This window comes from Mustelus asterias, chromosome 5, assembly GCF_964213995.1.
Source record: "Mustelus asterias chromosome 5, sMusAst1.hap1.1, whole genome shotgun sequence".
Classification (NCBI taxonomy): Eukaryota; Metazoa; Chordata; class Chondrichthyes; order Carcharhiniformes; family Triakidae; genus Mustelus; species Mustelus asterias.
This window is the reverse complement of record NC_135805.1, coordinates 52,658,134-52,730,222: the sequence shown is the minus strand read 5'-3', so window position 1 is coordinate 52,730,222 and position 72,089 is coordinate 52,658,134.

Sequence of the window (72,089 nt, the reverse complement as noted above, 5' to 3'; positions counted from 1 at the left end):
AGCCTGCACTTATTAAAAAGGATCGCACTGTGGTTATAGCACATGCTTGGAGTCATTAATGAGGAGAGTTTGACCTGGAAAAGAGTGAGAAATGGTACAGCATGGGAGAGAATCGATTCCAAGGTATTCAAATTCTGCATTGAAGGTCTTGATAGAGAAGGCGGAAAAGAAGAGAGATGTTCAGTCTTGTCATGGGGGTAGGAATTAAGCCCTGAGAACCCAAATACAGTGTTGCAAGAAATTTAATGACACTAGTCGTCAAGATGGGCCATTGTAATGTCCTAACTCTGTTAGGGACCATGGGTTTTGATGAAATGAAAAAGATGTAGTTTGCACACGTAGATTCAAAGTAACATATTGAAAAAAATGTTCTCTAGCCAGAACAGAAAATGGAATTAAGACAGTAGCCTGTGAAACACCCCAATTACATCACCATCAAATCATGTGGCTGGCTCTTAAAGCAATCATGCAACCACTTAAATATAAAACAATCATCAAATTCCATATCCTGTGAACATAAGTATGTTTTAGCTCACACACACATTTAGCACTGTTGCAAGTCTCACACCCAAATCTCACAGCTTGTACACACTGCCAGCTATTCAATCATAACATCATGCAAACACAATGCATGATACTCACTGACACACTTCCCTCTCTCTCTTACAGTGTTATATATTTAAGTAGTTGCATGATTGCTTTAAGGCAGGTCACATTATTTGATAGTGTTGTAATTAGATTGTTTCAGTGGCTCCTGCTTTTAGTTTCAGTTTCACCTTTGTACAGGTAAGAGCTCTTAGAATAATCCTGTTGTGTGTTACTTTGAATCTACTTATGTAAAATATAAGGTGGATTCACCAACCCCATTCGCTGTTGGCGGGATTCCCAATTGCCCGCTGAAGTGAGCATCAGGTTGAAATCGGGATTCCCATTCGGCGTGAGGGCTATTGGGATTCATCCGGCCCGTGCCTCTGGCTCCAATTGGGTTCCCGTGCAGAATGGGCAGCCACCCAATTAATATGCAAACCCACTAATTGTAATACAATTAATGGGTTTGATTACTCATTCATCAGCATCCCCTCCCCACCTCCCAAGTACCCAGACCTGCACAGGGTGGGCTTTGGTGTTGGTCATCACCAATGTGTTCCGAGCATGCTGGACCCCAAGAGTCCAGGATAGCACCACCAACCCTTCAGCAAAGTGAAGCATCCTGCCCCCAACACTCACATAAGAGGTAATCCCACCCCCCTCCCCCTCCACACCATGCATGCATGGAGCTGACCCAACCCGAATTCAGGCTCAGCCCCCCCTCCCCTTCAGACCCCACATCCCCCTCCCCCTCAGAAGACTACTCAGGCCCCCCTCAGCCAGCACCCACCCCCCCCCACCTCCTCAGACGCCCACTCAGGCCCACCTTTAGGTCATGCGCCCTGGCAGTGCCAATGATGCACTGCCATCTGGCACCCTGGCACCCTGGCAAATACCCTGGCCTGGCATGGTGATTTCCAGCAACTTCTTCATTCCTGCCTGTCAGTTGTGAAAATTCTGAAGTGGCCTGGTCACTTCAATCTGTCCCCTGGTCACCTGTCAGGCTTTTAAATCATAGTAGCACTCCGTCCTGCAGCAGAGATCTCCCTTTCTTCCTATTTGAATTTGCAGGTGTGAGCACATTACCTGAGCCTTTTATAAGGCAGGCCCTGGACTGGGCCTGATGAACTGTAGTCTCAGGCGGGGACTTGTGTGTGTACACCATGATAGTGGTTTTACTTTGCATTCTGTAATAAACTATGTTCCTTTCCATTCGGGCTTCCTGAGTCATTACAATTGGGAAGCATAACTTGCATTTAACAAATTCACAATGGCTGCCCTTTATTAACACATACATAGAAACATAGAAACTAGAAGCAGGAGTAGGCCATTCGGCCCTTTGAGCCTGCTCCTCCATTCATTTTGATCATGGCTGATCATCGAATTCAAACCCTGATCCCCTCTTCCTCCTATATCCCTTGATCCCTTTATCCCTAAGAGCTATATTTAATTTCTTCTTGAAATTAGACAACATTTTGGCCTCAACTACATTCTGTAGTAGTGAATTCCACACAGTAACCACCCTCTGGATGAAGAAATTTCTCCTCACCTCAGTTCAGAGGGCAGCACAGTGGCAAACATTGCTACCTCACAGCGTCAGGGACCCGGGTTCGAATCCCGGCTTGGGTCACTGTCTGTGTGGAGTCTGCACGTTCTCCCCGTATCTGCATGGGTTTCCTCCAGATGCTCCAGTTTCCTCCCACATTCTGAAAGACGTACTGGTTAGGTGCATTGGCCATGCTAAATTCTCCCTCAGTGTATCCAAACAGGCGCCGGAGTGTGGCGACTAGGGGATTTTTACAGTAATTTCATTGCAGTGTTAATGTAAGTCTACTTGTTACTAATAGATAAACTTTGAACTTTTTTCTAAAATGTTTACCCCTTATCCTCAATCTATGACCCCTAGTTCTGGACTCCCCCATGTGAGTAAATGTTCACTAATTTGATATTAAATTATGGATTCTGTGGATTTGCCCACCACCACACATTCATCCTGTACAATTAGATTCCCTTCTCTTTGACTTACTGAACTGAATCAATGAGACGCAAAATATATATGGATTAAAGAAAGGATTAGGCTGAGGAAGGCAAATGCCCTCTTCACCAAATTTTCCTAATGACTCTTTTCAATTAGATGCGATGATATTGTCCGCTCCTTTGTAGGTTTGGTAACAAATGTTCCCCACGTTAGATTCTCACATGGGAGATGACAAATACTCTGATATTAAAACATAACTATGATAACAGAGTCTGCTGATGTATATGGGAGATACATTGCTTGCAGCAGTAATTTTAAATCAGGGCCCCTTTAAGATTATTTGACAGCCCTCAGCCTGAGAGAAATTCACATAATATTTCCTATCTATCAGCTGAGCTTGTCAAAATATTTGTGAGTTAACTCCTTCCTGCTCATTTTTTCCCAATATATCATCATTAATAACAATATGATATAGGTAGTTATGCAATAAGCAGTGAGGAAACCAGACAACATACTAGATGTCAGAAAATGTTATGAGAGGCTGGTTCCTATTCACTTCTTTGCACATTTTCTGGCAATCGAACATCACGATAAAGACTCAGGCCTTGAAGAAGATTATTCAATTGAGAAATATTTCCAGTTAAAAAGTATTTGTTTGTAAGGGATGAAGAATAACATGTCGGGTGTTGACCATGGCAGAAATACGCACTTTGACAGTACTTAATAAAGGAAGATCATCTACATTCTTTGTAGTGCTTTCAAAGAAGATGAGTCACCATCAATACTCCTTTCAGTAACCATGTCCAAAAGGTTAGGATTAACTTTGAACAGAGATTTTTTTTTTCAAATTGTAAGAAGTAAAGGATGTTAAACAGTGACTACTGGTGGCATCCATTAGATTCACTGTCTGGCAGGGGCTCTTGAGATCAATAATGTGTGAACGTGGAATTAAAATGTATTGCAAAATAATGAGTTTGCCACAACGCCCTGGCTAATAATTGTACTTTGTGGTCATTCAGCTTCCTCACGCTCCAACTCTCTTCCCTTGATGGAACCATCAACATTCACTCTTCAAAGAAAGTTATTTTTAAAATGAAGAAATGGCACTAATATTTTCCTAATTTGTTCCATTTTGCACCAATCGAGTTAAAAGAACAAATTTTACTTTTTAAGCTTTCGTCAAACAAACTTGTTGGATAATAAAAACAGAAAATGCTGGAAATATTCAGCAGATCACTCACATCTGTGGTGAGAGAAACAGATTAGTCAGATACTGTCTGGCCTGCTGAGTATTCCCAGTACTTTTTTGCTTTAATTTTAGATTTCCAGCTTTTGCAGCTGTAGTAATGGCAAGGATTGGTGACCACCAGTTTGTTTATAACAAACTATAATGGTTTATTTACAAGCAGATAAATATACAGAGTACTTTCACAATGTTCACACTTACAGCTCTCGGATCTACTCTGTCTGTGAAAGCTTGCACTCTGCACCAAAATCCCCCCACTACTTCCCTATTGGGCATTCGGGTCATGTGACGCTCCTGAGGTTCACCCCCTTAAAGGGGCCAGCTATTACATCCCTCCCCCTTCAAGTCCCTTATCATACAATATGTAAATAATTTACACAATTTCTAAAATAATAGCAATAATGAACATTTTATCAAAAACTCAGTCTGTCAGGGGACTTTCTGTTTGGGAGCAATGTAGATCAACTGTCTGAGGTTTGGCTGATGAGGTAACTTTGAGTTGAATTTACTTCAATAGGATTCTCCTCTGGAATCAGTGTCTCACTTTTCTCTGTTTCCTCAGTTTCATTGGATGCAGCGCTTTGGCTTGCCAGTGGCAGATCAACCATTATACTCCTTGGACCAACAATTGCTGGCACAATTGGATCAGGCAATATTACAGACTCCTGAGATTATGTTTCTTCACTAAACTGTCGTGCACTTTCAAATTCTGGCCACCACTACTCCTGAGAAACAATTTGGATCGCTTCCAAAATTGTTCACAAGGACTGGAGCTCCGAACTCAAATGCTCTTTCTACTTCTGACGAATCATAGTTCCTTTTCTGGCAACTCTGACTTGCCTCCACCTTTGGAATTGGAATGACCAGGCTCAACGTGGTTCTCAAGTATTGACCCATCAGCAGCTCAGATGGAGCTTTTCCGGTAGTGGCATGGGGATGGTTCTATAGGCGAACAAGAACCTATAGACACAGGTGGTTGTTTTATCGTACCAGTCTTGAACGTCTGAACTGCACGTTCTACCAATCCATTTGAAGAGGGGTGATATGGCACAGTTCAGATATGTTTTATACCATTTGATGTCGTGAACTTCAGGTATTCGGCACTATGAACACCGTTCCATTGTCCAAGACAAGTACATCTGGTATGCCACGGGTTGCGAAAGGCTGGTGCAGTTTCTCAACCATGGTGTATGAAGTTGCGGACCTCATTCCGAATACCTTTATCCATTTTGAATGGGTGTCCACTAACAAAAAGGAACAAAGCCAACGTAATCCACGTGAATTCTTATCCATGGCCAACCTAGCCAGTCCCACAGGTGCAGGAGGGCTGGCACTTTTGCTGGAACCAGCACTGGTCACGTTGTTTGACAGCCCTTTCTATATCAGCATCGATACAAGGACACCAGATATAGCTCATGTCCACTTTGGTATATATGTCAGACCCCCAGCCAACTTCACATACAGCTCATTTATTTTGGGGATGGAGTACCAATCCAGTTTCGCAGTCTGGTTTACCATCAACTTGTAGTCCCCACAGATACAGGTGGTCTTGTCTGGTTTAACCACTGGCACAATGGGTGCTGCCCACTCTGCAAATTGCATGGGCCTGATGATATACAAGCCTTCCAGTCATTTTAGCTCTGTCTCTACATTTACTACTAACACGTAGGGCACAGTCTTACTTTGAAAAGATATTGGGGTGGCTTCCGGATCCACACTGATTCTAGGTTGCAATCCTTTAATCTTTCCAATTTCCTCTTGGAACACCTCTTTATATTTACTAATGAGTTCATGCCTGCCCCCTTCCTTCATCTTAAAGCTCTCCAGCCAGTTCAGCTTAATTTCCTGGAATAAATCATGCCCTATTAAACTTGATCCTTGGCCGAACATCACCATTAGTGGTACTTGTGCCAACTTCTATTTGTAGCTTAAAGGAGTTGAGATCGTTCTTACTATCTTTATAGCTTCTCCGGAATATATAGCTAGTGTAGCTGTCATGTTCATCAACTTCAGGGCTTGAACTCATTCTTTAAGATACCGGTAGGTCCGCTCACTCACAACAGTTAGCTGACACCCCCGTGTCTATCTCTATCTTCAGTGGAGGACCTCGATGTTTTGCTCACTTTGTAACTCCTACGCACTGTCACACATTCTCTATTATTGTCCCTTTTCTGTAACCTTGCTAAACATCAACTCAGATTCAGCCAACAGTTTCCTTTGTTTGGCTGCATTATTTACAACGCATACCAATTGATCTCTTAACATGTCATTTAAAGCTGACGCAAAGTTGCAATTTTCTGCAATCTGCTTCAGTCTCACTATGAAGATTACAATAGAATCCCCCAAGCCCTCCCTGTGGAATTAAACTTATATCTTTGCAGTGTTACCAGGGCTTTAGGTAATGTCCCCTTTGATAGCTCAATGATCTCTGCAAATGTCTTCATGTCGGGAGCATCTGGGGACATTAACTTCAGATCAGGTTATACATCTGGGTCCCACATACACGAAGTAAAATTTCTTTCTTCTGATCCTCCTCCTTTATTCCATTGGCCCTAAAAAAAACTTCAACCATTCCACATACTGTACCCAGTTCTCAGTGGTCATGTCAAAGGCTTCTAGCTTCTCAAAGAGAGGCTTTCCCGTTTTCCCTTTTTCAGGCTTCGATCGATCTGATTCACTCTGCACTTTTGTAACAATTCATTTCGAATTCCTTGCTACGAACAGAGTCACATTGACTTACCTCGTTGCAAATGTAGTAATTGCAAGGAATGGTGACCACCAGTTAGTATGATGTACCTTGTCGCCAATGTAGCAATTGCAAGGATTGGCGACCATCAGTTGATATACAACAAACTATAACAGTTCATTTCCAAATACTTATACAGAGTACTTTCAAAATGTTAAGACTTCCAGCTTTAGGATCTACTCTGGTTGCAAAAGCCTGCATTCCTTCCCCATTGGGCGATCAGGTGACATGACCTCCCAATGTCTGCTCCTTAAAGAGGACAGCTACTACAGCAGCCGTTGCCTTTTGTAAATCCACTGGGTATCTGGGGTAAGCTTCTTCCTGTGCAAAATAGAAATCTTCAATATTATAAGGCTGAGTATAATTCAGCATGGTGAAAGTAAGCAATGGAAGAAACAATATATCTGTAGCAAATATTATGTGTAACAAGATGATCTGGGATATTAGTGAATACCATTGGTCAGGCCATCAGCTCCTAATGCTTGTACATAGATTTCTTGAATCAGGATGGTATAAATGTTCATCTCCAAAGGAGCAATGGATTAGATAGAAGTGGTGAAAAGCCACATTTAGGCTGTGACGTACATCCCGATCTAAAAACACAAAGGTAGGTGATAGTATAATAAACACAGAAGTAAAAGTACCTCAAAAGCTGAGAGAAAATGTTCCTATACTGAAAATGAAATAAATGTTGCAATATAATTTTCATCTTCCTTTATCATATCCTTTCATTGCTAATTTCAATTTTCTGTTCCTTTTCTAACCAACTTCTCTTATTATGTTAAGTTTAAAATATTTATTTTAATGAATCCAACGTCCTTATATCTTTACTGTATTTCTTTATCCTTCCTTGCTGGTACACATCCTCTGATTTATTTCTTTTTCATTCTTCACTTTTCCTTTCAGTTGTATTCTCCATTTCTCTCAATTTATTTTCCTTGCTTTTTAACTTCTTTTATCACCTTTCTTTGTTTCTGTCCTGTGATTTTTTAACTTTTTCTTTCCCGTTTTCCTTTATTGTGTTATTCTTCTGACCTTCCTGTCACACTCACATCATTCCCAAAGGACTCTTCCACTTAAATTCAGGCAAAATGTGCGGCATTGGCATCCCTCGCTGATGAGGCGGCTATCGTACAGGATCCAAGAGGCAGTTCAAAAGATGCTGACTTTCAGTGCTCAGGTTTATAGTGAATAATGGGAGTGACCCTGCTTATAAATTGAGGCTTCATTTTGCAGGAATCCTCTATTCAGTATTCATCTACCTTATTATCAAACTGGATCTGCGGTGGTTGGAGCCACAGTAATACAAACAGCAGTCATCTGCCTCATGCACCGCCGCTTGCTAATTAGCACGGCTCCAATTCTACAGATCTAATTTGCTAATTCAGAAAATATGTCCCAAGATGAATGTTACACGCACAAAACACCAGGGTCTTTAAATATGAGTAAGGACAAATCTACATTAATTGCGAAAGAGTAGCATCGGCTTTCAGGAACCCCGAATAAATCTAAGGTCAGGTAGATGCATGCTTTTTTGGGTAACTCAGACGCATGAACATCTACAGTCGACCATACAGAATAGGAGCAGAACGAGGCCATTCGACCCCTTGAGCCTACTCTGCCATTCAATACAATCTTGGCAATAGCAAACAGGAAAATTCCACTAGTCTATCCAGTCTGTCCCACACAATTGTGGTGTCCTGTGCATCCCCATACAAACCTGTTCACCTGGAAGCATGAAGTCTCCTGGGAGAGGATAGAAAAGGATATTCTTTTAGACAGAGTTCTAAAGTACGTGGATATGATATCAGAAAGGTAGGTGGTGTTAAACAGGGAAAATGTATGGGAGATTAGAATTAGAAAAGGAGAACATACATCCTCGCAGGTAGGACTACCATGAGGTAGACCACAGAGGAGAGATGGCTAAGGTTGATGGAATGGCTGACCCTGTTGATAATACAGAATGTCAAGGAGGACAGGGAGGGTCAATTGTTGTATTTTTACAGCCAAAAGCTTTCACAAGCTTTAGTGGCCCATTCCTTTTAAAGAGGGAAAGAACTATTTGTTTAGCAAATTTGTACCTGTAACACCGGCAATGGAAAGTAAGTTTGAGGTCAACAGAAATAGAGCAAAGAAGAACAGCCAACTGCCCATTGCAGCCTGGGGAGGGTTGGGGTGTGGTGTGGGGGGCGCGGGAGGGGGGGGTGGCGGTTGTTGTCGGTGCACATGCCTCAGATGGGCAAGTTCAGTTGGTTCGCAACTAAGGTGGGATGGCGCGCGCGTGTGACCTTCCAAATCTGTGGACTGGAGAGTGGTTCCATATTATTGTCTGAATGTTATTTGAATCTAACTGCTGACATCAAAGAACAGCACTGGCATCAGTTGTGGAAAGGATTTATACACAATGTCCCTTTGTTGTAGCTTTTATTTTATTGTAGCACTAAACTGGACATAAAGTTGAAGACAATTGAAAAGAGAGAAAAAAACCTGAAGAGTAATACAATAGGTTTTGGCCTACAACTGAACTTAGCCAAGTTGTTAATCATACCCAGTGAAATACTTTTGCATACATTCAGCAATCAAAAAAAGTTAATACCTCAATTTTTAAAACAAGCAAAAATGGCAAAATAAATTAGAATAAGAAACAGGACAGGGGTACTTGATGTTGTGAAAATAACTATTAAAATATCTAATGCTTATCTTAATGAGCTCAGCAATTAGGCTGTAGCCTGGGGCCAGGAAATTTCCTTAAGTGAAAACATTCTAAGATAAAATAAATCCAAAGTCAAGCTGAAACCTCCAGAATTTTGTACAAACAAATCACGAGATGACAAATGCCCATATAAACACTGGACCACCCGCTGTGGACACACAGAGACCCTCCTGATCCAAGGGTGGGCTGGCACAAGCAGTTTACACCGGAGAATTTCTGCACTTTGTTTGCAAAGGGGCCATGTGAATTTTTGAGGCTATTCACAAGCACACAGATTGCGAGCACGATGGGTGGGCACTGGAGGTCAAACACAAAGAAAAGACAAAGATACAATCGTATACTTGCTACCGACCGAGTGTGTGAGTGACAGCCAGAGCAGGAAAAAGTGAAAGAATCAAAAATGGTTACATGGTGACATCGTTTGCACTGCAACTACCAATCTTCAACAGTCCCAACAAAAACAACCTGCATTTATATAGCACCTTTATTGTGGCAAAACAGCCCAAGCCCAAAACAGCCCAAGCCCAAAACAGGTTCCTTCATTTATCCTGTCTCACTGGGACCCTGGTTCTTTTTGCCAAGAGACAGCTCTTGCTCTGAATGTAAGTTGGTACATTCACACCCAAGGGTCAAAATTTAAACCTTATGAATATAAGAAGAATGATGCCTCAACATTTAAAATGAGTTGGAGGAGAGGATGGCGGATGTTACAGAAACATCCCAAGTGTCTCCACAGCATTTTCAATATTAGCAAGTTTTTTTTTAATTCATTCGTAGGATATGGGCATCGCTGGCTGGGCAGCATTTATTTCCATCCCTAGTTGCCCTTGGAGGACAGTTGAGTGTCAACCACATTTCTGTGGCTCTGGAGTCACATGTAGGCCAGACCAGATAAGGATGGCAGATTTCCTTCCCAAAAGTGAACCAGGTGAGTTTTTATGACATTCAACAATGGTTTCATGGTCATCAGTAGATTCTTAATCCCAGATACTTTTTAATAAAATTCAAATTCCACCGTCTGCCATGGTGGGATTCGAACCCAGGTCCCCAGAAAATTAGCTGAGTTCCTAGATAAACGATCTAGTGATAATAGCACTAGGCCATCGCCTCCCCTTCTCACACGACTTCCCTCGGAGTCTGTTTGGTCCTGCTTTCATTGTTTAAAACAAGTGAGTGTCACCTCAGAATAGAGCTCGGCCCTTCAGTGTTGATGTCACAAAGTATTTATTCACACAAAGGGCAGTGGAAACCTGAAAAGTTCTGCCCCAGAAAGCAGGTGAGGCCACATCAATTGAAAAGTTCTGAGATTGACCAACTTTTGTTATGTTATGGTATTAGAGTTACAGAACCAGGCTGCATAGACATAGCTAAACCTGCAGAGCAGGCTCGAAGGGCTGAATTTGCCTACTTCTGCTCCTAATTCCTATGATCTCCATGAATAACAGAAAAGGTTTGAGGGGCTGAATGGTCTAATCCTGCCTCTCTATGTTTCTATACCTTTAACATCACTGCAGAGCACAAGGTTTGATGCCAGAGGAACTGTCAATGCAAACCGTGCAACACTGAAAGCATTATTTGTAACATTTGCTCACCATGTGGAACTACAATTTCTTAATTGATGTGAACATTGAAAATGTTGCACCTCTTTTCATACCGCACTAAACTGCTTTTCCCCAAAGGAGAGACCATTACCTGCCACAATAGGAGAGTTCAGCACATTGATGAGTCAAAGCACGAGACACCACAGACAGTAAGATGTGAACTTGTGCAGCCAGCCTCAGTCATTCGTCAAATTATTTGGAGGGGCACCAAGCAGAGATGTGATGTTGCCCCAAAGACGTGTAAGAAATTTGTGCTTTAATAAATGGAGGCCAAGCGAACTAACCATCCTCATGTGTGTACCTCCTCGTGGCTACTGTATTGTGGAGAAATTAATGACCTGCTAACAAAATTGTGCCTTTAAAAGCCGCATGTTACCACAATTTCATTAGCAAATGATTAATTATGGAGAAATCAGGCATCCTCCCGTTTTTCATTAAATCAGAAATTTCACCCTCACGGCTAGTTAAGCTTAATTTCCTCACCATCAAGATGGTTTCATTTCTTCTCTGCCTTGCAATGTGCAGTTTGAGAACAAAACCCCTTCTACTCTCGCTGCCCCAGCAATATAGGCTCCATCCTCAAAAGAACAGCGCCTACTGCCCTGTCTGACTCTACATACTGAGCAAGTCTGCCATTTATTGGCAAACAAAGAACACAGTCTTGTATTGGAACTTAGGCCCACTGCGAACTGGATTCAAACTGCCCTAGCACAATTGACAAAGTATTTTTCCAGCAAGCAGATAGGAGGATTCCACCATTCCACTCTCCTCTGTAATTTAAAGCAAGTTGAGAGGAGGATACAAAAGAGGCCACAAAGGGACACAGACAAATTAAGTGAGGGGGCAAAAATTTGGCAGATGGAGTTTAATGTGGGAAAATGTGAAGTTGCCCTTTGGCAGGAAGAATAGAAAAGCAGAATACTGTTTAAATAGAGAGAGAGACACTGAATTCTGCAGTGCAGAGGGATCTGAGTGTCCTAATACATGAATCATAAATGTTAGCATGAAGGGACAAGTAATTAGAAAGGCAAATGGAATGTTGGACTTTATTGCAAGGGGACTGGAGTCTAAATGAGCTATGTCTTGCTGCAGCCGATCCTGTGGGACCCTGGTGAGATTACCGTGTACAGCTTTGGTCTCCTTACTTAAGGAGGGATATACTTGCTGTGGAAGCAGCTCAGAGAAGTTTCACTTGGCTAACTCCTAGGATGATAGGTTATCTCATTAGGAAAAGTTGAGCATATTTGGCCTTTACTCATTGAAGTTTAGAAGGACAAAAGGTGATTTTATTGAAACATTTACAATTCTGAAAGGGCCTGACAGAATAAATGCTGAAAGGATGCTTCTCTATGGGGGAATCTAGAATGAGGGGCACAGAATGAAAAAAAGGGGTCTCCCATTTAAGACAGAGATGAAGAGGAATTGTTTTGCCCACAGGGTTGTTAGTCTTTGGAATTCTCTTCCCCAGAGAGTCATCAAGGTTGGGTAATTGAATATATTCAAGGTTGAGTTGGACTTTGGGGGCAGAATTCTCCATTTTATTGTCTAAGTGCGGTGGCAGGCAGTTCTAGTGGTGCCATTCCCACTGGCTGGAGTGACGTGAACTTGCATCCAATTCCATGCATGAAAACTCATTAATTACGCACAAATTCTCACCAAATCACCTGGCAGGCCGGGAGCTGATTTGTCCCAAACAGTCAGCTAGCAGGTTTGAAAGTCTGGGAGTTATATCAAATCCTGATAATCACAGTGAGTCAAGTAGCTTCAGCTCATCCACTGAAACTGTTGTTTATTTCTCACAGGCACCAGCAGACCAGCTGAGCAGCTTGCCGAGCCCACAGATCATGTCTGAGGATGAGTGGGCTCACAAAAAACCATTATAGCACTCAGCCACACTGTCTACCAGGGCAAATACCCACACCTCAGTGGAGCGTAGCTCGAGATTAGACTTGGTGTCACTTTCTGGGGAACACCTCACAGACACGTCCTCACAGCAGTCGAAGGCAGGGACAGCCCAGGTCTCCGGCACTCAGCTCAGTCTCTGTCCCAGGCAAATGATCAGCCTCTGGAAGCAGCTGTCAGCTCACTGGTGGAGATGCAAAGGTTGGAGGGGGGGTGGGGGGGGGGGGGGGGGGCGGTGGGGGGCGCGGGGGGGGGAGGTGGGCAGCAGAACATCAGGCAGAGCTTTGAGAGTCTCTCAACAGTCTAGAATGAAGGATGAAGGAGACTGTCCTTGTTCCATCTAATGTTGTGTCTCCAACACGCAAGCACCTCGAGGCCATCATGGAAAGGTTGGCAACCACCATGGAGACTTTGGTCCGACAGCTCCTGCCAGATTTGCACTTGGCCATGCACTCCATAGACACACACTCTGGTGGGCATCATCAAGGTGTAGGTATCCCTTTAATAAATCATTTTTTGTAAACGGTCATTGTTTGTCCAATTTTCTCCATACAGTCTTCTAAAGGTGCAATTGAATATGAATCTACTTTAATTACTGCATTAACTTTGTGATAATCTATGCATAATCACTGTGACCCATCCGGGTTTCAATATTAGTCAAATAGGTGACTTCCAGCTGCTGTGACTCGGTTCCATAATGTCATTTTCCAACTTGATCTCATCCCTCACTTGGGCAAATTTCTCTGGAATTAGTCCGTAAGGATGTTGCTGTATAGGTAACACATCCCCCATGTTAACATCATGTTTGGTCAAATCGATTTTCCATGGCCAATTCACACAAATCGATTCATGACTTTGCAATAGCTTCCATAAGTACCCTCGACAGTTTTCTGAAAGATAGCTTTATATTACATCTCAATTTTAAGCGCCTCTATGTTATCTGATCTGATTACTAAAGGATCGATGTTAGAGTTTTCAGCTTATAATTCATTCTCAGGGTGTTCTGATATTTTTATTTCACTCCCTACTTCTTTTACTACTGTCCATACGCTCCTATCCTGACTATCTTCCTTGACATAATATTGCTTTAACACATTAACATAACACACTTGCTGACTCTTCCTCCTGCCTGGAGTTCTCACTATATAATTAATATCGATTAGTTTCTTTTTGATTTGATAAGGTCCAGTGAACTTTGTGTTTAATGGTTCACCAAAGATGGGTAATAATACTAACACCTGGGACGAAATTTTCCTGTCCCTCCCATCATGAGAATTGGAGCAGACAGGACAGGACCATGCAAAGGTCTGTTGACCTTGGGTGGGATTTTCCGGTCTTGGGGCAAGCATTGCTGGAAAATCCTGCCACTTGTTTCTAGCGATTTAATTTCAGGCGTTTTTATCTGCACTAACTTTCATTGTTTGTTGAGAGATTTTCAAATGCTCATTGGTCAATCATACAATCCCAACAGTGCAGAAGGAGGCCATTTGGCCCATCGAGTCTACACCGACTCTCTGACAGAATATCTTATCCAGGCCCACCACCCCACCCTATCCCCATAACCCAATACATTTACCCCACTAATCCCCTTAAACTATACATCTTGGGACACTAAGGGGGCATTTAACCTGACATGCACATCTTCGAACTGTGGGAGGAAACCAGAGCACCCAGAGGAAACCCACACAGACATGGGAAGAACATGCAAACTCCACACAGACAGTCACCCAAGGCCAGAATCAAACCCAGGTCCTTGGCTCTGTGAGGCAGCAGTACTTTGGTTAATCTCTCCCAGAAATTTGACCCAGGGATCAAAAGCATGGTGTCTGAGCTTTGGTTTGTAATTTTTTCCTGAATCAAGGAATGATTGAGGCAGAGGTGCCCAAAATGTCGATCACTGTTGACGGGTTGATCAGGAACTAGTTTCCAGTCGACCACACACTCAGCATATGCGTGATGCATGCTTTCTCCGTGGAAAATGTAACTTTATATGATGATACAATAGAAACTAAATAGTATACTTACCACTTTGAATTTTTCGTGAAGGCAGCTGCCCATAATCCTTAGCCCCTTTATTGATATTGATATGTTATGTCACAGGATTTATAATCTCGAGGCTGGATTGGTGATCTGGAGCAGAATAGTTTAAATCCCATCACGTAGTTGCAGAATTTAAACTCAATAAATTAAACGAGGTTAAAATTCTGGAACCATTGACCACAAAAGAACCAGATAGTTATAAAAACTCACCTGCTTTATTAATGCCCTTTAGGGGAGGAGATCTTTGCATAATAGGTTGCAAGAGTGTTCTTGGTGCATTTCTCTTGTCCATAGATGCACAGTATAAGGCTTATATTGTGCAATATGTTTGAATGTCCCTGTGGGGGAGAATAGGAAGACCATCCTGGTAGATTGTGTTAGGATGACTGTCGAAAAAGTCAATCTCAAGTCACTAAAGTCTGGGCACCCCTAATTTACCCCCTTTCACCTCATGACCATCAGTTCAAAAGGACCGAATCCTGTTAATTTATTTGGGACATCCCTAATGATAAACAGTAAAAATGGAATTCCATTATCTCGATCATTGGGACATTCCTAACAACGTGCTTTAATCATGTTCTTTAGTCTGGTGCCATCTTTCTAATGCTCCTTATGACTGCGAACAGTAAGCTGAAGACTTATATGGTTTTATTCCCAAAGCATTCATTATTTCTCTGAATATTTATGATGTTAAATTTGAGCTCTGATTTGATTGTATATTCTCAGGTAATCCATGTCTTGTAAAGATATGTAAAAGATATGATAAAGTACTTTTGCCATAAATTTCCCCACAAAAGGTTTTGGCGGAACATCCATAGTTGTTAAAAATATTGTTTCCCACTTCTGGTTTTAGGTAAGGGTTCCCACAAAGTCTATTAAGACCCAAAAGACCATAAGGCCATATGATGTAGGAGCAGAAAATAGACCATTCAGCCCATTGAATGTGCTCCTCCTTTCAATGAGATCATGACTGATTTGATATCCTCAACTCCACTTTCCTGCCTTATCTCAATAACCCTTGATTCCTTTATTGATTAAAAATCTGTTCACCTCAGCCTTGAACATACTTAACAACACAGCCTCAACGGCCTTCTGTGGTAAAGAATTCCACAGATTCACTACCCTCTGAGAGAAGAAATTCCTCCAACTTCTTTCTTAAATGGGCAACTCCTTACTCTGAAATTATGCTCTCTGGTCCAAGATTCTCCCAGAATGGGAAACTACTTCTCAGCATTTATGTAGTCAAGCATCCTGAGAATCCTATATGTCTCAATAAGGCTACCTCTCATTCTACAATGAATATAGGCAAACCTACTCAACCTCTCCTCATAAGAAAATCCTTCCATACCTTGGATCAACCTAGTGAATCTTCTCTGAACTGCCTCCAATGCTATTATACATTTCCTGTGATAAGAAGACGTAAACTGTTCACAGTATTCCAGGTGTTCTCTAACTAGTATGAGTAGTTTTAGCAAGACATCTCTATTATACACCATTCCCTTTGAAATAAAGGGCAAAATTCCATTTGCCTTCTCTATTAGCTGCTGAACTTGTATACTAGCCTTTTGTGATTTAGGCAGGTGGACACCCAAATCCCTCTGTGCTGCAGCTTTCTGCAGTCTTTCTCCATTTAAATAATATTCACTTCCTTTATTCTTCCATTCAGAGTGCATAACTTTACCTTCTCCTAAATTATATTCCATCTGCCAAGTTTTTACCCACTCCCTTAACCTGTCTGTATCCCTCCATAGACTCTTTGCGACATCCTTACCACTTGCCTTCCCACTGATTTTTATGTCAAATATGGCAATAGTACATTCACTTCCCTTGTCTAAGTCATTAATATTTACTCTAAATAATTGTGGCTCCAGCACTGATTCCTGTGACACTGCACTAGTTATAGATTGCCATCCTGAAAATGCCCCTATTATCCCAACTCTCTGTCTTCTATTAGTTAGCCAATCTTCCAATGAAGCTAATATACCCCAACACCATGGGGTTAATAGCCTCTTTATTAGGTAGCCTTGTGCGCGATACCTTATTAAACACTTTTTGTAAATCCAAGTATATCACATCTATTGGTTCCCCTTTATCTATATTGCTCAATACAATCTCAAAAAATTCTAATAAGTTCATCAGGCATTTCTCCTTCATGTAGCCCTGTAGACTCTGCTTGATTATATTACATATTTCTAAATGATTTGCTTTCTAAATGCATCCTTTATAATGGATCCTAACATTTTCCCTATGACAGATGCCAAGCTAACTGGCCTACAGTTACCTGTTTTTCATCTTGCTCCATTTTTGAATAAGGGTGTTACATTGGTAGTTTTTCAATCTGGAATTTTTCTAGAATTTAACAATTCTTGGGAAGTTACCACCAGTGCATCCACTATCTCTGCAGCGACTTCCTTTAATACCCTCGGAAGCAACCCATCAGGACCAGGGGACTTATTGACTATGCTAAATGGTTTGTTCAAAAACCAGAATGGGAATTAAAGGTACAGGTTTAATTGATGATTGGGGTTGCCCCACTGCCTGATATGTATGATATGTCTGATAGAATTAATCCATGTCTTCATGCAATCCTGGCCATTTAAAATGTTTCATTATTTTAGCCCATTTTCTCTGAATACATAAGTGACCTGCCATTGGAATTTTGTGAGCCACTCATAAAATTTCATTCCGATACTCAAATGGAACTACCATCTGATGGACTACTGCCCACTACTTATCTGCTGGTATTTGAGATGGTCTACATTTCCTCATTAGCTCTTCGCGTTTTAAATAATGGCACTCAGACATTGGTTGTGACTCAGTCTCTGACTAGGCTATTTGATACAGCTCTCTGAACTCAGGGTCAGCCTGTTGCATTTCTACTAAGGAGGATGGGCTAAACATGTCAGCCTCATTCTCTTTACCTTTCTCCTTTTTGCTCAGTTTTTCAAAAACAGTGTCAGAAAGCTGAATTTCTACTTCATCTACATTTTTAATAGATTCTTCCTCTTAATGGCATCATGGTAGCACATTAGCACTGTGCCATCACAGCGCCGGGGACCCGGGTTCAATTCCAGCCTCGGGTCACTGTCTGTGTGGAGTTTGTACATTCTCCCCGTGTCTGCATGGGTTTCCTCCGGGTGCTCCGGTTTCCTCCCACAGTCCAAAGATGTTTCTTCAACTGCAGAACAAATAAGTAAGTTCCCTAAGCTCAGTCTCCAGCGCCTCTGCTGAGCTGGTCACTTTACTGAGTCCCATATCTGATTATTCAGGTAACTGCTGCCCCACTAGCATTACAGTTTTTCTTCTTAGGGAGCTTAAAAATCCCTGCCTTCTCTCTCTCTGACGCACACTCTCTCCGACGCACACTCTCTCCCCTGCTGTTTTTTCTCTCTGTGTGTCACTGGACACAGTTGTGAGGCAACAGTAAAGTTTATTTCCACTTTTGGTTTTGTTTCCAGAACCACTGAACTTTTAGCTTCTTTAACTCTTTTCTTTAAATTCAGGGATTGTAAACCACATTAAAATGTTTATATACAAACAAACACCAAAGACTTGAAATCTTTCAGTGGCAATGTGGATTCCCTAGCACCAGAGTTAATTAAAGAAACAGAAATTAAAATGAAACAATTTTAACCTTTTTAACACACTAATAAATAGATACATATATATAAATTCAATTTAAAATTACACATTGTTCATAACAAATCTGATAGCACAGATTTTTTTCAACTCATAGACACACGCTGGTTGTTTTTTTTCAATTATTAAAGGGCTGGTCATTTTGTTAACTTGACAGTTTGACAGTTCTCCAACACATATCCACCCTTTATGAGAATTTACATTTAATCTAAAAATTCAGAGTAAGGCCTTCATTCCAGAGAATTATAGGGTCTATTTGAACTCAGTGCTGAGCTCTAATGGCCCTACTGAATTCAGATGTCCCTCATGTCTAGGTCACACCCCTTCCCATTTCCCCACAGTAAAAATCAAATCTATTTGAAATGGGGGCAGGACTTCCCGATCCAGGTTCCAGCAGCCATTTTTAAATATCCCCAGAGTTTCCATAATTCTGCAAAAAATTAGACCTTGAATTCGCCTTGGTGACTCACCTCTTTGGCCTCTCAAGTGCAATAATGATGCCCATTTTGTTACAATGACCAGAATTTCACATCTTACTCAAGATGTACCACCAACCAGTTTTTAAAAGTAGCTATGTGGTTTTTTTTTAACCATTGGCACTAGGATTCTCTGCAGTAGGAGGCGTGGAAATTATAATTATTCCCTAAAAATAATTACTCAAATCCTTAAGCTATTAATATCTAATGAATATGGTGGCAGTGCAGAACCCTTCTATGGGAGAATTCATATGGATTATTAAAGTGGTTTAGATAAGACAGAATTGACTAGCGTTATCATACCACTCACTGAAATGAACTGTTGATGGATATTACATGGCTGTTACCATGATTACATTCCATTACTTTGTATTAGAATCCCAATATTTCAATCAAACTGCTGCAGGGGAGTTGGACGCGTAGGTGGACAGGAAAATCTCCCGTGGCATTGCTCAGGGGAAGTCAGGGGGGGTGTGTAATTTTAAAAGTGTATAAAAATAGGACTAAATAACATAGCAAATAATGAGAGGAATCTTCCTCTTGTTATTGGTGAAGTACTGCCTGTGTTTTTCCAATTTGGCAGCACGGTGGCACAATGGGCTGGCACTGCTGCCTCACAGTGCCAGAGACCCAGGTTCGATTCCAGCCTTGGGTGACTATCTGTGTGGAGTTTGCACATTCTCCCCGTGTCTCCATGGATTTCCTCCAGTGCCCCACTTTCGTCCTACATTCCAAAGATGTGTGGCTTAGATGGGTTGGCCATGGTAAATTACCCTGAGTGTCAGGGGAGTTAGCAGGGTAAATACGTGGGGTTACAGGGATAGGGCTTGGGTGGGATTGTTGTCGGTGCAGGCTCAATGGGTCAAATGGCCTCCTTTTGCACTATAGGGATTCTGTGATTCTATGATTCATTGAATAAATATACTATCACCAGAGTAAACTTCAGTTTCTGATGAGAATAAGCAAATCATGTTAAACTAGATTACATGTATAAAGAAATAGTGGTTCAAAAGGTTAGGAAGGACCAGGACAGTGAAGAGAGTTGAGATGCTGTTCATCCACAAGAAGTCTCGCACTGTCAGTGGCTCAAATAGCCTTCCCTAATCAAACTCCTCCTGCCATCCTTCATGTGCCACTCCCTGTGGACAGAGGTGTGAGTGAGTGAGTAGCAGCTCAAAAGCAGATAGCTCTGGCCGGTGGGGCTCATCAGCCTTGGCTGGCAGCCTACCAAGAAGAAGGAAAACACTGATTTTAAATCCCCAGCTATGGGCCAAATAATAAAGTCTTCATGGGCTGACAGTGCGGAAGAACACGGAGAGTGCCAGTGGACTGGATAGCGATGGAGAAAGGCCAGCTGAGGTTCTCCAGCTTGTTCACCAACTCATCTCGGAGCAGCATAATTCGAAAATCCGTCCGTAAGTCTCTGACAGCCAATGGCATTCCCCCTTAAGCAGGGAGAGCCCTGCTTGACAGTTGTTCTTTGGTCCATAGAAGGGTCGGCCCAGGAGCAGTTGTCAACCCCGTCATGACAGCACACCCGCTTGAAGATAAAGCCCCTTTCCAGAATCACCAGTGGCTGCGTGCTTCACCTCACCTCTTGGAAATAAAAACAAATCCACCCAAGTTTGAGGGGGGCTCAGCACTGAGGCACCCTTTCCATCTTGCAGCCTCTGCAGAGCCATCTCCAGCCCTGGCACTGCCAGTGGGCTGCCACCGCCATCCCCAATTGGATGGAGGTCCTGGCAGCAGTCCGTTAATTGGCACCACCAGCAAAATGTTGCCCAGGGTCTCACCACAGGTTCGTCGGGATTAGTTCCTGATTTCGGTCCCAGTGCCACTAACAAAGAAAAGTGGTCAAATTCAGTACCAACAATGTTTAGCCATGAAGCAAGATTGCTACCACTGAACCACTACTGACACCAGGTGGCTGGAAGTAGTAACACAGGTAGTTTTACTGCATGCGGAGGCCAAATTAAACAGCCATTTTATGGCCAGAGGGACTTCTTAAGGTGAGGCCTGCTTTGTGTGAAGCTCATTAAAGTCCCTTTAAAATGAATTCAGACAGAAGTACTAAGACAGCATCATGCTGCAAAAAATGTTACGTCAAATATACTATCTTCATTTTGAAACAAAGCTTTGACAATGTCGAGTAATGGTTAAGTTAGAGCCAAACTTGGGTTCTCTACATTGCTGAAGGGGATAGCTGCTGCCTTTGTAACAATTAAAATCGCAAAGGTTAATTAAAGAAAAACATATCTGGAATAACTAAACTGTTATCTTTAACCTCTTGGCTAAAAGATAAATAAAAACTTAAATCCGTTCAAAGTAATAAATGAAGGGCAGGCTGCTGTTCATGTTGCAGCTCTCATGCTAAGTCGAGTGCCGTGATAATTAATTTTGAAAATCTGTGAGCCCATCCACTGTGGTCTCAACACAAGTTCAGAGGTTGACGTAAACACTGTATTAAACGTTTGGAAACAACCTGACCTTTGACATGCAGGAAGTACAACAGTGGTGTTGCTATCCGGCCGTTCCCCACTGTAACGCTGTCTCCATCTTGTGGCGTACATCCCATAAACCAGCTGGAATTCTGTAGTACCCACAAAAGTGAATGAAAATAAGTCAGAAATTAGTTTGTGCGGTTTACTCCTTCCGCTCATTGCTCACTTTCAAGTCAGCAATTACAAATGAACCAAAGGCTCAGTTTTCCCATGGCCTTTGAACCTTGGCAAAGGTAATTTAGTCACTTCTACATCAAAGTCCAAGATCCTCAAGTATTCCTTTGCTCAGAGAATATGCTGTTCTCACAGTTATATTTTTCTGCAATTTATAAGGCCATTTAAAATTTATCAGCAGTATTTTTTGCAGCCGCTATGATTAATTTGACTGTTTTGAAATCTCAGTGCATAGTGAACTAAGGGGAAAAAATGTAAGTATCCCTCTTTGGAGCTGGAGGTTCAATTTCTGATGTGGCTGCTATTCAAGGATTTGAGGATGAAAGAGAAAATAAGGATGACATAGAGAGGAGAAACTAATCTGACAGATGCTAATACAAAAGTCTTTAATGTTTCCCACCTTCCACCCTATCACAGGCCTTCCCATTGTTCTTTTGCCACCCTTTCCCCATTTCACCTGCTTAAAACCTGCTTAAAACATTCCTAACTTTTCCAAAATCTGATGAAAGGTCATCAGCATGATACGCTACTTCTCTCCACAGCTGCGACCTGATCTGCTGAGCATTTTCTGTGTTTATTTCTGTCAGGTAGTCATTCAAGGAAATCATCATAACTAGGTTAGTTGGCCTGAAGTGGTAAAAGAATGCTTGATCCTGAGGGACAAGATTTATGAGCATTTAGAGAGGTTTAGTATGCTCAAGAATACTCAGCATGGCTTTGTCAAACGCAGATCGTGCCTTATGAGCCTGGTGGAGTTCTTCGAAAATGTGACTTAACACATTGACGAAGGAAAAGCGGTAGATGTGGTTTATATGGATTTTAGCAAGACATTCGACAAGGTCCCCCATGCAAGGCTTCTAGAAAAAGTGAGAGGGCATGGGATCCAAGGGGCTGCTGTCCTGTGGATCCAGAACTGGCTTGCAGGAGGCAGAGATTGTGTATAGATGGGTCTTTTTCTAAATGGAGGTCGGTCACCAGTGGTGTGCCCCAGGGATCTGTTCTGGGACCCTTGCTGTTTGTCATTTTCATAAATGACCTGGATGAGGAAGTGGAGGGATGGGTTGGTAAGTTTGCCGATGACACGAAGGTTGGTGGGGTTGTAGATAGTCTGGAGGGATGTCAGAAGTTGCAGAGGGACATAGATAGGATGCAAGACTGGGCGGAGAAGTGGCAGATGGACTTCAACCAGATAAATGGGTAGTGGTCCATTTTGGCAGGTTCAATGGAATGAAGGAGTACAATATAAAGGGAAAGACTCTTAGTACAATAGAGGATCAGAAGGACCTTGGGGTCCGGGTCCATAGGACTCTAAAATTGGCCCCGCAGGTGGAGGAGGTGGTTAAGAAGGCGTATGGTGTGCTGGCCTTTACCAATCGAGGGATTGAGTTTAGGAGTCCGGGGGTAATGATGCAGCTAAATAAGACCCTCGTCAGACCCCACTTGGAGTACTGTGCTCAGTTCTGGTCGCCTCATTACAGGAAGGATGTGGAAAAGATTGAAAGGGTACAGAGGCGATTTACAAGGATGTTGCCTGGATTGAGTGGCATGCCTTATGAGGATAGGCTGAGGGAGCTCGGTCTTTTCTCCTTGGAGAGACGTAGGATGAGAGGAGACCTAATAGAGGTATATAAGATGTTGAGAGGCATAGATCGGGTGGACTCTCAGAGGCTTTTTCCCAGGGTGGAAATGGCTGCTACGAGAGGACACAGGTTTAAGGTGCTGGGGGGTAGGTACTGGAGAAATGTTAGGGGGAAGTTTTTCACACAGAGGGCAAGTGGAATCGGCTGCCGTCAGTGATGATGGAGGCAAACTCAATAGGGTCTTTTAAGAGACTCCTGGATGCGTACATGGGACTTAATAGGATGGAGGGTTATAGGTAGGCCTAAAAGGTAGGGATATGTTCGGCACAACTTGTGGGGCCGAAGGGCCTGTTTTGTGCTGTATTTTTCTATGTTTCTATCAACCCCATTTCAGGGAGTGGCAAAATATGGCGGACGCTGGAATCTGAAACAAAAACAGAAAATGCTGGAAAATCTCAGCAGGCCTGACAGCATCTGTGGAGAGAGAATAGAGCCAACGTTTCGAGTCTGGATGACCCTTCATCAGAGGCTCTGACAAAGGATCATCCAAACTCGAAACATTGGCTATATTCTCTTTCCACAGATGCTGTCAGACCTGCTGAGATTTTCCAGCATTTTCTGTTTTTGTTCCATATCAGAGTGGTCTGAATGAGGACCATCTGCCCAAGAAGACTAGAGACTCTGTTTGACCTGCAACTTTTATTTATGAAAGTATTTTACTGTATTGGAATTGCAGTTTATTCTCATATTCACTAGCAGAGTTTCCTATTCTAAATCATTGAATCATAGAACAACGATGAGGCACAGAAGGAAGCTAATCCTGTGTTGGCCCTTTGAAAGAACTGCCCAATTATTTCCACTTGTTCCTGCTCTTTCCCGATAATTCAGCAATTTTTACTTTTCAAGTATTAATCCAATCCTCTGTTGAATTACATTATTGTTGAGTCTGTTACTAACACTCTTTCAAGCAGTGCACTCCAGCTCATTACAACTCGCTGTGTTAAAATTGTTTTCTTCACGGTGACTCTTGCTCCAATTATTTTTAATCTGTGATCTCTGGTTACCGATCCTTCTGTCATAGATTCATCTAAAGATATTTTCTCACTACACTTCAGCGTTTTGCACAATTCTATCAACTATCCTCTTATCTTTAAGATAAAAGCAAATTACTGCGGATGCTGAAATCTGAAACAAAAACAGAAATGCTGGAAAATTTCAGCAGGTCTGACAGCATCTGTGGAAAGAACAGAGTTTCGAGTCTGGATGACCCATCCTCAAACCACTGATCATCTAGACTCGAAGCATTAGCTCTGTTCTCTCTCCACAGATTTGTCTGACCTGTTATGATTTTCCAGCATTTTCTGATTTTGCTCCTCCTATCTTTCTTTGTTCTACTGCCCATTTCACTAGTCTCTCCACTTTCGTCAATCTCTCCTGCGCTCTCGCTAAGGCTGTGACATGCTTCGTTCAATGCAGTGCCCAGAATAGGCTACAAGACGCCAACTGGGACCAAATCAGTATTTCCCAAAGGTTTCTTATAACTTCCTCATTTTTATACTTGGAACCAGGGATCCAGTGTCCAGCTTGTCCTGCCATCGTCAAAAACCTGTGTACCTAGACCACCAGGTCTCTCTATTCCCATTGTCCCCTTTTGAATTGTACCATCTTGCTTATATATTCTCTCCTCTTCCTTCCTCCCAAAATTAATCATTTCACATGTTAAATTTCATCTGCCCTGTGTCTGTGCATTTCACCAGTCCATTTCTACATGAGGCTTGTTACCATCGTCCAGCACGGGCACAGGTGGCACAGCGGTTAGCACTGTTGCCTCAAAGCACCAGGGACCCGGGATCAATTCCGTCCTCGGGTCACTGTCGGTGTGGAGTTTGCACATTCTCCCCGTATCTGCGTGGGTTTCCTCCGGGTGCTCCGGTTTCCTCCCACAGACCAAAGATGTGTGGGTTAGGTTGATTGGCCAGGTTAAATTGACCCTAGTGTTGGGGGATTAGCAGGGTAAATATGTGGGGATAGGGCCTGGGTGGGATTGTGGCCGGTGCAGACTCGATGGGCCAAATAGCCTCCTTCTGCACTGTAGGGATTCTATGATTCTCCTTGCTATTTAATACATTTCTGAGTTTCACGTCTTTTGCAAACTTTGCAGTTCTGGACTGTGGCCCAAGTCCAGGTTATGAATTTATATTCAAAAGTGCAGAAGTCCCAAGATTGATCCCTTAGGAACACACTGTACAGTTCCCACCAGTCTGAAAAATAGCCGTTTACAACTGCCACTCTATTATCTGTCCTTTAACCAGTCTTTATTCACATTGCCACTGCCCTTTTAATTCCATGCCTTCAATTTTTCCAAGTCTGTTATTTACCAATAAGTCTGTTATGTGGTACTTTATCAAATGCCTTTTAAAAGTTAATGTATATGACATTAATCTCACTAGCCCGAGTACCCTCTCTGTTACTTCATAAACTCAATCAAGTTAATCAAACATGATTTGCCTGGAACAAAATCATGCCCATTTTAATTTACGTATTCATATTTTTCCAAATGCCAAATAATTCTGTTCCAGGTTAATATCTTGAAATGTTTCCCCATTAGGCTTGGAATTGGGTTTATCCCGTTCCTCATCTTTAAACATAGAAACATAGAACATAGAAAAACTACAGCACAAAACAGGCCCTTCGGCCCCACAAGTTGTGCCGAACATATCCCTACCTTTCAGGACTACCTATAACCCTCCATCCTATTAAGTCCCATGTATTCATCCAGGAGTCTCTTAAAAGACCCTATTGAGTTTGCCTCCACCACCACTGACGGCAGCCGATTCCACTCGCTCACCACCCTCTGTGTGAAAAACTTCCCCCTAACATTACCCTTGTACCTACCCCCCAGCACCTTAAACCTGTGTCCTCTCGTAGCAGTCATTTCCACCCTGGGAAAAAGCCTCTTGGAAACAGTGGTGTAATATTTAGCAATCCTCCAATTCGCTACCTTCACTTCCATATCTAAAACGAATTGGAAGGATATGGCCAGAGACTGAACAGTTTTCAACTTTACTTCACTCAGCAACCTCGGGATGCATTCCATACAGGCTGGCTGATCTTTCTACTTTGAGCACTGCCAATCTTTTAAATGGCTCCATCTTTTCTACTTTCATCCTATCCAATTTCTCTTTTTTAATATTGGCATTGGCCTCTTCTTTAGTAAAAAGGATATGGAAAGAACGCATTTAGTATCTCAGTAATGCCCCCTGCTTCTATCAGATCTCCACTTCTCTGCTTCATTTGACCCAATTCCTTTGACTACTTTTATACTTTTGGAATGTTTGGGGTTTTCGTGCCTGTTCTCAAACTCTCTCGCGTCCCTCTTGTTCCCTTGTTCAATTCTCCTCCATACCTTTTTGTTCAGCTTGATTCTTTACCGGAATATCAACTTGGATCTTTATCTTTACTTCTTTTTCTGTTTCAGTTTAATCTCTGTGGGAGAAATACTTGCTGATGCATCATTGTTTCAAGCTACATGGTTGATGTCCATTCCCAGTGGGCAGATGTTAGCACTGCTGCCTCACAGCGCCAAAGACCAGGGTTCAATTCCTGGTGTGGGTCACTATCTGTGTGGAGTTTGCACATTCTCCCTGAATCTGCGTGGGTTTCTTCCGGGTGCTCTGGTTTCCTCCCATAATCCAAAGATGTGCGGGTTAGGTGGATTGGCCATGCTAAATTGACCTTTGGTGTGAGGGGGACTAGCTAGGGTGGGTGCATGGCGTTATGAGGATGGGACCTGGGTGGGATTGTGGTCGGTGCAGACTTGATGGGCCGAATGGCCTCCTTCTGCACTGTAGGGATTCTATGTTCCATGATCTATGGCACTTCAGTTTGCTCGCTATCTGCGCAAACTATGTGGGTTTCTTCAATGAGGAAACCCGTACAGGCCACACAGGTAGTGACTCATGGTGCTGTCTGTCACCAGAGAATGGACATAAGTCTGGATAGCACTACTTGAGGAGGCACTACATGAACAAATCTTTCCATTTATATCTTTAGTTCGATAGCTGAATCAGTTTGGTCCAGGTCATCCTGAAAGACTAAAATTTGTTAGAAGCTATATGTGTCTCGATATCCCCAATGCACTTTTCAAGGAATTAGATTTCATACGATTGCAACTTGATGGAGATCAGCAATTCATCAAAATGCTCAATAGACATTAAATAATACAAAATCACTCCGAAAGTGGTTATCTGGAAAGTGCAGGAGTTAAAGTGCAAATCTGGTGTGAATATCTGTCCATGCAAGATGCACTAAATATAAAGGAACTCAGTGATGTTGAAGTTGAACAAAGAACTAAGAACAAAAGAAAGTACAGCACAGGGACAGGCCCTTCAGCCCTCAAAGCCCATGCCGATCATGATGTCCTAATTAAACTAAAAAATCCTTCTGCCCTTACTCAGTCCGTATCCCTCTATTCCCTCCCTATTCATGTACCCATCCAGATGCCTTTTAAATGTTGCCAATGTGCCTGCTTCCACCACTTCCACCGGCAGCACGTTCCAGGCACCCACCACTCTCTGCGTGAAAAAATTCCCCCTCACATCTCCTTTAAACTTTCCCCCTCTCACCTTGAACCTGTGCCCCCTCGTAATTGACACTTCCACCCTTGGAAAAAGCCTCTGACTATCCTCTGACTATTTGCTCAGGATATTGGTGTGATCACAGTTGGAGTTAGAACTATTGCTACACTCTCACTGACCTAGAGGAGAGTGGCACTTATAGGGTGTACATCATGGTCAATCACAATAGCAGAGCCCACAATGTTACACTCATTCATTTTAACTGTGCAAAGCCATGGGCAGTATGCCTGCAATCTCCTATAATGCATCTTATCAAATGCTGCACCTGTGGGGAGCATAGTCAAGTAAATCCAGTTCCCTGCTGAAAGCATGGGAATGTGAACACTGCTCATCGAAATTCAGTCCTACTATACATTTGTTCTGACCATTCTGTTTTAAGAAGGAGTTAAGGCCATGGAAAAGGTACATGAAGATTCACTGGAATAGCCACAGCCAACAGGAATGTAAAAAGCATCCCACCACTGAATGTTCTCTCACTGAAACATTGGTCTGTAGAGTATGAGGGGCCATGGATGTAGGTAGAAAGGCACAGGTTGCCATGGAGGGTGTAATGAGCCATGGGGAGTGGATGGGGTGAATAAGGTGGCATGGGTTGGCATGAATGGGGCATAGGGAGTGTGTGAGGATGAGGGGGCGTGGTTAAGGGCAGAAGGCATCTTTCAGTTTATCGATTTTATTTTAACTGGGCACTGACAGAGGCCTTTTAAACATCCTGCCTCAGCGACTAGCGCCCTCGGTGGTTTCCTTGAACTCTTTCTGGGGGAACAGGTTTGACTCCAGTTACCCCCACACCCCATCCCCGGAGTGAAAATCCCACATTTGCTGTTTTTTTGCCCGATGCAGGTGTGCCAGGCTGGAAACTTTCCTGACTCCTTGGGAAGTGAATCCAGCCAATATATTTTCATGGAGGGCCAGGGATTCCTCCAGACATATTTTATGAAGAGGCTGGGAGTTAATAGCCATAGTTCAAGGCACCCTGCTCTGAGGAACAGGCTGCAATGCCATGAAAAGCTGAATGACCTTCCATGGATGGTCAGATTCAGAGAATGCATCTTCAAATCTCTTACCACACCACCAATCTCACACACTACTCAATGCACCACACCCCCATCCCTCACCCATCTGTAATCTCTAGCAAATAGGACCACTGCCTCACATTCACATATCCCACTTCACTCTCACACAGTTATTGCTGCTGTCAATTTCACACATACATCTTGCAGCTTTCACAGATTCCCAGTTATTCAGCTTTGACAGGCACATCACACAAGCACATTGCAACACAGTCCCTCGCTGACAGCACTCCCTCTCACTTGTAGGGCAGAGTGGCCAATCACAGAAAGGCAAGCCCCGCAACTCCTGACTCCCTTGGAGCAAATTATTGCCATCGTAGTGACTGAGGTCATTGCATTCAACATCACAGAGAATATGTCGGATGATGGTATACTTTATGCACCTTCTTAAATCCCATTTCATCCTCATCCTGTAATCCGACATAAAGAACAAGCTACAGATCGTCTGACCAAGGAATTGTTTCTTTACATCCAACTTATCCCCTCTGCTCCCCTCCCCTTCCCTCACCCCCAACCCTCCCTTCTATAACTGTGTTTTCTGATGCCCAGCAACTGACACCTAGCCAGCCAGAGCAGGACTGGGCTTGCAGCCAATCCAGAGAAAAATGACAGTGCATGTGCCAGCTCTCCAGAGGGCAGGATTGTGGATGGGTACCACTGCAGAGGACTCAGATGCAGACATTGATGGGGTGGCCGACAAGAGAATGCTGATGGGTCTGCACACACTGATGTTTGGTCCAACATGGTCTGTCATAGAGCCTGTTGTCACCAACAGGCAGCAATGTCAAGTTCCAACATAGCACAGGACTATCCACAGAGCTTGGAGTCCATCCCTTCCAGAGTGGAAGTAGTGGCCTATTCCATTCCAGCACTTGGGGAGGTGATGACCTAGTGGTAAAATCGCTTGACTATTAATCCAGAAACTCAGCTAATGTTCTGGGGACCCGGGTTCGAATCCCGCCACGGCAGATGATGGAATTCGAATTCAATAAAAAATATCTGGAATTAAGAGTCCACTGATGACCATGAAACCATTGTTGATTGTAGGAAAAACCCACCTGGTTCACTAATGTCCTTTAGGGAAGGAAATTTGCCATCCTTACTCGGTCTGGCCTACATACAACTCCAGAAGCAGAGCAATGTGGTTGACTCTCAACTGCTATCCGAGTGCAACTAGAGATGGGCAATAAATGCTGGCCAGCCAGCGATGCCCGTGTCCTACGAATAAATAGAAAAAAACTCACAGAACTGACTGGGATGCAGCATCTGGTGATTTAATTCTCAACTTCCAATGCAGCACTAACAAAAGCCACCCAATGTCTCAGTGCCATATGGATGCTTAGACTGAGGTCACGAGATTCATGTTTGTTTGTTGCCATGCAGAATCAGACTGCAGACAGTGTGGCTGGTAGACTCTTACAGCACTTCAGAATCCATGCACCAATAGATTATTTGAATTGCTAAGGCACCACCCTGGGATGTGACAGTAGCTCCTTGGTTCGAGAACCTGCTATCTCCTCCCAGGAAGACAGCATTCATGCTCCCACCACTGCCATTCTGCCAGTGCCCCTGCTGATGCCTCTTCGTCAGCTATCCAAGATACCCATGCTGAGGTGGTATCATTTGAAGATAGACCCTCAAGGTCCAGAGCTGCAAGGGCATTTACAGTCTGAGAGTCAGATGGGAAGGTGGTGGTGTTGTGATAGTTGCTGGAATTTTACCACCTTGCCCGCCCGAGGCTCATAAGATCTCGCCCGAGGCTGATTCTGGGATGGGCGGGGTGGTAAAATTCCAGCAATTGTCACTGGACTAGTCATCCAGAGACCCAGGGCAAGATCTCAGGACCTGAGTTCAAATCCCACTGTGGCAGGTAATGAAATTTAAATTCAATAAAAAAATCTGGAATTAAAAGTCTAATGATGATCATGAAACAATTATCGATTGTCATAAAAAGTCATGTCCTTTAGAAAAGGAAACCTGCCATCCATACGTGGTCTGGCCTACATGTGACTCCAGATCCACAGCAATCTAGACTTATCTAGCTAGCCACATGAACAGACTGGGAATAGAGGGATACAAAAGAATGGTCTAGTGGGCACATGAGCGGCACAGGCTTGGCGGGCCGAAGGGCCTGTTCCTGTGCTGTATTGTTCTTTGTTCTTTGTTCAATGCGGTTTATTCTTAAAAATGCCCTCTGAAATAGAGGGTAGGTAGGGATGGGTAATAAATTTTGGCCCAGCCAGTGATGCTCACATCCCAAGAATGAATTTAAAAAGGTAACCTTCCATTTATAATACTGTAACAACTGGGGTAGCCCTGAGTAGTTAATCAGAACAGAAAGACAGACAAGACAGGAAATTGAAAGGATGTATGATTCAGTTTTGTATGTATTATTGAATAAAGTCGCAATGGATTTGTTTCAGGATTTTGCCCAAAAGAGACATTGTGCTGGTCTATGTCAGAGTGGAAAAGTGATGTGGGAATGTTGTCAAAAGTCAGAGAATGGTGAGCTGTTCACACACGGCTCATCTACAGTGATGGTTTCATGGATGCCTCTGACCTTCCTTCTCATCCTCCTTCTCCCGAGATTCTCACCAAAGACCTCACGGCAAGGCCTGTGCCTGCATGAGAGCTGGGTTGTGCAGAATGCAGTAGACCACCATGAGTTTGAAGAAGCCTTCAGTGAGTATGGCCGCTCCCCGAACAGATTGGCACAGATTGCTCCTGTTCTCCCACTATGACACTACGACATTTTTTGGGAGAACTTTGCCCATTATCTAGGAATTAATATACAGAAAAATAACTTTTTGATTTGATTTATTATTGTCACATGTATTAGTAGACAGTGAAAAGTATTGTTTCTTGCACGCTGTACAGACAAAGCATACCATACATAGAGAAGGAAAGGAGAGAGTGCAGAATGTAATGTTACAGTCGTAGTGTAGAGAAAGATCAACTTAGTGCGAGGTAGGTCCATTCAAAAGTCTGATGGCGGCAGGGAAGAAGCTGTTCTTGAGTTGGTTGGTATGTGGACTCAGACTCATACTCGTTATGTCTCAACTTATCTATCTCATACCTTCATATCACGCTACATAAATCCTGCCTACCTGTGTGATGTTGCCCTTTCATTTCTTAATTGATAGCTTTCATTCACTGTTGACATGACTATAACATTGACTGGAGTTCAGAAGACTGAATAAAGTCAGCTATTTTTCACTTTCGAACATTTTAAAATTAAACTTAATATTAGTGTATTGTTAATCTTTGAAAACACAAACCAGATTAACATCTGAGGGCTGAATAAGATATGTAATGCATACTGAAGATATCCATTAAGCCTTCATTATTGAGTAACATCAGGGCAAAACTTGGTAGCAACAGCAAATATGTAACAGCAAAAATGTAATATAAAGTGTATTACCGGTAATGGAAAGTATAAGGTTTAAGGCAAAGTTGGCACTTAACATGTAATACCGTAGGGCTACAGCACAAACTTTAAAATAATCTTATGGCACAGTGAGAATGTTATTATATTCTTGTAACCTCCTATATAGGTTATCCTGGTATTTAAAGGTGAATTTATACTACATTATTAGTTTTACAGAGGCATTAAAGTTGCAATATAAATCCAGTCAAGACACAGACTGACTTGAGGGAGTTGATTCCCTGAAGGAGCCAATCTAAACCTGTTTGATTTTGACACTGTGTGGTATGTAATTTCAACGTCAATTTAGGTATAACAGGGTTTCCCTTGCACTTCCTGGGCCATGTTCAAATTCATCTGGAGCTAATTAAAATATTTAGACTGTACAACCAGTGCTGTCCTTACCTTGTAAACATTCAAATATTAACTACTGGGAGAACAACTTTCCATATTTACGTGTGTGCAAGTGTGTGTGTGTGTGTGTGTGGTGTGTGTGTATCCATACATGGAGCTCACTCATGGACAGAAGAATCAGGATTCCTGTCATGCTGTGTGAATGAGATGCTGCTGCTGATGTAAAAGTGTTAATGCAGCATCAATACTACATTTTGCACATGTTGCATTTTCCACCATTCGGAATCAACATTACCTGATTCCTTTCCGTAATACACTAAGCTGCCTGCTTTATATAAACTGTGGTACCTTTCCCCTATGCGACGAGAAATTCAGCAGCACAGGAGTTAAACTATATTCCTTGTTGTAAAAGTTAATGTGTGCTGTTTTGTAGCTTCCTCTCTGCATTCAGAACGTAGCCTGAGGACTATCCTGCTGAAGGGAAGTAATTTAGCTTATCCTATTCTACAGCCCCGACAGCTGCTTTTATTTTTTGTGGGGTCTTTTCCTCATTTAGTGCAACAAAGATTGTCCTCATAGCTTGACCTTCTAAATGGCTGCAGGGCAATGCCCTGATGCAAGTAAATAGATAACACACTCTATCAGAGATTTACAAATCATTGGAAAGTGCTGGGGTTGATAGTAGCATCAATCGAAGTTTGACACAGGCCGAGGTCACCCATCCATCTAACTAAAATGCCTGTGGTTACTAAAGGAAGACACCTTCTTTACCAGTAAAGGACTACATTGATGAGAAATACAGTACTATCAGTTGATAAGATGCCCAACTTTCCCAAGACCTACTGTATCTAAGAGTGTCTTAATTCCAAAGCAACTATTTCACTGGCAGACTATCCCAGGAGGGTCTGAGGAACACAATTTCAATGCAGCTAATCTCTTCCTTTAGCTTTGTGATTAGAAATAGGACACGATACTGAAATTGGTTAATTTGTCAACATAATCAATAGTTTACAAAGGCTGTCTCTCCTTCCACTTCTGTGTCGTAGAGAATAGGTTCCAAAAATATGGGAATTTGATAAAAACAAAAAGCATTTTTCAAACCAGCCCTTGTGTTGACATGGAAACTGAAGATGCAGCAAAAAGACAGAGCATTGCAAAGCTGTTTTAAAATTTTTGTGTGTTTGTCAGTGTATGTATGGAGCAATTTAATAGGCCTTCCACCAGCTACTGCTGGAAAACCCTACAGAAAGCAAGAAAAAAATGTTGTTTTGGGGCATTTAGGAAATAAATCAACTCATAACGCACCCAGAATAGTGACATTTCAAATTACTTTTGGCCAGATTATGATTCCTTTTTCTTCCTTGAATTTTAGTAAGGTATTATAGCATACCAGCAGCCGTTTCAGCTCAGCTGGTCTATGCCAATGTCTGTGTTTCACATGAGCCTCCTCTCAATGTATTTCATCCAACCTTATCAACATAACCTTACATTCCTCATTTATTTATCCAGCTTCTCCATAAATGCTTCTCTGCTACTCACCTCAATTACTCACCTTCTGCCAGCGAATCCCACATTCTAACTAAGCTCAGAGTAAAGAAATTATTTGTGAATTTGCAATTCAGCACTGTCTCCTGGTCCACGGATGCTGAACTGAAGTTTTCCTTTTGCATATTAAGACGTGCGAAAGGTATTGAGAGAATTTAATTAGCAAAAGTGGAAATTTGACTAATTAACATATTGCACTATACCGCGGCATGTTTTCCAAACCTTCCTGCTCTTAAAACACATTCTTAAATAATCAACTTTTTTCTCATTGTGGTGAACCATCGTTGGTTCCCACTAAGTAGTACTGAGCCAGGGTCTGGCCAGTACTATGAGTATGTATATTTGTTGCTGTTGGGGTTAGGGATGGGTTGTTCTACTTGTTGCTTTTGGGGTTAGGGTTGGGCTGTTACACCTGTATTATAGTTAGTATGGTACATCCCAGTCGGGCTCCGCCTCCTGGGAGAGGTATAAAGGTCACTGCTCTGTCTGGGACCCCTCAGTCTGGGATCGTGTACTATACATGGTAGCTTCATTGTAATAGTAAATAAAAGCCTTTATTTCCTTGAGCATCTCAAGCCTCGTGTGTGATAACGCGCATCGCTCATATCACCATGTTTTGCAGCCAATTGACATCTAAGAAGTTGAACATTGCCGCAGTGACATTAAGGGTCAGTGTTTTGCATCAAAACATATAAAAGCCAATATTCTGACTGGTAGCATCTGGGATCAAGTAACAGTCTCTTAGGTACTATAAGGGTTAATATGTATTGACTTGTCTATCAAATAACACATTATCTGATCATTTATTTTGGTTACAGACATCAGCCCCTTGCTTAATTTTCCAATGTCAAATAAAGCACAGAGTTAATTGAGCAGAAAACAAGAAAAACAGTGCTGGCAATCATTTGCATGAAACCATGTAACGAATACATAGGCCAAAATGAGTTTTATTGGCCAGTTCCATTTTATCACCATGGTAATTCACCATGTTAATGCATGTTGTCCAAAGGTAACCATTCATGAGTTACCAGTTGAACCTGCCATTTTGAAAATTGTGGACATTGAAATGTTGAAGAAGTGAAATAAGTCAACAGCGGATGACACCTTGACATAAATAGTGCACAATAAAGCAAAATGTTGCATCTGGGTGCTTTGGTTCACAGTGTATGGTTCAGAAAATATTGACCGATTTGAAAAATGACTATTCTTTGGAACTGCACAACAAAAGACCCTCCCAGCTGACAAAGGTGTCCTGGACAAGTTGGGCCGAAGAGCCTGTTTCCATGCTGTAAACCTCTATGACTCCTCTGTGACAGAGATCGCAGAGGAGGTAAGCAGATACGGGGTCCAACCAAGATCTGGTGCCACATATGGGTCAATCACCTCCTCCAATCCATCAGGGTAAGTAGCACGATGACCTTGTAGGTGTGACAGTTTTGCTTGTGCATGAGATTGGGTGCAACCTATGAATGACAAGCTACCAGGTGTCATGGGGATGCATGGAGATACGGGGGGGTAGTTGTCACTTGACATGCCACTAAATCCCCACTTTTACATACGGGGGATGCAGATCTGTCGTCATCTATTGACCAATGGGATTTGCTGAGCCTCCCATGGGTCATATCCAAGATTTCTCCCCCCCCACAACAGTGGCCAATTCCCACTTGAATCTGGACTTCTGCCAACTGAAGCTATGTTTGCAGCTATGTCATCAACATGCAAAGGATAACCCTTCCGCTGTCATCCAGCCTCCTCCAGCCTCGTTCCCCCACACCCTAGCTTCTGCTCATTGCTTTTAACTCTCCAAATGTCACTCTCCACCTTCCCTCCATCACCTTCACACCTCCCACCATCACCCACTGATAGTGATCGCTGACCTTCCATCTCTCATCCACCCCCTCACCCTTAACCTACCTCCTGTAATCATGGTGCATCCCTCCATTATCTTTGGCTTGCCACCTATGGTCCTTGGCTCAGCCTAAGACATTGTTAGTTTCCCTCCTCGAGCTGGACCTGCCCTCCATCATATTATTTCGCCTCTCTGAAAGTGGATGCCTCTTTGGTACAGCTGCCTCCCTTGGATACCCAGGACAGCTGACAGAATGGAGCCTATAGACCAGTCAATGGGTCCATTGAAACCATTTCCACCCTCCTCTGCCTCAACTGCCATCCCCAACATACCAGTGCCTTCCTGGTGTACAATTCAGTGTTCCAATCCCACCCATTTCCCTTGCAAGCATCACTATTGCACACTTTCATGCCCCAGCCCTACATTTGAGACCTACCCACCCCTCACTTCACCCTTGCAATTATGAGCTGTCCAAATCCACAATCATCCTCCTGCTCCGTTCCCCATTGTCACAGAGTTCAAAAGGACAAAGGCTCACCTCTGATCCAAATATGCCACCTCACCTGGTGCATGCCACTTTTAAGTAGTCATAAATCAAAGGGCACAAGTTTCCCGTTTGCCACTGATATAATCTTGAAGGTAGGCCTTAATTTGAAAAATATGTAATTTATTGAGTTTTCATGGGATGCTAATCTATGGAAAAGAGATTCCCGCCACAGGACAGTGTGAGTCCTGGTCCACCGCCAAAGCACCACTGACTTAATCCCTTGAACTCAACCCATCATCGGGAAGCCAAATTTCTGTTTCGCGTCTGATTATACCACTCTGCCGCCCATCACATTTCCTGCTCCAAGTGACTTCATTACATTCCACCCAGTAACTCTATTTGACTAAATTAATGGTACTTTCTGAAGTAAAGTTTAATGAAATAGATAAAGGGAATTTGGTAAATATAATATATTGAAATCTTTGAACGTTATGCGACAAACTCCTTCACAGGGAATTTGTTATGAAGATTCAAGCATTTGTAAGATGAATCAGCATGGAAGGAAAGCTTCCATCTATGTTGATATAATTACAATGTGGAGATGCCGGCGTTGGACTGGGGTAAACACAGTAAGAGTTTTAACAACACCAGGTAGAGACTCACATTCTAATCAGTATTCTGTAACTTGATTTTGTGTCTCAGTGCCCTGTTTGAGAGCAGATTTCCACTCCATCTGACGAAGGAGCAGCGCTCCGAAAGCTAATGGTATTTGCTACCAAATAAACCTGTTGGACTTTAACCTGGTGTTGTTAAAACTCTTATGATATAATTACAGACAGGAACGAGAGAAGATGAACTTCTTTATCCTTTCCCTGCCAGCCCATATGCAGATGTGCTTTCAAATTTTTAAGGTAGGCTGTGGCGTGTATTCCCAAACCCTCCATTTGTGTGATCTAATTTAATAATAACTCCCAGTAAACTCACATTTTGATGAACTCAGAAGGCTAGTTGATTTCACCTTCAAACCCAGAGAGGTGGGGATGGGGAGGGTGGATTAGTGGGGGGCAAATGTTTGCAACTTCGCACGTACACACACATATACAACAAGGTTGTTAAAGAGGAAGATTTACAACTGCGGGCAACAACGGTAAAAGAACCTCAGGAATGAATATTAGTTCTTGTAATTTCCAGATGTCTGAGAAATCAAGGTCCAGAGGGTGTTTCTGTTATGGCGGGGTTCAGTCCAGATGAGTTTCCAGTTGGAGACAGCAACACATAAACCCTTGGAAAGAATGATGCTGCAGCACAGCTGGGTTTCTGTGCTCAGACCACGTGGCAGGTGGTAAGCAGGGACTTTTAAAATCAAACAGGATTGGAGGAGTTGAGAGATGGTGGCTGACTGCTTGTTCAGCTGAGAGATCTGTTAGAGTTCTTTCCAGTTGGTGTTCGATCAGCAGTCTGAGATGTGAGGCTAGAAAACTAATATTAAAATGATCCACAAGTCTAGAAGCATGTGTTCATGCATCATGCTCCATTAATATGGCCCATTAATTAATTAATTGGCCCTCACTAGCAGTTTCTGTGCCACTGGCCAAAATCCATTGTTTTCCTTAGGAGCAAGATGGTGGCTGTTTCCGACCTCTTCCGGTATAATGAGTTTTTATGACTCTGTTTTTGTTATCACTCCAGCTGGGGGCAGTCAGTTCATCTTTAAGTTGTCTAGTTTCTTGGTTATAATAAGGAGTTACAATGGGAGGTGTGTTTCCACAAGGTTGAGTGTGGAAGTTTTTTGTTCAGTAATTTTGTTTGGTATTTCCCAGAATAGATGGCCAATCTTGTCAGTCATGGACTTTGGCTAATGGCACAGAAACTGCTTGTGAGGGTGCAATTAATTCATTAATGGGCCATATTAATGGAGCATGATACATGGACACATGCTTCTAGACTTTTGGATCATTTTAATGTTACATTTCTAGCCTCACATCTCAGACTGCTGATCTAACACCAACTGGAAAAAACTCTAGCTGATCTCTCAGTCAGTCATGTGACATGTAGCAGCCATTTTATGGTTCAGCACCAATTTAAAATAGCAAAAAATAGAGTAAAGCTTGAATATACACACAGCGTTGATTTCTTTTCATGTCTTATTGACATAACAATAGACTGTAAATTGTTTGGATTAATTGGTATTACTCAGATTGGAGATGCTTTGGAAGTGGTGCATCCCAATCGTTGATATCAATTCTCCTTGGTTTTTTTCCCTCCTCTCTTTTTCTCATGCTTACGCATATATATGAGAATTTTTTAAATATTCAAACTGGTTTGGAGGAACCTGCTTGTTAAGGATCTTCAGGTGAGGATAATTTAACAAACAGCAAACACTGTAATACACTTCAGGAAAAGACAGCTGAACAGCACGGATAAATTGGGGCCAAATGTAAGTTAATGTGGGAACGTGTGCTGCAACAGATTTTGAAGGGAGAAATGAAACTGAGAAATGTGGATCAACAGGAAGACATATATCATTGTTCCTTCATAGCTGGTAAGTTGAAATCCTGGAATTCCCTTCCTAACAGCACTGTGGCTATGCCCACACCATATGATCTGCAGTGATTCAAGAAGGCAGCTTGGCACCACCTTCTCAAGGGCAATTAGGGATGGGTACTAGAGGCTGGCCTTGCCTGCGGAACTCACATCCCATGATTACATTTTTAAAATGGTAGGCAGGCATTCAGTAGAAACAAGTTCCCCTGGGTTTCAGTTGATCTTCCACTAAGGTTACAGCAGAAGATTCTATCTAGGGTGGTAGAAAAGGATTAGAGACAAATCAATAGAAGCTTTTAAATTCCAGTCAGGTTTTATAGAATCACAGAACCATTACAATGCAGAAGGAGGCCATTTGGCCCATCGTGTCTGCATTGGCTCTCCAATTGAGAAATTCACCTAGTGCCATTTCCCCACTTTCTCCCCAAACCCTGCACATTCTCCCCCCTCAAATAACAGTCTCATTCCCTTTTGAATGCCTCGATTGAACCTGCCTCCACCACACTCTCAGGCAGTGCATTCCAGACCTTAACCACTCACGACATGAAAAAGTTTCTCCTCGTGTCACTTTTGCTTCTTTTGCCAATTAATTTAAACCTGTTCTTGATCCTTTCACATGAAGAACAATTTCTCGCTATCTATTCTATCCAGACCCCTCATGATTTTGAATACCTCTATCAAGTCTCCAATCAGCATTCTCTTCTCCAAGGAAAACAGTCCCAACTTCTCCAATCTGTCTTCACAAGTGAAGTTCCTGATCCCTGGAACTATTTTTGTGAATCTTTTCTGCATTCTTTCCAATGCCTTCACATCCTTCCTGAAGCGTGGAACCCGGAACTGGTCACAATATTTCAGCTAAGGACGGACTTGTCCCTTTTACAAGTTCAATGTAGGTTCCTTGCCTTTGTATTCTATATCCCTTATTAATAAAGTCTAGGATACTGTTTGCTTTATTAACCGCTCTCCCAACCTAATCTGCCACCTTCAATGATTTATGCACATATACACACACATCCCTCTGCTCCTACATGTCCTTCAGAATTGTACTCTTTATTTCATATTCTACCCCATGTTCTTCCTCCCAAAATGTGTCGCTTCATACTTGTCTGCAGTGAATTTCATTTGCCACAGGGTGACGTTTCCTCGGGCTGGGCAGTCACTGACCAATGATCATCAATTTAATCATTCCCTACTCGGTGAGGGAAAAAGTATGGAGAAAATTTTATGGCACAGATTGTCAGAAAATGGGATGTTTAACAACAGGATACATTTGACATAAAGCTCACGGCTTTTTTTTTAAAAGGAACAGAAAAACATTTGCACAGAAGGAGGGTTATAGGGAGAATTCAGAGGAGGGGGATAAGGTTTGCTTGCTCTAGTCATGAGATGGGATAGTTAAGATGGGCTAAATGACCTCCTTCAGAGCTCCAATCCACTTTGCCACTGTGAAACTAAAAGCAAGAGGATAAAGTAAAGTTTATTTATTAGTCACATGTATGCTTACATTAACACTGCAATGAAGTTACTGTGAAAATCTCCGAGTCGCCTGTTTAGGTAACTGAGAGAGAATGTAGCATGGCCAAAGCATCTGACCAGCACATCTTTTGGATTGTTGGTCGGTTAAAGGAACCGTGGTGCACGAAAGCTGTGCGGGACCTAGTCAAGAAGAAAAGGAAAGCGTACAAAAGACTCAGAGAGCTTGGCGAAGATAGGGATTTAGAAGAGTATACGGCTTGTAGGAAGGGACTAAAGAAGGAAATTAGGAGAGCCAGAAGGGGTCACGAGAAGGCCCTGGCAGGTAGGATTAAGGAGAACCCTAAGGTGTTCTATAAATATGTGAAGAGTAAAAGGATGAGACGTGACGGAATAGGGCCTATAAAAGGTGAAGGCGGGAAAGTCTGTACAGAACCAGTAGAAATGGTTCAGTCAGTCATGTGACATGTAGCAGCCATTTTATGGTTCAGCACCAATTTAAAATAGCAAAAAATAGAGTAAAGCTTGAATATACACACAGCGTTGATTTCTTTTCATGTCTTATTGACATAACAATAGACTGTAAATTGTTTGGATTAATTGGTATTACTCAGATTGGAGATGCTTTGGAAGTGGTGCATCCCAATCGTTGATATCAATTCTCCTTGGTTTTTTTCCCTCCTCTCTTTTTCTCATGCTTACGCATATATATGAGAATTTTTTAAATATTCAAACTGGTTTGGAGGAACCTGCTTGTTAAGGATCTTCAGGTGAGGATAATTTAACAAACAGCAAACACTGTAATACACTTCAGGAAAAGACAGCTGAACAGCACGGATAAATTGGGGCCAAATGTAAGTTAATGTGGGAACGTGTGCTGCAACAGATTTTGAAGGGAGAAATGAAACTGAGAAATGTGGATCAACAGGAAGACATATATCATTGTTCCTTCATAGCTGGTAAGTTGAAATCCTGGAATTCCCTTCCTAACAGCACTGTGGCTATGCCCACACCATATGATCTGCAGTGATTCAAGAAGGCAGCTTGGCACCACCTTCTCAAGGGCAATTAGGGATGGGTACTAGAGGCTGGCCTTGCCTGCGGAACTCACATCCCATGATTACATTTTTAAAATGGTAGGCAGGCATTCAGTAGAAACAAGTTCCCCTGGGTTTCAGTTGATCTTCCACTAAGGTTACAGCAGAAGATTCTATCTAGGGTGGTAGAAAAGGATTAGAGACAAATCAATAGAAGCTTTTAAATTCCAGTCAGGTTTTATAGAATCACAGAACCATTACAATGCAGAAGGAGGCCATTTGGCCCATCGTGTCTGCATTGGCTCTCCAATTGAGAAATTCACCTAGTGCCATTTCCCCACTTTCTCCCCAAACCCTGCACATTCTCCCCCCTCAAATAACAGTCTCATTCCCTTTTGAATGCCTCGATTGAACCTGCCTCCACCACACTCTCAGGCAGTGCATTCCAGACCTTAACCACTCACGACATGAAAAAGTTTCTCCTCGTGTCACTTTTGCTTCTTTTGCCAATTAATTTAAACCTGTTCTTGATCCTTTCACATGAAGAACAATTTCTCGCTATCTATTCTATCCAGACCCCTCATGATTTTGAATACCTCTATCAAGTCTCCAATCAGCATTCTCTTCTCCAAGGAAAACAGTCCCAACTTCTCCAATCTGTCTTCACAAGTGAAGTTCCTGATCCCTGGAACTATTTTTGTGAATCTTTTCTGCATTCTTTCCAATGCCTTCACATCCTTCCTGAAGCGTGGAACCCGGAACTGGTCACAATATTTCAGCTAAGGACGGACTTGTCCCTTTTACAAGTTCAATGTAGGTTCCTTGCCTTTGTATTCTATATCCCTTATTAATAAAGTCTAGGATACTGTTTGCTTTATTAACCGCTCTCCCAACCTAATCTGCCACCTTCAATGATTTATGCACATATACACACACATCCCTCTGCTCCTACATGTCCTTCAGAATTGTACTCTTTATTTCATATTCTACCCCATGTTCTTCCTCCCAAAATGTGTCGCTTCATACTTGTCTGCAGTGAATTTCATTTGCCACAGGGTGACGTTTCCTCGGGCTGGGCAGTCACTGACCAATGATCATCAATTTAATCATTCCCTACTCGGTGAGGGAAAAAGTATGGAGAAAATTTTATGGCACAGATTGTCAGAAAATGGGATGTTTAACAACAGGATACATTTGACATAAAGCTCACGGCTTTTTTTTTAAAAGGAACAGAAAAACATTTGCACAGAAGGAGGGTTATAGGGAGAATTCAGAGGAGGGGGATAAGGTTTGCTTGCTCTAGTCATGAGATGGGATAGTTAAGATGGGCTAAATGACCTCCTTCAGAGCTCCAATCCACTTTGCCACTGTGAAACTAAAAGCAAGAGGATAAAGTAAAGTTTATTTATTAGTCACATGTATGCTTACATTAACACTGCAATGAAGTTACTGTGAAAATCTCCGAGTCGCCTGTTTAGGTAACTGAGAGAGAATGTAGCATGGCCAAAGCATCTGACCAGCACATCTTTTGGATTGTTGGTCGGTTAAAGGAACCGTGGTGCACGAAAGCTGTGCGGGACCTAGTCAAGAAGAAAAGGAAAGCGTACAAAAGACTCAGAGAGCTTGGCGAAGATAGGGATTTAGAAGAGTATACGGCTTGTAGGAAGGGACTAAAGAAGGAAATTAGGAGAGCCAGAAGGGGTCACGAGAAGGCCCTGGCAGGTAGGATTAAGGAGAACCCTAAGGTGTTCTATAAATATGTGAAGAGTAAAAGGATGAGACGTGACGGAATAGGGCCTATAAAAGGTGAAGGCGGAAAAGTCTGTACAGAACCAGTAGAAATGGCAGAGGTGCTCAATGAGTATTTTGCCTCAGTTTTCACAGAGGAGAAGGACCTGGGTGGATGTACTGCGGACGTGCGGTGGACTGAAAGGATTGAGTATGTGGACTTTAAGAAAGAGGTTGTGAGGGAATCTTTGAATGGCATCAAGATAGATAAGTCGCCGGGTCCGGATGGGATGTACCCCAGGCTACTGTGGGAGGCGAGGGAGGAGATTGCAGAGCCTCTGGCGATGATCTTTGCGTCGTCGATGGAGACGGGACAGGTGCCGGAGGATTGGAGGATTGCGGATGTGGTTCCTATTTTCAAGAAGGGGAATAGGGATAGCCTAGGTAATTACCGACCGGTGAGTCTAACCTCAATGGTTGGTAAACTGATGGAGAAGATCCTGAGGGACAGGATATATGAGCATTTAGAGAGGTTTAGTATGCTCAAGAATACTCAGCATGGCTTTGTCAAGGGCAGATCGTGCCTTACGAGCCTGGTGGAGTTCTTCGAAAATGTGACTAAACACATTGACGAAGGGAAGGTGGTAGATGTGGTTTATATGGATTTTAGCAAGGCGTTCGATAAGGTCCCCCATGCAAGGCTTCACGAAAAAGTGAGAGGGCATGGGATCCAAGGGGCTGCTGCTCGGTGGATCCAGAACTGGCTTGCCAAAGGAGGCAGAGAGTGGGTATAGATGGGTCTTTTTCTAAATGGAGGTCGGTCACCAGTGGTGTGCCCCAGGGATCTGTTCTGGGACCCTTGCTGTTTGTCATTTTCATAAATGACCTGGATGAGGAAGCGGAGGGATGGGTTGGTAAGTTTGCCGACGACACGAAGGTTGGTGGGGTTGTGGATAGTCTGGAGGGATGTCAGAAGTTACAGAGGGACATAGATAGGATGCAAGACTGGGCGGACAAGTGGCAGATGGACTTCAACCCAGATAAATGCGTCGTGGTCCATTTTGGTAGGACAAATGGGATGAAGGAGTAGAATATAAAGGGAAAGACTCTTAGTACGGTAGAGGATCAGAAGGACCTTGGGGTCCGGGTCCATATGACTCTAAAATCAGCCCCGCAGGTGGAGGAGGTGGTTAAGAAGACGTATGGTGTGCTGGCCTTTATCAATCAAGGGATTGAGTTTAGGAGTCCAGGGATAATGATGCAGCTATATAAGACCCTCGTCAGACCCCACTTTGGAGTACTGTGCTCAGTTCTGGTCGCCTCACTATAGAACATAGAACATAGAACATTACAGCGCAGTACAGGCCCTTTGGCCCTCAATGTTGCGCCGACCAGTGGTACCAATCTAAAGCCCCTCTAATCTACACTATTCCAATATCATCCATATGTTTATCCCATAACCACTTGAACGCTCTCAACGTTGATGAGTCCACCACTGCTGCAGGCAGGGCATTCCACGCCCTTACTACTCTCTGAGTAAAGAACCTACCTCTAACATCTGTCCTATATCTCTCACCCCTCAATTTAAAGCTATGTCCCCTCGTGCTAGCCAACACCATCCGAGGAAAAAGGCTCTCACTATCCACCCTCTCTAATCCTCTGATCATCTTGTATGCCTCTATTAAGTCACCTCTTAACCTTCTTCTCTCTAACGAAAACAACCTCAAGCCCCTCAGCCTTTCCTCATACGATTTTCCCACCATACCAGGCAACATCCTGGTAAATCTCCTCTGCACCCTTTCCACCACTTCCACACCTTTCCTATAATACGCAATACTCCAAATGCGGCCGCACCAGAGTTTTGTACAGTTGCAGCATGACCTCCTGGCTCCGAAACTCAATCCCTCTACCAATAAAAGCTAACACACCGTACGCCTTCTTAACAACCCTATCAACCTGGGTGCCAACTTTCAGGGCTCTATGCACATGGACACCCAGATCCCTCTGTTCATCCACACTACCAAGTATCTTACCGTTAGCCCAGTACTCTGTATTCCTGTTGCTCCTTCCAAAGTGAATCACCTCACACTTTTCCGCATTAAACTCCATTTGCCACCTCTCAGCCCAGCTCTGCAGCTTATCTATGTCAGGATGTCAGTTATCTACAGGAAGGATGTGGAAAAGATTGAAAGGGTGCAGAGGCGATTTACAAGGATGTTGACCGGATTGAGTGGCATGCCTTATGAGGATAGGCTGAGGGAGCTCGGTCTTTTCTCCTTGGAGAGACGAAGGATGAGAGGAGACCTAATAGAGGTGTATAAGATGTTGAGAGGCATAGATCGGGTGGACTCTCAGAAGCTTTTTCCCAGGGTGGAAATGTCTGCTACGAGAGGACACAGGTTTAAGGTGCTGGGGGGTAGGTACAGGGGAGAAGTTCGGGGTAAGTTTTTCACACAGAGGGTGGTGGGCGAGTGGAATCGGCTGCCGTCAGTGGTGGTGGAGGCGAACTCAATAGGGTCTTTTAAGAGACTCCTGGATGAGTACATGGAGCTTAATAGGATGGAGGCTTATAGGTAGGTCTAGAAGGTAGGGACGTGTTCGGCACAACTTGTGGGGCCGAAGGGCCTGTTTGTGCTGTAGTTTTTCTATGTTTCTATGTTTCTATGAAATCAGAGCACCCAAAGGAAACCCACTCACACACAGGGAGAACGTGCAGACTCTGCACAGACAGTGGCCTAAGCTGGGAATTGAACCCTGGTCCCTGGAGATGTGACATAGCAGTGCTAACCATTGTGCCACCGTGCCGCCCATGGTATGTGGTGAATGGTCTAGTGGAAAATCACATTTCTTAAAACATACTTGTAAGGGGATCTTTGGGGGTTTCTCTCTGGGGTCATGCATTCAGCTGATCTTTGCTTAACACAAAGACTTACAAACGACAATATATTATTTAAAACATTTTTATTTGACCAACATGAATTGGGAGAGAGATGGTCAGAGGATTCTAACCTCTTTCTGATGCTACTTCACATGAACACAACAGATATACATTTCTGAAGGTTCAATGCTCCCGCCCAACCTATCATCCAAGCTGGACAGTCCAATTATATTAATACACTTTATTTACTTTGGCCATTAGCATTCTACCTTCCAGCAGAATTAGGAATTAATTGGTCAACCGAACCCAGAAGTTCTTCCCCCCCATTGCCTAGTAACCTTACCTACACAAATCCGGTAGGTTCAAGGGTCACCTCTAACACCTACAATCCTGGGAACTAAAAGGGAGTCATCATCTCTGCTCTGTTTTCTGTCCCTTTGTCAGTGGAAGTTGAATTGCAGCTATTCAATACAGCTAGAAGCTGAATTCTTCTATTCATTTCAATAACCTTGGTTGCCTGTAGCTACCTGGCCTGCCCCTGGTAATAGGGTATATGCTCTGTGCTTCATTGTTCCAAAAGAATGTGGTCTGTCTAATTAAACTTATTTCCCATAATGCGAAGTGATAATTGCTTGTTTGGCCAAACAAAGAACAAAGAACAAAGAAAATTACAGCACAGGAACAGGCCCTTCGGCCCTCCAAGCCTGCACCGACCATGCTGCCCAACTTAACTAAAACCCCCTACCCTTCCAGGGACCATATCCCTCTATTCCCATCCGATTCATGTACTTGTCAAGACATCCCTTAAAAGTCACTACCGTATCCGCTTTCACTACCTCCCCCAGCAACGAGTTCCAGGCACCCACCCCCACTACTCTCTGTGTAAAAAATCTGCCTCGTACATCTCCTTTAAACCTTGCCCCTCGCACCTCAAACCTATGCCCCCTAGTAATTGACGCTCCCACCCTGGGAAAAAGCTTCTGACTATCCACTCTGTCCATGCCTCTCATAATCTTGTAGACTTCCATCGGGTCTCCCCTCAACCTCCGTCGCTCCAATGAGAATAAACCAAGTTTCTCCAATCTCTCCTCATAGCTCATGCCCTCCATATCAGGCAACATCCTGGTAAATCTTTTCTGTACCCTCTCCAAAGCCTCCACATCCTTCTGTTAGTGTGGCGACCAGAATTGAACACGATATTCCAAGTGCGGCCTAACTAAGGTTCTATAAAGCTGCAACATAACTTGCCAATTTTTAAACTCAATACCCCGGCCGATGAAGGCAAGTATGCCTTCTTGACTACCTTCTCCACCTGCATTGCCACTTTCAGTGACCTGTGTACCTGTACACCCAGATCCCTTTGCCTAACAATACTCTTAAGGGTTCTGCCATTTACTGTATATTTCCTATCAGTATTAGACCTTCCAAAATGCATTACCTCACATTTGTCTGGATTAAACGCCATCTGCCATCTCTCCGCCCAAGTCTCCAACTGATCTATATCCTGCTGTATCCTCTGATGATCCTCATCGCTATCCGCAAATCCACCAACCTTTGTATCGTCCGCAAACTTACTAATCAATCCAGTTACATTTTCTTGTGAGCTTTGGCAAGAATACAAGAATGCAGTTTAAATCTATTATACTTGTTCAAAAGTGATTATATATGTGCTTATACAGACAATACCTTTGTATGATATGTAAGTGAGGCTACATATGTGATACTTTTGGTATATATAAGGCACACTGTGGCCCCTATTTTAAACTAATCTACTTATTTTAATAGTCTCAAGAGCAGGGATTCTGTAAACCCTGCTACAATATTAGAGTCTACTTAAGGGACAAAGCAATTGAGGGACGGATGGAGGAGGGGGGCAGTAGTTGAACTGAATGGTCGACTTCAATGGTGAAGATTCTAAGTGATAACAATAAGAATATTGTCAATAATAATATACAATTTAAGATGTAATAATAAGTAAACTCTAGATAATATAGCCCAGTCTCCTCAATTATTCCTCTTAAATTGGATTGTCCTATGAGAAGAGATTGAGGACATTGGGCCTGAATTCTCTAAATTTTAGAAGAATAAGGGATGATCTCATTGAAGTGTACAAAATGTGTACAGGACTCAACAGGGTAGACACAGGAAGAATGTTTCCCCTTGTTGGGAGGACACAATCACAGAATAAGGTGTAGGCCATTTAGAAAGCATCCTTCCCAGATGTATCACAGCTTGGTAAGGCTCCTGCTCTCACCATAGCATCATAGAATCCCTGCAGTACAGAAGGCGGCCATTCAGCCCATCGAGTCTGTTCCGACCACAATCCCACTCGGGCCATATTCCTGTAACCCCACAATTTACCCTGCTAATCCCCGTGACAATAAGGGTAAATTTAGCACAGCCAATCAACCTAACCCGCACATCTTTGGACTGTGGGAGGAAACCAGAGCACCTGGAGGAAACCCACTCAGACGCGGGGAGAACGTGCAAACTCCACACAGACAGTCACCCAAGGCTGGAATTGAACCCGGGTCCCTGGTGCTGTGAGACAGCAGTGCTAACCACTGTGCCACCCAAGACCAAGACCGTAACAAACTACAAAGCATTCTGAACATAACCCAGTCCATCACGCAAACCAACCTCCCATCCATTGGCTCCGGCTACACTTCCCGCTGCCTCAGGAAAGCAGCCATAATCAAGCACCCCATGCACCCCAGAACACACTCTTCCACCTTTTTGAGTTGGGAAAAAGATGCAAAAATCTAAGAACATATACCAACTGATTCAAAAACAGTTTTTTCCCTGGTTGGCTAGAGACTTTTGATTGGACCTATCTTTTATTAAGCTGATCTTTCTCTTCTCCCTATCTGTAATTGCAACGCTATATTTTCCACCCTCTCCTTTCCTTCTCCCCTATATACTCAATGGCGGCACGGTAGCACAGTGGTTAGCACTGCTGCTTCACAGCTCCAGGGACCTGGGTTTGATTCCCGGCTTGGGTCACTGTCTGTGTGGAATTTGCACATTCTCCTCGTGTCCGCGTGGGTTTCCTCCGGGTGCTCCGGTTTCCTCCCACAGTCCAAAGATGTGCAGGTTAGGTTGATTGGCTATGCTAAAATTGCCCCTTAGTGTCCTGGGATGCGTAGATTAGAGGGATTGGTGGGTAAAATATGTAGGGATATGGGGGTAGGATTGTGGTCGGTGCAGACTCGATGGGCCGAATGGCCTCTTTCTGTACTGTAGGGTTTCTATGATTTCTTTCTTTCTATGATTTCTACTCTATGAACAGTATGTTTTTGCTGTTTGCTCGCAGGAGACAGTACTTTTCATTGTATCCCACTACATGTGACAATAATAAATCAAATCAAATCAAAAGGACTGAGATGAGGAGGAATTAGTTCACTCAGAAGGTGGTGAACCTTTGGAATTCACTACCACAGAGAGGGTCAAGATAGAGATCTATAGATATTAAGGATATCAAGGGATAGGGGATTATACGGGAATGTGGCATTGAGGTAGAAAATCAGCCCATGATCCAGTTAAATGGCAGAAAAGGCTCGAGGGTTCGAATGACCTATGCCTACTCTTATTCCCTATGTTGCTATGTAATTCTGCAGCCCAGTCTTAGCCTGAGCAGTAAAATAATGCCTATGACAGGGTCAGTGTGAAGCCCGGGCAATTTTCACTTCAGGGCTCCATTTGTCCAGACGCTGTCTCCAATCTCAAGCCAGTGGGATGTGGCAGTTGGTGGTCAAGGCTCGTGTCTGACCACCATTACAACTCACGGTTCCTACCAGGCAGGCAGGATTACAATTGATTTGATTTGATTTGATTTATTAATGTCACATATTAATATACAGTGAAAAGCATTGTTTCTTGTGCACTATACAGACAAAGCATACTGTACATAGAGAAAGAAAGGAGAGATAACACCTTAAAAATGTTTAAAATTCAAATTACAAATGATAAAAAGTGAGCTGATGGCTAGTTATTGTAAAAGGACCATCATTAACCCTCGAAAGCAAAGGACAAAAAAATTGCTGCCAATACATTTTCAGGTAAATTTAGTCTGAAGGCAGCAGTGTCTTGGTAAACAGAATCTTCAGGTGCCAGGATAGAATATAATAGACATTGAAATAGTTCCAGGGGAAGATAAATTTGGACTATTACAGTTTCAACATTAATTCCTGAAAACCTTTCTGCATAATACAGAAACATACTGAAAGGGGAACTGTCAGCTCCGCTAAAGGCTTCACTTGCTATCAGCAAATCAAATTAGCTTTTCCCCTGCGGTTCCCTGCACACCAGAAGAGCATCATTTTACTAATACTCACTTTGCATTACACTTGAAAGAAAACAAGTGATTTATATTTCTTAACAGAGAGAGCAACACGGCTGCTTGCTGTTCCACCACGTTTATTTTCAAATATTTTGCTGCAACTAAAATAATCCCATCCTCAAAGAAATAAAGTTTATTTATTAGTGTCACAAGTAGGCTGACATTAACAGCATGGCTAATGCACCTAACAAGCACATCTTTCGGACTGTGGGAAGAAACCAGAGCGCCGGAGGAAACCCACGCAGACATGAGGAGAACGTGCAAACTCCACACAGAGACAGTGACCCAAGCTAGGAATTGAACCCGGCTCCCTGGCACTGTGAGGCAGCAGTGCTAACCACTGTGCCACCATGCCATTCAGTTCCAGGAGCAATTGGGAGTCCTCTACCATCTCACGGATGTTACCACTAATGCACATGAGAACTGAGTCAGTGGCTGTAATCTACTCAGACATGCAGAGGGGGGGCACGGTGGAATTCCCTGCCCAGTGAAGCAGTTGAGGCGACCTCTTTGAATGTTGTTAAGGCAAAGATAGATAGATTTTTGAACAGTAAAGGAATTAAGGGTTATGGTGAGCGGGCTGGTACGTGAAACTCAGTCCATGAAAAAATCAGCCATGATCTTATTGAATGATGGAGCAGACTCGAGGTGGCCTACTCCTGCTCCTAGTTCTTATGTTCTTGTTGGTTGGCTCCCCAAAGCATTCTTGTTTCCTTGCACTCATGCTACAGTAAGGTGGCAGTGACTACCTGCCTGGCAGTTGTAAAAAGCCATGGAATCCAATTGAAGGGCAAATTTTAGACAGTATCTTACTGGCATTGGAGGCCACCCACCTCCCCCCTCCTCCGCTGGATTAAAGGCTAACAGCTGCTTTGGAGGCCGCCCTCCCCCTCTCCCACACAGCAGGTCAGAAGGCTGAGGCCCATCAGTATTCACTCTCACTAGCCCACTGAATGAGCCACAAGATTAAAAAGGTTGTAGGCTCAGCCATAACCCTCCCTGTGGAGGCCAGTCATGGCCCCGAGGGCTGTGAGCCTTTCCTATTCTGAAGATGTAACCGGACATTCGAGCATGCCTCCAATTTGAGGCAAACTTGCACTCCCGCACCTGCCTCAGGTGTTCCCAACTCTCCCGATGGGTCAGCCATCTGTCCAGTGCTGTGGGCTCACCTATTGGGCCACCCACCTTGGGAACATGCCTCCATCCTCAATTGCATGGTGAACTCAATTGATTGCTTTCTGAAAGATTCCTCCATGTCAGCATGTCTCTGTCGAGTTGGGACCAGGAAATGGTCAAAGAACAAAGAACAATACAGTACAGGAACAGGTCCTTCGGCCCTCCAAGCCCGCGCCGCTCCCTGGTCCAAACTAGACCACTCTTTTGTATCCCTCCATTCCCACTCCGTTCATATGGCTGTCTAGATAAGTCTTAAATGTTCCCAGTGTGTCCGCCTCCACCACCTTGCCTGGCAGCGCATTCCAGGCCCCCACCACCCTCTGTGTAAAATATGTCCGTCTGATATCTGTGTTCAACCTCCCCCCCCCCCCCCTCACCTTGAACCTATGACCCCTCGTGAACGTCACCACTGACCTGGGAAAAAGCTTCCCACCGTTCACCCTATCTATGCCTTTCATAATTTTATACACCTCTATTAGGTCACCCCTCATCCTCCGTCTTTCCAGTCAGAACAACCCCAGTTTACCCAATCTCTCCTCATAACTAAGCCCTTCCATACCAGGCAACATCCTGGTAAACCTCCTCTGCACTCTCTCTAAAGCCTCCACGTCCTTCTGGTAGTGTGGCGACCAGAACTGGGCGCAGTATTCCAAATGCGGCCGAACCAACGTTCTATACAACTGCATCATCAGACCCCAACTTTTATACTCTATGCCCCGTCCTATAAAGGCAAGCATGCCATATGCCTTCTTCACTACCTTCTCCACCTGTGACGTCACCTTCAAGGATCTGTGGACTTGCACACCCAGGTCCCTCTGCGTATCTACACCCTTTATGGTTCTGCCATTTATCGTATAGCTCCCCCCTACGTTAGTTCTACCAAAATGCATCACTTCGCATTTACCTGGATTGAACTCCATCTGCCATTTCTTTGCCCAAATTTCCAGCCTATCTATATCCTTCTGTAGCCTCTGACAATGTTCCTCACTATCTGCAAGTCCAGCCATTTTCCTGCCTCATCATTGCAGACAATGTGTTTCAGTGATTAATTCCACCATCACTATCAATCTGGATGCTGCACCAATCTGAGGGACATTTTCCAATGGGGGAGCCAGGCAGTTCAGAGAAATGGAAACATGAGTTATAAAACAGCATAACACTTTGGGTGCTGGAAATCTGAACTAAAAAAAGCAAAGATGTTGCAAATGCCAACAGGTTAAAGGAACCGAGGTGTATTAATAACAAGCCACAGAAAGTTAACATGCTGGCAAAGCAAACAATCAGGAAGGCAAATGGCATGTGAGCTTTTGTTACAAAGGGAGTGGAGTATCAGAATAAAGAAGTCTTACTGCAAAGATACAGGGCATTGGAGCAGCTACAACTGGTGTACTGTGCACAGTTTGGGTCTCCTTACCTAAGAGTGGCCCTAGAGCAGGGCCAGGGTGAGATATTATGGGTCCTGGTGCTTCTCCTATTTCCAGGCCCACGTTATGTAACAATTTAAATTTTATCTTTGTTCATGCGATGTGGGCATCACTGGCTAGGCCAGAATTTATTGCCCATCCCTAATTGCCCTTGAGAAGGTGATGGTGAGCTGCCTTCTTGAATCTGTAATCCCTGAGGTGTAGGTACACCACAGCGCTGTTAGAGAGGGAGTTCCAGGATTTTGACCTAGTGACAGTGAAGGAACAGCGATATATTTCCAAGCCAGGATGGTGAGTGGCTTGGAGGGAAACCTCCAGGGGTTGGTGTTCCCATTAGTCTACTGCCATCTTCCTTCTAGATGGAAGTGTTTGTGGATTTGTAAGGTGCTGCCCAAGGAGCCTTGGTGAGTTCCTGAATGCATTGTGTAGATATTACACACAGCTGCCATTGTGTGCCGGTGGTGGAGGAGGTAAATGTTTGTGGATGGGGTGCCAATCAAGCAGGCTGCTTTGTCCTGGATGGTGTCCAGCTTTTCGAGTGTTGTTGGAAGTGCACTCATCCAAACAAACGGAGAGTATTCCATCACATTCTTGACTTGTGTCTTGTAGATGGTGAATAGACTTTGGGAAGTCAGGAGGTGAGTTAATTGCCTCAGGATTCCTAGCCTTTGACCTGCTCCCGTAGCCACAGTATTTATATGGCTGGTCCAGTTCAGTTTCTGGTCACTGGTAATCCCCGGGATGTTGATAGAGGAGGATTCAGCGATAGTAATGCCATTGAATGTCAAGGGGTAATGGTTAGATTATATCTTATTGGAGGTAGTTATTGCCTGGCATTTGTGTGGCACAAATATTTGAATTTTTGAATTTAAATAAATTCTACAATTCTATAAGTTCTGAAATTTCAATTTCTTTGCAATTTTAATACCAAGCTATATTAAACTGTGTAAATATATATTATGGAAATGGAATTTATGTATCATGATTGAACAATCAGCTCATCAAAACACCCTGCACCATGATCATTTCCATGTTCTGTCCAAAGGTCGTTCCAGAAATCAGTTGAACCGTCAAATCTTTCATTCCATATCCTCGGAGGACAGTGAGTGGCAGTTCATCTCTCGTTTGTAAGACTTAGCATTTTGTAAATTGAAGTTAAGAATCATCCTTCCGCACAAAGAGAACCATACACCCTGGAATCTAAAATGTGGATAGAATAGGGGAGCACAGAAGGAGGCCATTTGACCCATCAAATCTAGTCAGGCTCTTTTAAACAGCAATCCAGTCAGTCTCACACTTCCCCCATATTGATGTCAGTTTTTTCTCCTTCCAAATATTTATACAATTCCCTTTTGAAAGCAATTGTTCAACCTGTTCCCACCACCTTGTCAGTCGGAGCATTCCAACCATTCATTGCAAAAATGTTTCTCTTCACATCGTTTCTGTTCCTTTGTCAATCACTTTGTGTCCTCTGGCTCGCAATCCTTCAATCATTGTAAACAGTTTTTCTTTACTTCCTCTATCTAAACCCTTCATGATTTTATAAATACGTCTATTAAATCTCCTCATAGCCTTTTCTGCTCTGAGGAGAACAACCCCAGCTTCTGTCGCTGTAATTCCTCATTCTAGTAAATCTCTTCCAAAGCCTCTCCCAAATCTTCACATCCTGAGGTGAAGTGCTGATGTTTTATATAGAGTTAGAATAACTTCCTGCCTTTCGCATACAGGTACCATAAGCAATTAGGAAGCCAAATGGTATGTTGGCCTTCATTGCAACAGGACTTGAATACAGGAGCAATGACGTCTTATTGCAGCTGTACAGGACCTTGTTGAGAACACACCTGGAGTATTGTGTGTAGTTTTGGTCTAATTATCTAAGACAGGATATACTTATCATCGAGGGAGTGCAGCAAAGGTTCATCAGACTAATTCCTAGGATGGCAGGATTGTCGTGTGAGGAGGGATTGGGTCGACTGGGCCTGTGTTCATTGGAGCTCAGAAGAATGAGAGGGGATCTAATTAAAATGTATAAAGTTCTAATAGAGCTGGACAGACTGAATTCAGGAATGTTGTTTCCTCTGGCTGGAGGTTCTAGAACAAGGGTTCACAGTCTCAGAATATGGGGTAGGCCATTTAGATGAGAAGAAATGTCTTCACTCAGAGGGTGGTGAACCTGTGAAATTCTCTGCCACAGAAGGTTGTGGAGACTAAGTCACAGAATATATTTAAGAAGGAAATAGATTTCTAGACTCAAGGCATCAAGGGTTATAGGGAGAGCAAGAGTATGGTATTGAATTAGAGGCTCAGCCATGATCATATTGAATGCCGGAGCAGGTTTGTAGGACTGAATGGCCTACTCCTACGCCTATTTTCTAAGTTTCTATGCACTCAATTCACCTCACTCTCATTAAGCTGCTGACTACCCACCTTACTTTCCTGAAGCCCATGCTAACTGAGTTCACCATCCGTGGGTACTGTCCGCTCTACAATCAAAACTCCCCTCCTAAAGAAAACAACTCTCAATCCCACTGTCCTTGCTAACTACTACATTACGTCCAATGTCCCTTTCCTCTGTACATGTTGTTGTCTCTAGTGCCCGTCCTTCCTGCAAGTCCATTTTGGAATTTCTCAAATCAGGATTCTGGCACTGTCATTGCTCCAGCCAAGTCACAATGACATTCTCTGTAACTCTGGCCTTTTGACCACGTCCCATCGTTTCTCTAATTCATTTTTGCTGCCATCCAGCTCAGCGAGGCTGCCCTCACTCAGTCCCAGTCTTACCTCTCTGATCGTAGCCAGAGCTTCTCCAACAATGGCTTCTCTTCCTAGCCTTGCACATGCCTGTTCACATGTATGTTGAGCTCACCCAGCTCTACTGTTATAAGTCTTCGGAAGCAGAAGTCACTTCACCCAAATCCCTTTATTTACAATTCTAACAGTAGTACACAGAGTGCTATCAGTCAACCGTCTACCTTCGGGAGTCCCAGAGGAACTGACACTCCCGGTTAAATACAAGGAAAAGACTCCCTGATTGTCCCATTAATTGACTTTTTCATCAGGGAATTAATATTCCAATAGGCTTGATTGAAGACATTACATCTACCCTCTCTACCAATCTTACCGCACTTCCACCACCTCTGTATTGCCAACCTCCACATCTGAGATCAAGTCTTAAGTAAGTTGTAATATCCTCCAGTTAGGTATGTTAACACAGCACCATTGCTTCTCATTCCCTATTCACTGAGCCAAGCTGAACAGAGGTGCAATCTCAGTATCCTATTCATGATGTGGAGTTGCCGGTGTTGGACTGGGGTGGGCACAGTAAGTAGTCTCACAACACCAGGTTAAAGTCCAACAGGTTTATTTGGTAGCACGAGCTTTCGGAGCGTTGCCCCTTCATCAGGTGATGAAGGGGCAATGCTCCAAAAGCTCGTGCTACCAAATAAACCTGTTGGACTTTAACCTGGTGTTGTGAGACTACTTACAGTATCCTATTCAACCCTGAGCTGAGCTTTCCATCATAAATTGATGCTATATTGGATACATAATACATGTTACAAATTTTCAAACTAACTGTACCACAGATTCAAAACGGAATGCAATGCACTTTTATCCATTAGCATTGTGGCAGAAACCATGCACATTACAAAGGAACAGCGGCAGTCACCCGAGGATCAGTACTCACTTTCTTTAAAAAGTAGAGCTGTTATTATTTGGTTTTGTGAACTGTTCCAGTGAGATCGTTCTAAGTTGCAGGTTTCAAATTAAAGTCCATATGGTTTGAGGGGCAGCACGGTGGCACAGTGGTTGGCACTGCTGCCTCACAGCGCCAGAGACCTGGGTTCAATTCCGGCCTCGGGTCACTGTCTGTGTGGAGTTTGTACATTCTCCCCGTGTCTGCGTGGGTTTCCTCCGGGTGCTCCGGTTTCCTCCCACAGTCCAAAGATGTGCGGGTTAGGTTGATTGGCCATGCTAAATTGACCCTACTATCAGAGGGATAAGCAGGGTAAATATGTGGGGTTATAAGAATAGGGCCTGGGTGGGATTGTGGTCGGTGCAGACTCAATGGGCCAAATGGCCTCCTTCTGCACTGTCGGGATTTTTGGATATCAATCAACAGTTACCTACCAAGGAAGTCACTACCAAGTTCAGGGTCACTTAAAATGCACTGTACATTTTGTTCAATTGATATTATTAAAAAAACAGAACTATTGCCTCAAAATATAATTTGAATTACCTGGAATGGTGGGCGTTGTGCAAAGGTAACAGCAAATTGCGTTTTATAAGTCTAAGGAGGTGCGGAATTGGAGAGGAAAAATTGGGAATCAAATACGTTCCCTTTTTAAAATTTCAGTTGTGTTCTTGGCGTGCCCAAAGCAGTGAATTTAAAGTCTAAAGGAAGTAAGTAGATTTGTCGACTCACTGTTATATTTTGACCTCCCAGTGCCGTTCACGCTCCGCCGCCACTGCAAGCGAGGATGGAGAATTTGGTGCTCAGCCAAATCTCCGTTCACTGCAGCGGGACCGGAACATCACGTCGGCATGAACAGCTGGAAAATTCCAGACTATATTTTTGGCATCCGCACATCCACAGTAAAACACGGAAACCCACATTTCCCGCTTCTCTCAGGATCTTTCAACCATGCCGCCATTCTCTCTGATGGCAAAGGCGGGCTGAAAATCTCCCCAAAAAAAAGTATTTTGCTCGAGGTCAGTTCAGAGAAGATAAGTGCACCTCAAAATGTTTTCTGTTATGGAGGTGTGCTGTGACATAAAAAGTTGGGAAGCACTGATCTAGAATATAGTCTCAGAATGGGGCATCAGCCATTTAGGACTGAGATGAGGAGAAATTTCTTCACTCAAAGGGTTGTGAATCTTTGGAGTTCTCTACTCCAGAGGGCAGCGGATGTTCACATGTTGAGTACATTCAACACAGGAGTTGATAGATTTTTGAGTACTAAGGGAATTAAGAAATATATGGACATTACAAGACTTGGAGTTGATGTAGACAATCAGCCATGATCTTGTTGAATGAAGCAGGCTCGAGGGCCATGGCCTATTCCTGCTCCTACTCCTTCTGCTATTATTTCCAGTGTTTGTTGTTCTTCTCGTGGAAACATTAGTCCCCTGGCCTGACTATATCTGAGGGCAGCTAATTCAACTCAGAACAGGGATCTCAGTGGTCTGTACAGCTCATTGCCACACCTCATGGTGCATTTATTCATTAAGCCATCAGGAAATCAAAACAATCTACCTAGTGCAATAACTCAATGTACTGACACGTGAATACAGTGCCCACTGCTTATAGCAGTTACATTTGTGTTTAAGTGAGTTGCCCGTTATAAGTGATGCAAGTTTTAACAAGTGGTGGAAATGCAGGAGGTTAGCCACAATTGCCTCCATCTGTAACAGCTGGGAAATAGTGAGAGAAGTTTGAGTGTGAAATCCCAAACCGCAATTCCACCTTCTGACTTTCTATTCTAATCGAGAACCACTGTCCCAGCCAAGCTCTTACGCAGTGGCCACTCTTGAGAATAAAGGCACCCAGGTGTATGTGCGAAATTCCCCAGGCCCTGACTTCAGTTGTGCGACTGTAAACTAAGAAAACCATTAAATCCTATCATAGAATCCCTACAGTGCAGAAAGAGGCCCTTCGGCCCACCGAGTCTACTGACTCTCCAAAAGAGCATCTTACCCAGGCCCATCCCCTGCTCCATCCCCGTAACCCCACACATTTACCCACTTAGCCTCCGAATTTACACATCTTTGGACACTAAGGGGCAATTTAGCATGGTCAACCTACCTAACCTGCACACCTTTGGACTGTGGGAGGAAACCAGAGCACCCAGAGGAAACCCACACAGACACGGGGAGAACACTTAAGAGATGCTGCTTTAAGAGAGCTATTTCTCTGCTTGGAAGTTTGTGGAAACGATTTTGTTTATCAAACCCAGCGGGAGAGGATTGAAGTGGCAGAGCGAGAAAGGGAAACAAAATAAAAATCTGCCCAACATAGCAGGCATGCTCCTGTCTTCTAAGCTGTGTCTTTATAATCAACTCCTATGGTTCTAGTAAGCAATGAACAACATTTGCCTGATATAGGTGTCTGCCCATGTTAAGTATGGACAGGGTAAGTGATGGGGATTGTATTTGGAAGTTAATTGAAATGTATCCACATTTATTTCATCCTTCTACGATACTTTTCTGTCTGAAATGCTGGAACAGAGAGCTCAGCACGCCACGCATTATCACAGAATTTTAAGAAAGCATTGCTGAAGGTGACAGAGTTATGAAGCCCATTAATACTTTTTAAAACCAAAGTAAATCCTTCCAGCTTGTAGCCTAGTGCCAAACTGCAACATCTGTGACACTGAGCTGAGCCTTGAATAGTATTTTCAAAAGAAAACTAAATTTACCACAGTTCTATCCCTGTGCCATTTCATTGTAAAGTTGTGCATTCCTATCCTGTCCACAGCTACCAGGTGCAGTTATCTAGACAGTGTACTTAGCAAGAATAGCACATTAGTATGTTCCACCAGAAGGAAGTCTCACAACACCAGATTAAAGTCCAACAGGTTTATTTGGAATCACGAGCTTTCGGAGCGCTGGTCATCGGATGAAGGAGCAGCGCTCTGCAAGTTCATGATTCCAAATAAACCTGATTCCAAATAAACCTGTTGGACTTTAACCTGGTGTTGTGAAACTTCTTACTGTGACCACTCCAGTCCAACGCTGGCAACTCCACTTCACATACCACCAGAAGATCACTGGTTATTGACCTCAATCTCTAGATCTCTAGGTTAGCGTGGATTTCCTCCGGGTGCTCTGGTTTCCTCCCACAGTCCAAAGATGTGCAGGTTAGGTTGCTTAACCATGCTAAATTGACCCTAGTGTCAGGGTGTGGTGAACCATTGTTGGTTACCACCAGGAGTGCTGAGCCATGGTTTGGCCAGCACTATGAGTCTGTAGATATGTTACTGTTGGGGTTAGGGTTGGGCTGTTCTACCTGTTAATATAGTCCTATGGTACACTCCAGTTGGCTCCGCCTTCCGGGAGAGGTATAAAGGTCACTGCTCTGCCTGGTGACCCTTTAGTCTGGGATTGCATATTGTATATAGTAGCTCCGTTATTGTTGGTAATAAAAGCCTTTATTTCCCGGGTACATCCAGCCTCCCGTGTGATTTATCACCCATCAATTTTATTACCAACAAAATTTTTTTTTTTTAACAAAAACAAAAGAAAACCATGGAGCAAATGCTGAAACCCGAGCGGCTTACGTTGGATCCACGTGCGGCGGGAGCGTCAAACACTTTCGACCATTAGTTGAAGTGTTTCCAAAATTACCTCGACGCCTCCACAGCGGTTCAAAACGACGCCGACAGACTGCGGGTCCTCCACGCGAGGGTAAGCGACACTGTATACTTAGCGATCCGTGAGGCCCAAGACTACAAAGGGGCCATCGAGCTTCTCAAAAAGCGATACAACAAACCGTCGAATGAGATCCATGCTCGACACCTTCTAGCCACTCGACGGCGGCAGCCCGGCGAAACGACGGAACAGTACCTGTGTGAACTTCAGCAGCTAGCCAGGGCCTGCAACTGCAAGCCAGTGTCGGCAGCCCAGTATATGAGCGACCTAGTTCGAGATGCGTTCGTGGCGGGAATCGGCTCATCGTACATTCGCCTTCAGCTGCTAGAGCAAGGTAACCTCGACCTCACTAAAACTGTAGAATTAGCTGACGCTCTAGAAACGGCCTCCAAAAGTCTGGAGATGTACCCCGACGACCGCATGGGGACATTGTGGCAGGTGCAGCCGCAGACTCCACTTTATTCAGCGGTTTCGAAAAACTGCGCGATTGCGTTTCCAGCCTCGGACCTGACGACGGCAGCAGCTCCAGGAGGCCCACGGTGTTACTTCTGTGGGGGGGTGAAACACCCTCGGCAGCGATGTCCAGCTAAAGCGGTATTGTGCTCCGCCTGTGGCAAGAAGGGGCATTATTCCAAAGTCTGCAGGACCAAACCACCCTCCAAACATAGCAGTGCGGCGTGTGATTCCCCGGAGCCGGTCTCCCTGTCTTCAGTGTCTTCGAGGTCTTCCACCACGTGCAATTCCAGAGCGTCGCCATTCCTAACGACGGAGTCGCAAGACACGTGCGACCTGCAGGGGCTGCCGTTTTTGGCGCCATCGACCACGTGCGACCTATGGGGGCAGCCATTTTGGTTGGCACCGACCGCGAATGACCAGCAGGGGCCGTCATCAACCAGCTCAGCTGCCTACAGTTGCACCCACAATCCAACGGTGGCGTCAATCATCCTGGACCAGGCCAAGCCTCACAGACTCGACAAGTCCATGATGGACATACAGGTAAACGGACACCAGATTTATTGTTTGTTTGACAGTGGGAGTACGGAGAACTTCATTCACCCTGCCACCGTGAAGCGGTGCGGTCTCCAGATTCGGACTGTCAAGCAGACAATTTTGACGGCGTCAAGGTCCCGGTCTGTCACCGTGCTAGGGAGCTGCATGGTCAACCTGACGGTGCAGGGCACGGTTTACGAGAGCTTCAGGCTCCTTGTGTTACCGCACCTTTGCGCGCCGATACTCCTAGGACTAGATTTTATGGCCCACCTGAAGAGTGTAACCCTGCAGTACGATGGGCCACTCCCTCCGCTTTCAGTGGGAGCACTGCAGCCTCTAAATTGCCCAAAGCGCTCCACATGTAGCCTCTCGACGCTCAGGATTACCCCACCCTCCCTATTCCAGAATCTCATGCCAGGCTGCAAGCCCATCGCAACAAAGAGCAGGCGTTACAGCGCTGAGGATCGGATCTTCAGTCGATCTGAAGTTCAGCAGCTCCTCAAGGAGGGGATCATCCAATCTAGCACTAGTCCATGGAGAGCGCAAGTAGTGGTGGTTAAGAATGGGAACAAACCCCGGATGGTCATAGACTATAGTCAGACCATTAACAGATACACGCAGCTGGATGCGTATCCCCTCCCGCGCATATCTGACATGGTCAATCAGATTGCGCAGTACCGGGTGTTCTCCACCATTGACTTGAAGTCTGCTTACCACCAGCTCCCCATTCGCCCAGAGGACTGAAAATACACGGCCTTTGAGGCGGATGGTCGCCTGTACCATTTTCTAAGCGTTCCCTTTGGTGTCACGAATGGGGTCTCGGTCTTCCAGCGTGCTATGGACCGAATGGTGGACCAGAACGGGCTGCGGGCTACCTTCCCATACCTGGATAACGTCACCATCTGCGGCCACGACCAGCAGGACCACGATGCCAACCTTCTTAGATTCTTACGCACTGCATCTCGCCTGAATCTGACCTACAACAGGGAGAAGTGTGTTTCGCAAGCACCGCCTAGCTATCCTCGGATACGTGGTGGAAAACGGGGTCCTCGGCCCTGATCCAGACCGTATGTGTCCCCTCCTCGAACTTCCCCTGCCCACTAGCATCAAAGCACTGAGAAGATGCTTAGGCTTCTTCTCATACTATGCACAGTGGGTTCCCAATTACGCGGACAAAACCCGTCCACTCATCAAGTCTACCTCCTTTCCCCTAACAACAGAGGCTCGCTTAGCCTTTGCAGGAATAAAAGCCGACATCGCGAAAGCCACGATGCACGCTATTGATGAGTCCATCCCCTTCCAGGTGGAGAGTGATGCATCTGATTTCGCCCTGGCCGCCACACTTAACCAGGCGGGCAGGCCCGTCGCCTTTTTCTCTCGCACCCTCCAAGGCCCTGAAATTCGGCATTCTGCGGTGGAAAAAGAGGCCCAGGCCATTGTGGAGGCCGTTCGGCATTGGCGCCATTACTTGGCGGGAAAACGGTTCACTCTGCTCACGGACCAGCGGTCCGTGGCGTTCATGTTCAACAACACGTTATGGGGTAAGATCAAGAATGATAAAATCTTGAGGTGGAGAATCGAACTCTCCACCTACAATTATGATATCATGTACCGTCCAGGGAAGCTCAACGAGCCCTCGGACGCCCTGTCGCGTGGAACATGCGCTAGTGTGCAGGAGAATCGATTACGGGCTCTCCACAATGACCTCTGCCATCTGGGGGTCACTCGGCTCTTCCATTTTATAAAGGCCCGGAATCTACCCTACTCGGTGGAGGATGTCAGGTCCATAACTCGAAGCTGCCAGGTATGTGCTGAATGCAAACCGCACTTCTACCGACCTGACAGGGCACACCTCATTAAGGCCACTCGTCCTTTTGAAAGACTGAGTGTGGACTTCAAGGGCCCCCTCCCTCGACAGATCGGAACGTGTACTTCCTCAATGTGATTGACAAGTACTCACGATTCCCTTTTGTCATTCCCTGTTCTGATATGACCGCTGCCACGCTTATCAAAGCATTACGGGATCTTTTCACTCTGTTTGGTTACCCCTGTTATATCCACAGTGATAGGGGCTCGTCGTTCATGAGCGACGACTTGAGGCAATACCTGCTCTTAAATGGGATTGCCTCTAGTAGAACCACGAACTACAATTCTAGGGGTAACGGGCAGGTTGAACGAGAGAATGCTACGTCTGGAAGGCTGTCTTACTGGCGTTGAGGTCTAAAGGTCTTCCAGTCTCCCGTTGGCAAGAGGTACTCCCTGATGCGCTCCATTCCATCCGCTCACTCCTGTGTACGGCAACCAACGCTACTCCTCATGAGAGAATATTTTCATTCCCTAGGAAGTCTTCCTCTGGGACCTCATTACCGTCTTGGTTGACGTACTCAGGACCTGTCCTCCTGCGGCGGCATGTTAGGACCCGCAAGTCCGACCCTTTGGTTGAACGGGTCCATCTCCTCCACGCCAACCCTCAATATGCCTATGTGGCATATCCTGACGGGCGAGAGGACACGGTCTCGATTCGAGATCTGGCGCCTGCAGGGGGCTTGGAAACCCCAGTCGCTCCCACACCCCCAGTTAGGGACCCCCCGACCATTATCTCTTCTCCTGACACGGCGCGGGCAGTATCGGGCCCACCACTTAATCCTCTTACTCCCGTGTACAGCTTGCCTGAGTCCAGGAGATTGTCGCCACCTCGAGGCGTGCTCGAGTCCAGCGGATTGTCACCACCTCGTGGTCTACCGGCCCGTGAGGAATTGGAGGAGCTACTGGACACCGCCTTGGAGAGAAGGTCACCGCGATTGCCTGAACCGGCGTCATCGCCAGTGTTGAGGAGGTCGCAGAGACGGTGCGGTCCCCCAAAACAATTGAACTTATAGACAGATGAACAGTTGTTCTGTTTTTGTGCCCCGCCGGCCTTTGTTTTAAAGGAGGGGTGAATGTGGTGAACCATTGTTGGTTACCACCAGGAGTGCTGAGCCATGGTTTGGCCAGCACTCTGAGTCTGTAGATATGTTACTGTTGGGGTTAGGGTTGGGCTGTTCTACCTGTTAATATAGTCCTATGGTACACTCCAGTTGGCTCTGCCTTCCGGGAGAGGTATAAAGGTCACTGCTCTGCCTGGTGACCCTTTAGTCTGGGATTGCATATTGTATATAGTAGCTCCGTTATTGTTGGTAATAAAAGCCTTTATTTCCCGGGTACATCCAGCCTCCCGTGTGATTTATCGCGCATCACAGGGGATTAACAGAATAAATATGTGGGGTTACGGAAATGGGAACTGGATGGGATTGTGGTTGGTGCAGACTTGATGAACCGAATGCCCTCCTCTGCACTGTGGGGATTCTATGATGATTCTATGATCTCCCTAACCCATTCCATTCCAGCATGAACTCCTTGAAGTGGTAATTGTGGGTTGCAGCCACATTTCACTCAGCATCTTCAGCTTTCCATTCCATTCTTTCCTCTTGTTTTGAAGTGTATTAAGGATCATTGAAATATGGTGGGTGAATGAGTTACAATGCGGATCAGCCCTGATCTCAGTGAATGGAAGAACAGACTCAAGGTACTGATTTGCCCACTGCTGTTCCTACCTTCCCTCCTAAAATTCCAAATGACCAGCTTCCTCAGCCTTTTGTGCAGCTTTGCAATTAGTCTTAACTGGAAACATCCAAAAAAAGCTCAGTAACAAGGAACCCCCTGACATAGGATGAGGAAATTCTCTACTGGGACCATTGTCAGAAACTGTGCTGAAATTCTCATTCTGTTTCCTTGCCAAGAGTAAGGAAAGATCAAACATTGTCAACTGCCTGGATTCCGATGAACAAAATAGACAAGCTATTATGAGGCTTGATCGTTCTAAGGAATGCTCATTCCCTTGGAGTTAGCAAGGAAACTGAGAAGGGACATATTCCATGGAGTTCTTTACATTCTTGCATTGACTCAGTATTCGTGAAAATATTCAGAAATAGTCAAACAACATCCTGACATTTCCTCATTTTAAAGAACAAAAAAAATCACAGGGACAGGCCCTTCGACCCTCCAAGCCTGTGCCGATCATGATGCCCTAACTAAATTGAAAAAAATCTGCCTTTAGTCGGTCCGTATCCCTCTATTCTCTCCCTATTCATGTACCCATCCAGATGCTTCTTAAATGTTGTTAATGTTGTTAATGTGTCTGCTTCCACCACCGAAAGCAAAGAGTGAGGGTAAATGGGTGTTTTTCTGGTTAGGGATCAGTGACTAGTGGTGTGCCTCAGGGAGCAGTGTTGGGACCGCAATTGTTTACGATTTACATAGATGATTTGGAGTTGGGGACCAAATGCAGTGTGTCAAAATTCGCAGATGACACTAAGATCAGTGGCAGAGCAAAGTGTGCAGAGGACGCTGAAAGTCTGCAAAGGGATATAGATAGTTTAAATGAGTGGGCGAGGGTCTGGCAGATGGAGTACAATGTTGGTAAATGTGAGGTCATCCATTTTGGTAGGAATAACAGCAAAATGGACTATTATTTAAATGGTAAAAAATTGCAGCATGCTGCTGTGCAGAGGGACCTGGGTGGCCTTGTGCAAGACTCACGAGGAGTTGATCTGCAGGTGCAGCAGGTAATTAAGAAGGCAAATGGAATTTTGTCCTTCATTGCTAGAGGGATGGAGTTTAAAAACAGCGAGGTTATGTTGTAGCTGTATAAGGTGCTGGTGAGGTCACACCTGGAGTACTGTGTACAGTTTTGGTCTCCTTACTTGAGAAAGGATATACTGGCACTGGAAGGGGTGCAGAGAAGATTCACTCGGTTGATTCTGCAGTTGAGACGGTTGGCTTTTGAGGAGAGACTGAGTAAACTGGGGCTATACTCATTGAAATTCAGAAGAATGAGGGGAGATCTTACAGAAACATATAAGATTATGAAGGGAATAGATAAGATAGAAGCAGGGAAGTTGTTTCCACTGGTAGGTGAAACTAAAACTAGGGGGCATAGCCTCAAAATAAGGGGAAGCAGATTTAGAACTGAGTTGAGGAGGAACTTCTTCACACAAAGGGTTGTGAATCTGTGGAATTCCCTGCCCAGTGAAGCAGTTGAAGCTACCTCATTGAATGTTTTTAAGGCAAGGATAGATAAATTTTTGAACAGTAAAGGAGTTAAGGGTTATGGTGAGTGGGCGGGTAAGTGGAGCTGCGCCCACGAGAAGATCAGCCATGATCTTATTGAATGGCGGAGCAGGCTCGAGGGGCCAGATGGCCTACTCCTGCTCCTAGTTCTTATGTTCTTATGTTCTGTGTGAAAAACTTCCCCCGCACATCTCCTTTAAACTTTCCCCCTCTCACCTTGAACTTGTGCCCCCTTGTCATTGACACTCCCACCTTGGGAAAAAGCCTCTGACTATCCACCCTGCCTATGCCTCTCATAATTCTGTAGACCTCTGTCAGGTCCCCCTTCAGCCTCCGAATTATAGACGTGTTTTATTCCAGGTCACCACTGAATTACCTCCAGAAGATCTCAGATCTTGACAATATAAACCTCAGGTTATAAAGAACTTTTCCAAATGTCCAATTGAGTATCTAGCCATGATCTTGTGAACCCTCATGTCCTTTCAATAAAATAGTGTTACCAATATCTCTAAGTATGCAGTCACTTTCCCAAAAGCACCAAGTCTACAATATTTTGAAATGACTGAAGGAACCAATCCCATCTTCAGCGGAACAATAGTCAGTCAGAGTAAAATAAGGATTGATATATTAATACAATTTTTTACAAATTGGAAAAACCAGGCTTTTGACAAAGCTGGGGTCAATCAGAAAGTGGCCATTTATGAAGCACAGATGCTATATTGTAAGCTGAACTGGTCGGGATATTCAAATTGCCATCTATTTTATCATCCATAACAATATTACAGTATGGGACGCCACTTAAGAGTGTTCATCAGAACAGTTTGCACTTGCCACTTCCCTTAAAATAAAGCAGTTCCAACATGTCTTGAAAAAGGAAAAGCTTCCTGTGTAAATCAATATTAAGGGCCTACGTGGTTTGACACCTGAGCAAACCACGTTCGCACCTGTGACAGTGTAAGGGTTAGCTAATAGGCTCTGTGACTCTGTAGTACCTGGATGTTTTGTCCCCAGTGTTCGAATGTTTCTGTTATCTTCGCTGTAACCGGCTCTAGCTGTCGAAACACCTCACACTCTATCATTGCCTTCATCGCCATGGAGACATTGCAGGAGCCATTATAGATGAGAACTTCATCTTTTTCCACTTTAGGGCTGAAATGAGAGGGGAGGTTAAATGGGGTGCCATCAATCTTAATGAAATGCAATTATTGTTGCACTTATTAATCATCACAAGCCATTTGCTCGTGGCAACTCCAAGATGCAATTTGTCAAACTTTGTAAATTTCTCTAATTTCATGCCTTTTTTTCCCTCTCCACTTCAGCTTGTTTTTTTTTTCTTGTTGAAGCTTACCTGAGGAAGAGGCCGGCGTGATTGCCTGAGATGAACCGGCAGCTATGCTAATGTTTGCTGTTGAATCACAGATGGCATCGTCGCAGGCAGACTTCAAGGCCTCCAGTAACATAGATGCCTGAGTGCCCACTCGAATTGTGGTATCACAGAGTATGTACGGGGCGCTGGTAGCATTGCAGCTGTTGTCCTCAGACACCAGCAGACTGCACAGGGCTATCAAAGATGCTGACAGAAAAAAAACACAATATTACAGTAATCACTTTCTCATCCCAACTAAAATGATACAAAGGTTGCTCTTAAAGGAATTCACTCAGAAGAGAAATTGTCCCTCTTGTAGGTTTTGCAGTTCCACTAGGATATATGATCCAGCAACTGTGTTTTTAAATAAAAGGGCAAAGGTTAAATTTAACTACAAGGAGAAGGCCTTAAAGAAGGCCTTAAAGGATAATTGCCAATGTACCTTGGTCACATACAGTTACTTTTAAAGTTATTAGAGTAGGCACGGTGGCACAGTGGTTAGCACTGCTGCCTCACGGTGCCAGGGACCCGAGTTCAATTTCAGCCTTGGGTCACTGTTTGTGTGGCTTTTGCACATTCTCCCCGTGCCTGCGTGGGTTTCCTCCAGGTGCTCCGGTTTTCTCCCACAGTCCAAAGGTGTGCCGGTTAGGTGGGTTGGTCATGCTAAATTGCCCCTTGGTGTCCCAATATGTGTAGGTAAGGGGGATTAGCGAGGCAAATATGTGGGGTTACAGGGATAGGGCCTGGGTGGGATGCTCTGTCAGAGTCGGTGTGGACTCAGTGGGCCGAATGTCTTCTTTCTGCACTGGAGGGATTCTATGATATGACACCTGCATGTCAGGCATCTCAATTACTCTAAGCCAGACTCTGTCACATTTAAGGCAAACTATTTGCTAAAAGACTGTTCTTGAATTTAGAAACAATTTTTTACCCTGAGCAGAGAGAGGGTCATTTTAACCTAACCTGCCGAATTATGGGCCATCAACAGGAAGTAAAATCAAGATGAGGTGTACAACAATAGCTGACCTGACATCCCCTGCTTTGCAATTAAAGCTTCGGAACCAAATATGTCCCAGCTTGAGGAAATGTCTCTTAAAATCTATAATTGAACTGTGCTTTTGAGGAAAAGTATAGAATAATTCTGGTACATGTTTAACTACGGTCTCAAGGTTTACCATCACAACCTGTACCTTTATTATACCGTCCATACTAATACAAAGTGTCTGATTTCGAACAATGATGACAGACAGCGAGGTGAACTGTGGCATTATTTCCCAGTAATTACATAGAAACATAGAAGATAGGAGCAGGAGGAGGCCATTTGGCCCTTCGAGCCTGCTCCGCCATTCATCACGATCATGGCTGATCGTCCAACTCAATGGCCTAATCCTGCTTTCCTCCCATACCTTTGATCCCATTCACCCCAAGTGCTATATCTAGCCATTGAATACATTCAATGTTTTGGCATCAGCTACTTCCTGTGGTAATGAATTCCACAGGCTCACCACTCTTCGGGTGAAGAAATGTCTCCTCATCTCCATTCTAAGTGGTCTACCCTGAATCCTCAGACTGTGACCCCTGGTTCTGGACTCCCCAACAATAACCCAACAATTATCACCCAATAAACGTGAAGTGAACACACAACAGTCAATAATCCCTCAGTATTGGTGCCAGCAGCCAACAGTGGCATTGACAACAAAATTGAGAATTATTCAAAGACCCAACATTACAAAAATTTATATAGTTGCCTCATTCTAAATCATTCTCACACCCGCTTCACATGCAGTCAGTGAAACATTTTATGTAGCACATTACCATGCAATCAAAGACCCATTAACAACGCCCACCTCAACCTCTATTTCTACTTCCGCGATAACTTCTGTGAGTTATTAACATTATGGTTGTAATTTTTTTCTCTACAAATGGGCAGTGCAATGCTTTCCAACTGATTCAGCTTTTTCAGTAACAGTGGGCAGAATTTGCCTTTCCCGATGTGTGGCAGGGGCAGGAACAGAGAACCTTTCCCACTGCAGAGTCCAGTGGGAATTCGGGTTGGGTGGCATAATGCCGACCCCATTAAATATGCAGTTAGGGGTTTCCTGACATTTTTCAGGGCGGGGCGAGCTGGATGGCATGCACCCCACCGTCATATCCGGGCACCATATTTATAAGGCACCCAGACATCAACTTACCCACTGTTGAAGAAGGAGGTGGCCCACTATCACTGGAAGCTCTGGCCTGCAGATTCAGTGACACATCCCGAGAGATCCTTCTCAATGCAGTGCATGTCAAGAGGGGTGTCTGCCATCCAGAGGATAGAAGGAAGAGGCAGAGCCATCAGGCCAACCCTGCATGGAAGGAAGTCTCCAGCGTGGTCAGTGCCTAGAATCTCCACCACAGAACTGTCCTGCAATGCCACAAATGGATGAATGACCTCGTCCACTCCACCAGGGTAAGTTAACCCTCATCTGCTCAAACTCATCTCACTGGGTGGTATAGGGGACATGGGCAAGGACACCATCTGTGCGGCTCAGACGTAAAAGAGCTACTCAATGTGACAGCAGGTGGTGAGTTCCTGACCCTTTCACACACAGAGCTCACATGCTGTCTGGGAGCAGGTGGGGGAAGGGGGGCCTCAGATGCTGTCTCAGAGGGAAAAGGAGGGACTCCAGGAAGCACCGTTAATGAAATGCCTCCATGAGCCTTATCCTTCTATCTGCCTTGTGTTCACCTCTCTGCAGGATGCTGGCCCAGAATCTTCATGGTCAACCTGCAGTACATGGCACACAATCCAGTGGGTTATTTGTAAGATAGGAAGCATGAGAAAGGCACATGAAACCCAATTGCTCTGAACTCCATCTTCCCTCTTTGTGTGGGAAAAGTTGAGGCACCTCAAGAACCTCATTGATTTTGAGGAGTGAGCAGCCCCATTAGCTGGGGAGGAACTAGACCAAGTCTGCTGAGATGGAGAGGTCGGCTAGCAGGCTCCGCCTTGTAAGGATCCATGCATGTTACATAAAAACCTAAGGGTCATATGTTCCTCCATGTTGGAGATAATTAATGCAGTCACTCACTCTCTCCTCTCTCACTTGCAGGTGATAAGTGGTTCCGATATGTGTGTGCATCGAGGTTTCCATGCAGAGGATGGTGGATGCCATGGAGGAAGAACCTGGTCCAGCAGAATACCCAGTTTCTGCCAGGGATATGCACTCCACTCCTTTGCTGTAACTATTGGTGAGCTTTTGCAATGGCTACACGAGAGGGGGACTTGGCACCCCAATCTCACTGCGGGTCTCTCTTCCCTGCAAAGAGTCAGGCAGGGGCCTTGGGACACCCAAAGGGAGGAGGAGTGACTATTGGACATCCTTGTATCTCCACACTCTCCCAGGGTGTCCGGACCTTGCGACTCACCCTTGCCCATAACCCCTTCAACTTCATACTCTGTGACTGCAGAGGGAGCAGCTGCCCCACAGCAGGACAGCCAAAGTCAGCCAGGGCCTCCAGGCCTTGGACCTCCAGAGGACAGCTACCACATCCATCCAAGACAACAAGGAAAGCTGGCCAGCAGGCTGTCTGCACTCCTGCTGCAGACATCAGGGGAGAACCTAGAAGAAATGATAGGGAGCTCAGGATTAAGAAAGTTTAATTTCACATGTGGGTTGCATGGGTGTAAATATAGTCCACTTGCTCTTTATTGAGATCAGATGTTGTTTATTTATGATGTTGTCCTTAAGCCTGCGCATACCACCCATCCCCCCCAAACCAATCATCTTCTAAGGGACACCCCTGGCTGGGTCTATGCCCTCTGGAATCATTCACGTGCAGGGAGACAAACATAATTGCCAGGGCCCTTGTGAGCCATGCGCAAGAAGTTTCCCGAGATCACTGAGCCTTTACCTTTCACACTCTCATCTGTCCCAATAGCCTCATCATTGGAAATACTACATGCTGGGGTTGTCCTTCAGTTGTCCAATTGAGCTGACCTGCAGCTCCGTCCACCCCCACTGACCCAACTCCCATGCAGCATCTTGAGACTTTGACCACGAGGCTCAGCATCCTTCCTAACAGCCATGGTTGTTGTTACCTTCCAGATGAAGTCGAATA